Source organism: Stenella coeruleoalba (assembly GCF_951394435.1).
Source record: "Stenella coeruleoalba genome assembly, chromosome: 20".
In the NCBI taxonomy this organism is placed as follows: domain Eukaryota; kingdom Metazoa; phylum Chordata; class Mammalia; order Artiodactyla; family Delphinidae; genus Stenella; species Stenella coeruleoalba.
This window is the reverse complement of record NC_137166.1, coordinates 29,669,276-29,733,621: the sequence shown is the minus strand read 5'-3', so window position 1 is coordinate 29,733,621 and position 64,346 is coordinate 29,669,276. Positions and strand designations below refer to the sequence as shown.

General features: G+C 46.1%; 1 protein-coding gene and 1 long non-coding RNA gene across 2 annotated transcripts; one reads left to right on the top strand and one right to left on the bottom strand.

Moving 5' to 3' along the window:
- Positions 1-15,493: 15,493 nt before the first annotated feature.
- On the bottom strand, positions 15,494-24,989 carry LOC307179285. Its single transcript, XR_013825357.1, has 4 exons — positions 24,429-24,989; positions 20,707-20,829; positions 19,251-19,316; positions 15,494-16,280 (listed from the first exon to the last, which is right to left on the bottom strand). It is a non-coding gene; the product is annotated as an uncharacterized lncRNA (long non-coding RNA).
- A 1,639-nt stretch (positions 24,990-26,628) lies between these two features.
- IRX5 (iroquois homeobox 5) lies at positions 26,629-29,627 on the top strand. The gene is made up of 3 exons (XM_079907524.1): positions 26,629-27,119; positions 28,175-28,580; positions 28,741-29,627. The coding sequence occupies exons 1-3, from the start codon at positions 26,871-26,873 to the stop codon at positions 29,535-29,537; spliced, it is 1,452 nt and encodes a 483-aa protein (XP_079763650.1). The 5' UTR covers positions 26,629-26,870; the 3' UTR covers positions 29,538-29,627.
- The last annotated feature ends 34,719 nt before the right edge of the window (positions 29,628-64,346 follow it).

Here is a 64,346-nt window from a genome sequence, read left to right as displayed (position 1 = left end):
CACTGAGAGCATTTATGCTTAAAATGTAATTAAACTTAAAACAAACAAGATCTTTATTCCCTGACAGTCCTGCTATTTTTAAATTAACAAAGGCATGAACTTATATAGGATTATTTAGAAAGCACTATACATTTCAGCCACTTATGGCAAGACATTTGCCCAACTGTTCATCCTGCGTGCAATTAGAAATCTAAATACTTGGGTAACGGGTTTCTTTTGGGAATTAAACTTGCAGATCTCTTACAAACGAGTAATGTGGTAAGACTTGCTGTCCAATGAGGTGTCTTATTGAAATATCCCAGGCCGTTTCACTTGTCACAGCTGTCGTTTCAGCCGCTTGCACTCACAGTGTATAGCTTTCATTACGAAAATAGAAATTTGTGTCCTAAGTGCTGTTACATTACTAATGCTAAATATTTAATTCCCTGGGGTTCCAATTATGGTTGAGCACTGGCAACACTGATTCTACTTTTTAATAACAACTGTAAAAGCAATTTGAGCATTTTTCAATTAATTAAATACATAGTAAACGAGTAACCTCTTGTCATTTTGCCCTCCAGGACCTGAGCTAATTGGTGTAGAATAAAATGTTTTGAAAATTAACCAATATTCCGGTCTGCACGCTGTTATACCATTAAATTACAGTTTGCAAAATGAAGTTTGTCTTTTAATAGTTATGCTCAGTATAGTCTGCAGATATGAGAAGGTACCTGCGTTTTATGTACTTAACCGTGCCTCTAATTAGAGCAGAGTTGAAAGCTGAGTGTCGTTCCTCTAAACACCAGTCCGTATCAATAATACTTCGCATTGTTCACATATAAATGCAACATAGGAGAGTTTCCCAGCTTTCAGGATGCATATTCACAACTTAGCTTAAACAGTTTTAAAAGTTTATCCATAAGAATTCCTATTGTCAATTATACTCACAGGAAAAAAGTTCAAAAATAAATGTTTAGATTTCTTTCACGAAAGAAAGTTACAAATCAAACATCTGGGAAAGTCCTTCTTTGCTAAACACTTTGTTGAAGTTTCTCCTTCTGCCATAGAACAATGTCGTAAATAAACTCTAAATTGGTTTCTCAGCTTTAAAAGGATGGTGAGGATGAATCATAAAAGCAGATGCTGTTTTACCCACATTCTAAAATGAATATTTTTCTGAAGTGCAATGAAACCTGATTAAAGACACCATCTCCTTGCAGAAAAACGTCTCTGACAGGTGTTCCTCCAGCTCCAAGTCTTGATTGGCCATAATCTAAAGTCCATACTTGGAGAGTGAATGCCTTTTTGGCAGCTGTCTTTCTAACAGAGATGATCCCCTAAACAGGTTTCACTGAATTAGGGATCTCCACAAAAGCATTATGGTTCATGGAAGAAGACACAGAAAGTGAAATGAATCACTCTGGGAGAGAAGGGAAAAAAATAGGGAAAATCTAATAATTTCCATACCAATTTTTAGGGTTTAAATCTTTAATATTTCTAAGATGTTAGTAACATCTTTGAGAAATGAACTTTAATTACAGGATTAACTTGATAGCACCAGTCTGTTAATATAAATAGATCGGACTAAATTTCTGATTTTTAAAAAGCTAAACTGGATAATGAATTCGAACATTTTAGAATTTGGGGGTTGGGTTGACTTCTCAGGAAGCAATCTCTACTCCATCAGCAAATACACACCCACACACCCACACATATATAAATGAAAAGAAAAATGTAAATTTGTTAAAGGTTTATTTAAATATTATTCTATTTGGAATGTAACATCTTAATAGACCTTCAAAAACATTGGTTTAATATAACCTATCATTTACAATTCTTAAAACAAAAAGCAATAGAGTTTGTAAATGACAAATTAAATCCAGTTACGCAAATTGTTTTTGCCAAAGACTAATTTTTTCCAGCTCAAAAACAGCTATATTTTGAAATCTGAAAGTAAAAATAAAGGAAACTTGTGATTTGGATACAAGTGGTACAGATATATTGTTTGTATTAAGAAATGGATCAGAATACACTCCCAAACTCTTTAGCACCTGGTTTTGAAAACTAATAATTTCATTAACTGACTACTCATATGTGGCCAAAACCACTAAACAAAACAATATTTGGTTCTCTGAAAACACTGGACAATTATCTACAGTAATAACTAATGCCACTATATTTAGTACCAGAGTCCCCAGGTTATTGTACACAACTGACCATCAGTCCTTGGATCCCAAACGGGCAGTCTCCAGCCCTCCAGCAGCAGCAGGGTGACGGCTGGTTGAAGATGACAGACTTCTCCCTTAGGATCACATGCTGATCAAGTTCTCCTCCTCTCTCTTTGGAAGATCTGACACTTCACATACTCGGAGGGGTTGGCAGCCCCAACTGCACACTGAGAACTAATGTGTCTGCACACTGTAAACTAATAAGTCTCACCTCTTACTCACCAGTACGATAACTTAGGAGCTAATGGGGGAAAGCCCACAGGTCTGGGAAGCAGAGCTGCTGAGCTCAATCCTGAGAGCGCTAACAGCAGTGTGACCTTGGACGCGTCACTGGACACCTCTGTACCTCTGGTCTCCTGGCTCTGGCATGGGGCTCTGACAATATAGCCACCGCATTGCTCTGAGGATCCAATGAGAAAACATGATGAAACCCTGCAAAGCACCATGGAAATGTCAGACAACCAACTTTCTAGTCTAATGGTCACCTGCCAGCATCTTTAATAAAGAATTTTTCATTGTTTTTGTGCAAAGAAACTAAAGTAAAAAGTATATGTAACGCATCCATAATAACGTGCATTAAGAAAACTAGACTCATTAAGGGCTAGGCAGTTTTGACTAGAGATGCTTTCTTAGAATTAAGCCTTTAGCTTTAGTCCCAATAAATTACCAGCCCAAAGAGCATATGTTTAGCATTTTACTTTTTTTAAAAAAGGAAAAAGATGCAATAGGATAAAGAGAAGGAGAATTTGCAAGATATTATCATGATATAGGCATCATTTAATAAACTATGAACTTAAAATGAGGCCTGTTTTAAACCTGATTTTCTTTTCTAAGGTGTATTCAACTAGCTGCCTTAGTTCCCAGACACAAGGCTCAGAGCTCCCCTATCCTGGCTAGAATCAGCTTCTGCAGAGCTTTGCTGAGTAGAGAAGCATGTTGAGGGGAGGAATTACAGCTGATCTGCCCCATTGTACCACCCCCTGGCTAGAATGCAGAGAACCGACAGGCTAAGGAGTGAGAGTTTTCAGGGAGGCAAGGGTTGCTTGCAAGTTATTAATACACAACTGAGGCATCTGACCCGTTAGTGGGTCCCCGGAAGTCCTTTCTCATGCCTGCCTATATTCTCATGAGTTCCGTCACCTGTTTCCAAGTCCACAGAAGTATAAAAGCAGTAAATTGAAGGGCAGAGGGAAGGCTACCAGGAGGGCACGTGAGAAACACAGCTGACAGCCACTGAAGAAAGAAGACTGGTTTAAGAAATGCCCATGAGAATTAAAAACCAACAACAACAAGAAACTAAAAACAAAAAAGAACACCTAAGTCCTTTAATGAGAGCTGAGTTACGCAGTGCAATTCTTACTGAAGACCATGAGTTATTATCAAAGTGCAGTGAGACTCTACCTTTTTTTCAAGATAAGAGGGACAGGTATGGTCCATTTTACAAAGGTTTCCATCACAAATAGTTAATGTTCATTCTTAAAACTTGGCTATCTTGAATAACCTATTCCCCGAGGGTTCCAGATTATCGTGGTTTTTTACTGTAGTTAGATAGTTTTATGGTTAATGTACTGTGGTAAAAATAAATATAGCTTAGCCTAAGCGTCTCCACTGAAAATATGCATGTCATAAAATGACAAATAAAATAGGTCAATAACCAAACCCACAGTAAATAATTCAAGCCCTAAAGTACATAACATTAGAATAAACTAAAACTAGCCCTCTTCAACACTGACGATAAATATATTCAATATGGACTTTTCAAAATGAAAAGTGAAAATCTCCAAAGGTAAATGGGGAGAAAAGAGACATAAAATTACTAATTTATACCCTTTTGATAAAATCTAAATAATCACACACTACACTCATGAGAAGAGGCTGTAGGAGAACAAACCTAGCCTATGCATCTGGGTGAGGATCTAGTAATATTTCACACCATTCTAATTTGATTTCACATCATAATGGCCTAGTAGGTGCTCAATATATTGCTGTTTATCTGAAATACAATTTGCAACTGGTCTGGTTGTCATATAAATAAAAGAAGAGAGATACTGGGAATATCACCAACTTTTCTTGGGGGTGTTTAGTTAGACGTCTAAGACATTAGGAAAGGGAAAGAATTCAAGATTGTAAAGGAAACCACTCCACTGCTGGCTATAGAGCACACATTGATTTTGACCGCATCTGGGGGCAAAAACTGCCGGGTGAAGAAAGTCCCATCCTGGTTATTTTTCAGAGTAGGAGACTGTGGCTAATCTAAAGATACTCCAAATAGCACCAGAAGATGATGAGGACCAAGTCAGAGTCCCCCCGTCACAGCTCGCATGAGCCTTGCTACTAGGTCGTCCTGTTCGGTCGGGCCACAAAAGATGTCCTGATTTGTGGCTTTGGGGAAATAGCGTAGCAGGGTGACCTCCATGGGGCCCCTTGGGGGCAGAGGGAGGTGACAAAGGCTATCATAGCATTAGCAAGCCTCCTCTACCTGCTTCCCTGGTGCTGATGATGTCAGGGTTTTAGTAACCCCGCTGTTTTCGACGTTAATTTACATGGCTATTTGGCTTGAGCATTTTATAGAGTATATGACCATCTGAGCCAGCTGAGGCAGGTATACTTGCCTTTAATGTCTACTGGCCTAGTTTATGCATTGCTACGCTATCTACCACTCTGTTATCTCAAAGATAAGATATCGGTAAGCTGTGCAGTTTTTCCCATCGGGTGTGAATTCTAGACAGTATACTGGGCCATGGACATGGGCATCCTCTAGGTCCCCATCCTTACCCCGGTTTGTGAAAAGCTTAACTCTACTTTCCAGGTCGAAAATTCACATAGCCCACCAAAAGGTAGTCAGAGCGCCAAGGATATTACCAAATCACTTTATGGCAAGGTTTTAGCTCTCATACAGTTCATAGTCAGAATCTCATGTGTCTATCTCATAAAGACCTGGGTTAAGGGTGAATTTTACAAACACTTATACATGTTCAGCGTATGCCACTGCATCTTTCACGCCACCAATAAAGAACATTTTAGGCTGCAACTGACTGGCAAGTAGGGGCAGATTACTCATTGTTTATGCCATTTGGAAGGAAAAAAAATCCAGGAATTTAGAAACTATAAAGGTAAACTTAGCGAGGCCTCCGAAGGCTATTTAGAGACAGGGCAGAAGAAAGGGGACGTTTTCTTTCCTTCGAGCAGGGGTTGGCAACGACAGCCCGTGGGCTAAATTCAGCCTGCAGTCTGTTTTCATAAATGTTATTGGAACACTTTTGTAGAAGTGTCACTGGAACTCAGCCACACCCACTTGTCTACGGCTGCTTTTGCGTTGCAATGACAAAATAGTCGCAACAGACATTGTCTGGCCCACAAAGCCAAAAATATTCATTATCTGGCTCCTTCGGGAAAAAGTGTGCCAAGCCCTGCTTTGGAGGCTCTCTCTCTCTGAGAAGGATGGGAACCCCAGGAAAGCTGCCCCAGGAGAGCCCGACCTTCAATGGCCTCTTCTCTGGTCTCCCCGCAGCCCTGAGGCATCCAGATGCTAGTTTCAATGTTATCTGGTAATTGCTCCTACCTAATGGCCTGAAACACAGCCCCCTTTCCAGTCATGAGATGCCCAAAGAAGACACAAGAACATGAAATCATCCGAAATGTAGCAGAATCTGTAAGTTTCCCTTCCAGCTCCACACTCACCCCACATTGACTGAGCACCTGGGCCCGCCTCACCTGTGCATTTGACACCAAATGCAGGAAAACCCCCAAGAGGATGATGTTAAAGGATATGTGGGATTTCACCAGAGAACAGTGAGAGGAGGGAAGGCCTTCCCAACAGAAGAGGTCACAGATGCGTAGTTGCTGCACATGCATGACTGAGGTGGCAGTGCATGCCACGATCCACTCCAGGAAAACCAGCTGCTGGAGAGAAGGGTCACAGGCTGGAGTGGTAGAAAACGATGTGAGAGGGGTCCTCTGGTCAGGTGGAGAGCAGCCTTAGGAATGGTGCTGAGAAGCTGAGGAGCGTTAGGCAGAAGGTGTCTCTAAAGGATTTAAGCAAGGGGGGTGACATGATCTGATCTCCATGTTAGGAAGATCACTCCGACAGCAGGGGCGAGGTAGGTGGGGGGTGGAGGATGTCTATGCTCTCCCATAAGCCACTGTATCCTGCCCAGCACAGCCACTCTGAAAGGCCCTAATCACCCTCTTCTTTGCACTCCAAGCAGTTTGACTTTCTTCCCCTGGCATCTCAGAGCACCTTCTGGACAATTGATAAAGTGGTATAATTCCCATCCCCAATCATCATTTTCTTGACTGCCTCCCAGTTCCAAGCTCCTCCACCTATCTGTAGTGAAGGGCCAATCGTTCGTTGTCTTTTTGTTTTGCTTCTAATTTCCAATCTTCTGCAGACCAATATTTTTGTAAAATATAAAATCGTGCACGTGGATATCATGGCAAAGTCAAATCGCCATGTAAGTTTCTAAATGCCTTCTCTTATTATTTGGTATTTATCTTGTCACAGGCTGATAAATGTTTGTGGATTTCTGGTTTCTGGTCCAACACGTAAGGAGCTTAGATGTCACCAACTCCAATATAAAACAAGTAAAAAAATGAACAAACTGAAAAATCAGCCAATCTTGTGAGATGCATAAGGGAAGTGCAGTTACAGGGCAAACTTCTGCCCCTAAAGCTGGAGTGAGAGACAGATGAGTACAGAAAATCACAACTCACTAGAGCAGAAACCTCCATGGGAGCCAATGGCAGGTGGGAGAACCTGAACTGTAATTGCCCAGTTGCTGGAGGCTCAGTGTGGACAACTCTGAAGGCAAAAGTTCCAGGGGGGGCCAGTCACAGGGAGTTCCCACCCTTTTGTGAGTTTCACCTCCAGGAGCTCAACCAGGTCCTCACAGTGAACGTCCAGGAAAAATCCCCTCATGTTTCTGGCAGGGGGAGGGGAAAAGGAAGCATTTTTGAAACGTGCCAGAGCTTTCTTCGTAACAAGGTCTGCTCTCAGGAGAAACTATTTTCGTAGAGCCTAACCTAACTGACCTGAAGGAAAAGAAATACTCACTTCCAGTTGGCCATAGCCTTCCACAGGGAGGAAGGGAAATATGTAACTGCAGCCTGCTCTAGCCACCCTGTCCTACCTAAGGGGGCGGGAGACTGAGGAGTGCGAAGTTCTGACAAGAGGTGCAGCAGGCTTATTAAAAGACAGAGACCTAATCATGGGTCTCTCTCATTCCTTGCTGGTGGGAACGCAAAACAATACAGCCACTTCTGCAAGACAGTTGGGCGGCTTCTTATAAAACTTAATACTCTTTATACTTCTTATAAAACTTAATACTCTTACATATGATCCAACAATAGCACTCCATGGTATTTACCCAAAGGAGATGAAAATTTATATCCACACAAAACATCTGCGTACAGATGTTTACAGCCACTTTATTCGTAACTGCCAAAACTTGGAAGCAACCAAAATACGCTTCATTAGGTAAATGGAAAAACACTGGTACATTCAATGAAATATTATTCAGCACTAAAAAGAAATGAGTTATCAAGCCATGAAAAGACAGAGAGAAACCTTAAAGGCATATCACTAACTAAAAGAAGCCAATCCGAAAGGCTAAATACTTGATGATTCTAACAGTATGACATGATGGAAAAGGCAAAACTATGGAGACAGTAAGAAGATCAATGGCTGTCAGGGGTTAGTGGAGACGAAAGGATGAATAAGCAAAGCACAGAGGATTTTTAGGGCAGTGAAACTATTCTGTATGATACTCTAATGGGGGATACATGTCATTACACATTTGTCCAAATCCACAGAATATAAAACACCAACAGTAAACCTTAATGTAAACTACGGACTTTGGGTGATGGTGTCAATACAGGTTCATCAACTATAACAAATGCACCACGCTGGTGGGGAATGTTGACCCTTTTGAGCAAGTAAGTCACAACTCCACTTCTTAGCTACTCAGGAATAGCCAGGAGCTACTGTCCACATGAGCTCCAGTCCCCTGATTTGAGGAACAATTCCAACTAGCCCCACCTCAACAGATAGAAAGTCAAGGCAGCCTGAATCCTTTCTTTTTCTTCCTCCTGTGAACATGGCAGTGCCCTCTGGAGGCATAAACGTTCATTTTTATAGGATTTGAGAGTCGTAAGTTGTCCTCGCAATGTATGTCAACTATATTAAACAAACATGGACAGAAATAACATAAAAAGCTACCTTCAGGATTTATAACCCTCCAGCTAGACTATAAACTCTGTGAGGGAAGGACCATGCCCACTGTGGTCTCTACTCGATGGCCAACGCTGTCCAGTACCCAGTACATGCTGAGTAAGGACTTGTGGGTGAATGTTGGAAGAACATGATCCAGATAATGTTACTTACTAATCACTTAAGCGTATGTTGTAATCCAAACTCACCAAGTGTCTAAAAACAAAAATATTCTCCAGTGCTTTTTTCTTGGAAATGTTTTGCCCCTCCCTCTCTATCTTTAAATCCCTCTGCACAAATGAAATTGAGTATACTTAATCCATTGAACGGTTTAGGGGACAGCTATAGCCAGGAATATTCTTTCACTTTCCTTCCTTCGTATCCTGAACCCCATCTTTTTTAAAAAACAAACGCTGCCCAATAGTATTGAACGGTTCATCTCAGACTTGCTTTTCATAGGGCCATTACAGCTGTATCACATAAGAAAAAAAGGAAAACAACATTTAATAATGAAAGAAAACACATTTTTGGAGAAATGTGCCTTTCAGAGAAATGAAAACAAATGGATATGAAAGAATAGATTGTGTTCCCTGCCTGCTGCTAGATTGTGAGTTCCAAATCCCCTGGATATTCTACTAGCATCTCACCATCTACTCGGCCCACACTCTTTTCTCCCATTAGACTTCCTTGTCCTAGGTTCCCTGTCTCAAAACACCACCACCACGAACTAACTGCTGCAGCCTTCTGGACGCCCTCGTTGACAGGCTTTTCCTTTACCCCCATACATAACCAGTCAGCCACAGGTCCTTTAATTTCTAGCATCTTAGTATCTCCCATCAATCCACCGACAGCTCTCCTTCCCCTGGCTCCCGCAACTATTCTCACCCCTGGACAATTACTTGCAAAAACCACCGAACTAGTCTCTCACCACCAGTCTTGCTGGTCTCCAATGTACTCCCCATGCTGCCACCAAACATGATACCTCCACAACGCAGAGCTGGTCAGGTGAAAGTAAGATGAGGTCCAAGCTGCTCTCTCGAGCGTATAAACCATCCTTTGTAGCCTGGCCCCTGATTACTCTCATCTCTCCTTCTAATCTCCGCACGCACCTCTCCTGCTTCTTTCAAACTCCTTGCTGACTCTTGAAGTCACGTGCTCTCCCTTGTCTTTCTTTGCTCCCCCTTCCTTCAAGGCTCAACCCCAATGCCCCTCTCCTCTGGGAAGCCTTCCTTGACTTTGCCCACCCTCCGTCAGGGTGGGCAAAGTGCCCCTGGGGTCCCATGGCACCTGGCCTTTCCCTCTCACCGTGCTGTGCTGAAATGGTCTGATTATGCCTCTGTAGCCAAGATAGATGCTAAGCTCCAAGCTCCACAAAGGCAAATACTGCATGCTGTTCACCATTTCATCTCCATGCCTGAGCCCAATGCCCACGTTGTTGAATTCAGGGAACATATTGTATTCATATTTGATTCCCTGGATTTATCACAATGTTAAAAGCCAGCAGGTATGTATAAATAGTAATGAATACATGGAACATTCTATTGGTTAAAATTCAGTTCTGAGATTAACATACTTTAACTTGTTGCTTGTACCCATACTGGATGACAAAATGTTTGTATGACATCTACAGATGGCAAGTAGACATTTATTTCTGATGTGTATAGAATAAAATATTATGAAGAATAGGGATGTGATACAACCATCTGCAGATTGAATTTCCAGAACTGGGGACAAGCATCTTCAAGATGGCAGCATTTGCTGTGGAGTCAAAAGATCCTTATTACCACTTAGAAGCAAGGCATTTCATCTTCCTGGGACTCAAGTTTCTTCACGTGAAAAACACATCTTCTCCAGCTTCAAAAGCCTGCAAGTGGAAGCTGCCTGCTATTTTTATGCATAGAGTTTGCAAGGTGTTTTGAATAAAAAGACTCCGGGAAAAAAAAATTAAATAGTCTGCTAATGTGTCTTGCAACTGACACTTCAGTACATTCATACACAAAGTTTAAAAATGGCAGGTAGGTTAAGGTAATTTAGCAATAAGTTGTTCTAAAAACATTTTGTGGAGAAAATATATATAAACAATTATAGACAAAATTATAAAGTGCCTCGTATTTTAAAAGAATATAGAGAGAATACAGCAATCACAGCAGAGTCAGGAAGTCTAGTGGTAACCAACCTATGATTTGCAATATATGTAAAAAAATTTTTTTAACTGTCTAAAATAGCACCATTTTTTTTTTTTAAACTGCTAGATAAACAGTATTACAAGATGATTCCACAGTGCTGGCTCATTATACATACTCAGAACTTTTAAGTCGTCCACCTAATGTAGCACTTTCCTAAAACACAATTCATTTTGGCCTCATTGGCAATGGCATATAGTTGGGGGCACTAGAATCTGTATTATTACACATAAAATCCTGAGTATCTTAATTTTGATGTCTTTTATAACCACATTGATCAAATCTATGATTTATATAAATTTAAAGAAACTCTGATAGTCCCTTAGGTGTCTTCCTTTTTCCAGGTTCCTGACTTAAAGGGCCTCAGGCATATTAGCGCTTCCTAGTTCAGCCTTCTAAAATTGGATGCATACTTAGAAAAGGCTCTCAGCTCTCTTACTACCTTGAACACTTGAAAAGAATGCACAGAAATGCCTGTATTTTCTTAGGGTGCCCAAAATAGTTTCTTAGTAAAGCCATCAGCTCTGTGTACCATCTTACAAATGTATTCTTTATGTAACTTGTATCTATATGTGATCTTGCAGTTTTAATTTTGGAGCTCTTCTAAAAGAACTTTAAGTTCTTTTATTTTAAGCCTAAAATAAAACATTTTAAAGTATTATAGTCTTACAGATTATGCATTTAAGACATCAGAAAGGTACAAAATATCTTATTCCTTATCAAACACAAATGGAGGAAAGTAAGGTTGTTTTTCACATTCACACACACATATTGAGCCTCATAGTCTAAAAGCTACTTCCAAGTCCTAGTTTTAAGAAGAAGAGTATCCATTTGTTTTTCCACTCAAATATACATATTTAAACTCAAATATTACTCTTAAAGCATGCCACATTTCTGGTGAGTTCCTGAAACATAGGACGCTGTTAAGTATACTTTGGGGCAGTCACCTACTATTCTGATGACCAGACCAGATTGCACCTCACTTCCAACAACCACACTGCAGCTCATTTCCCTCCGCTGCTGATGTCCTCCTTCTCTGTGTCACATACATGCTCCTTCCCAATTCAAGCCCACCATTTTCTGTGAGGTCTGCTCCAGCAGTTTCAGCTTTCCTAGTCTCTCTCCTAAATTCCGAAGGTTCTGGATTTCTAGTAACACATAATCATGTTGGACTCTATCTCAGTTTCTTTTTACTTCTCCCCTGTCCCCACCCCCCAATCTAAGAGCCGCGAGAACCCCGCAAAGGGATCAGGGCCTGTATTGCTCTTCTTTACTGTTAGGGTCCCAGTTCCTAGAAGTGCTAGACAGGAGATGCTTCCCTAGCTGCTTCTTGATGAGTGACTACTGGTATTCCAAGATTCTATATGTCCATACTATCTTTTGTCCAGGTCATTTTTAAGGGCAAGGACTATTTTATTATCTTATGTCATTTATATCATTGTGGTCATGACCATATGGACTAAAGATGAACTATATTTAGAAGAATTGCATGATTGGGGTTCCCCTGGGCCTAGGGCCTCACTCAAAAAGGTTAAAGATTTAAAATATTGACTTTTGTTAGAAGGATTATTGTAACCAGTTAAAGGCATCCAATGTTTCTAAAAAAGAAATGGAGCTACGTCTTCAGTAAGAGTTCCAAAGTCAATATATACGGTGGAAAATTAGAATAAAAATTATCCTTGAAAATACTTTCAGTAAGTCTCTCCCAAAATATAGCATAGACGGTTTCATACATGCCTCTCAGGAAGTATAACAGTATAATTTTCACCAGGGTTGGGAACAGAGCTGTTTCTTCCATTAAGCATCATGTAAAGTGTCAATAGTTGCCTTTTAGGGGCCATGTACTAGAAAAGATACTTATTGTTTTTTATTTCCTTCTTTTCTTCCTAAGTGCATATAGTTGAATTAAATGGACATTACATGCAATACCGCTGAACACAAATTGTAAAGATAATGAATTCATCCTACAAATAAAAACTACAGGCAACATGGTGGTGACAAAAGCTAGAGTCTACCAATTGAAAAACTATTATAATATATCCTTGAACGTCAGGTCTCTCTATCAACACTTGGAAAATATCCCCAAGTAACCTGTCAGCTTTGCAGCATCTTTTCTATAGTGTATGTCTACCTTTATTCCTTTACATAGAAATTGTTTACCCCCCCAAAAGTAATTTTTTCTCAAAAATATTTCTCTAAAAATAAGAACAAAATCTACGTTGTGGAAAAAATGTTTTTTGATATCTAGCTACAAGTTATTTAAGATAGTCTGCATGTTTTGAAATCATAAACAAATCCTGTTAAAGCAAAAATACCACAAAAATGTAGATGTTCTCTTTGTCTCCCCTTCCATACACACAAAATCAATTCTAGTCTTAAAAAGAAATGCTCTCTGTAATTATCATATGACCCACAATCACACTCCTGGGCATTTATCCCAGGAAAATGAAAACTTACGTTCACACAAAAATCTATACACGAATGTTTACAGCAGTTTTATTCGTAATAGTGAAAAACCAGAAACAACCCTGAAGTCTCAACTGGTAAATGGTTAAACAAACTGTGGGACAACCATACCGTGGGATATTACCCAAACATAAAAAGAACAGACTTGAAATATTCAAGTTCAATCTCCAGAAAATTGTGCTGAGTGAGAAAAGTCAATTCCAAAAGGTTATATACTATATGATTCCATTTGTATAACATCCTTGAAAAGAAAAAATTATAGAAATGGAGAACAGCCTAGTGGTTGCTATGGTTAAGGAAGGGGAGCAGGACAGAAGCAGCTATGGATACACAAGGGCAACATGAGGAATCCTTGTGCTGAAGGAACTGTTCTGTATTTTGGCTGTACTGATGCCAATGTCCAGGTTGTGATACGGCACTATATACCATACTATTTGGGGAAACTAGGTAAAGGGTACAAAGGACCTCTCCATTATTTAGTACAACTGCATGTGAAATCTATAATGATCTCAAAATACTAAGTTTAATTAAAAATAAAAAAGAAACACTCTAGCCTAATAAATTTACTTTGCCATATGGAGACCTGAGCTTAAGAATTTATCATAGCACTTTCTTTGTAAAAACTACAGAAGTGGATGAAGTACGAACTGGGTCATTTACAAAACAGTTACTCACAACTGCTTCTTCGAGTGTCATCAGCATCTGTGAATCTCCCCAGTTCCCTCGCTAAGGGCCACCTCTAGTGACACATACCCCTTGACAGTGTTCACACCACAGAAGCCAGAGGCCTGCCTACCACAGAGGAATCCTTCCATTTTCCTACAGCCACCACAAAGGCCACAACAAGGAATTTCCCAATGGCAAGGCAAACGGTCATTATTCAGTCTCCCCAAATGTAAGAACTCTGTGAAAGACTGGATGTCAACCTTCTTTACATAACAAATGCTCAAACACGTAACAAATGCTCTGCCAGTTATGATTTTTATCTTGTATCTGAGTTGAGCTAATAGATTTTTTGAGAAGAAAATGTTCTATTCCAGAGGGACTAATATAGAGAATTAAAATATATATAAGGATACCTTTCAAGTCTTTTTTCTCCCATAAATATAATACAGTCACATTAGAAAGTGATTTTAAACCTATTCTAATGATATCAGATTGCCAGAAGAATTGCTAGGTTGGAGAATGTGATTTTTTTTTTTTTTGGAACGCTCTTTTTCAGGTATAAACATTCATTCAATCCAATAAAGTCGTTTTAGAAAAAAAGTCAACATATAAAATTGATTTTATTTTTTCTATACTTTGATTAAAACAGATAGCACTTGGTAATACATTACAACGCTAAGCATGTCAAATAAAATTGGTGATCTAGAAGGGCATAACCCTCTTCTGCATGACAACTGTGGATTTTAAGTGGAAAAATACTGTAATCTATAAATAAGAACATCCAAAACATATTTAAACCACTTGAGCACTTGATTTTTCCATGGCCTTTGCATCTAGACTGAACAGACCACAGGAAATTTCAGACTGACAGCTGAATCTAAAAGAAAAAAGAAATCCATTTAGTTGCCATGATCATTGTCACCACCAGTCCCTAATATCTTCTTATACTTCACCAACCTCACTTAACTTTGCCCTGTTGCTTTATGCTTGGGAGAAAGACAAATCACTAATCAATTATGCACACTAATTTAAAATGCTACCTTTAGGAGGCATTTTGATACCTTAGGAATAGGGGTATTTCCTCTAACTGCTTACTTTTAAACATTTTCGATAACACCTTAGGCAGGATGCACTGAACATTTGCAAACACTTAAAAATGCTACAGTCTACATAGACTATCAAACTGCGCCCCAAAAGTGGCGGTACAATTCTGCAACTGGTTGAGGTCACATGGAAAATAGAATTATATGCTAATTTGTTCCTATATTAAGTTATCATAGAAGGTCATACCAAGCACAGTAAAATGAATTCTGGAAAAAAAATTAACTAAGTAGATTGGTATGTACCGTATCAAAGTAAACTGTTTATCTTAATAGATACAAATACAAGAAAGATTTTTAAAACAGGGGCATTTTTCTTCTTTTCAAAAAAGTAAATGTTTTAACCAACCCCAGGCAATGACTTGCATGATTTAAAAACACTTTATCTAAATAGTTTTTCCTTAAAGGAGAACAAGGGCAAGATTTTTTTTTCCCAAGGGGAGAAAAGAAATGGAAAAGGGCAGAGTATCCAAAAGAGAATAATTTCCTCAGAAAAAGCTTTACTTTATCTACGTATTTATTGAATTTTATTCACGTAAATAGTTCTGCACATGTACTATAAAATGAACAGATAGGTTTAAACTAAATGATGGGGTCAGGAGGTACTTACCATATACATTTATTATTTTACTCCAAAATAAACTAAACAACAATATAGATGTTTTCCTTAACGTAGATTTGTATGAAGAAAATACGCTTCATTTAAAAAAACTATTGAGGAAGAAAATCTATATTCATTTTTTTCTGGAGGGCACATCTATAGATAGGCCTTAACCACAGATAAGTTCTAAGGATAAAGTATCAACTTAGAAAACTATAAACCAAATTAATGGTTGAAGAATTCGGGCTACCAGTTTCATATGTGATGATAGTGCAACCTTTATATTTCTATTTTCAAAGGTCCTTTATAGAAAAAAGGAAAAAATTGGGGGGAGGGGGTGATGGAGAACTAAAATCTTACAGCATTTGAAACCAAGGGACCAGTATTTTATAAAGCATCCAGCTTATTGCAGGACACAACTAAGAAGAGTAACAGAGGTCATCTGTGTCACACCCTCAGGCAAATTCCTGGGAAAAAATAAAACGATAATTTTCTGTTCTAGAGTCTATCCTATTTTCCATGAAAAGATATGTTTATATTTTTCATTTTATTGCAACATTTCCAATGCAATGCTACAAAAGAACTAGCACTGACAAAGAGCCACCTGAATTTTCTTTAAATCATAACTCATTTTTAATTTCTAAAGGGACTTTACCTATTGCTTTCAATAAAATTTTATTACTATTAGTTATCATAAAATACGTTAGGTTCCCATGGAATACAAGTTAGACATCTTCAAATACTGACTTTTCTACTATATATTATGGGCATTGTCTACCCTATTTTCTCCTTACCAAGTTAGATATGGAGATTCTTAGTAAGGCATAAGATCTTTGGCTTCTTGATGAACTATAAAATAAAGCAATATACTACTTTATTATCATTCTTGTTTGAAGGACCTTATGTATTGGGATCTTAATCCATTAAAAAGTTGAGAATTACATTTGAAAAGGGTGGGCGGAAGTCTGACAAAAATGAAAACATGCAATGATGCCTAAAATATCAGGGCTTAAGTAAATTAATCTTCATTCCCACTGAAAGCAGTCTGATGTCCAGGGACAAGGAATTATTCTACCATAACACACAGCACATTAAATACTACAATAGACCCATTTGAAATGTCTTAAGATAATTATTATGTCATCTACAAATGATTGTATATAGACTTATATTTTAATATTCAATACCAGAGGTTCTAATGCAAAATATGCTGAAATGGTAAATACATTTATTTGGTTCAAGATAAGAGCAAGCAAATCAGTAGCTATTCTATGACTGAAAGTAAGACTCCAAATAAGACCTGAAAAAGAATCGATAAAAGCAAGGGCAAAATATTTGGACCCTGGTTATCACAAACAACACTATCATTCCTGATGGTTTGCATATAAAACTCCTTATCTCCACTAGCTAGTTGAAAAGAATGAAAAGCTTCTTACAACCAGCTAAAAAGAAAGTCTTTACCATGCTCCTTGAAAAAGCTCATTTTCACATTACTCAGGCTTCATTATGCTAAATCAATATTCGTTTAGTCACTGGGGTTATTGACATATTTTAAAATAAAAGTATACCCTTCAGCTACTGCACTCATTACAGGTAATTTGTCTTGTCAGAGAGCAGGGAATATTATCCTAGTCTTTCAGGGGCTGACAGCCCGTGGAAATACCTCCCCATGGTTACAACTGTAAATAATTTTAAGGTAAAATATTGAAAAATCAATGACTGTTTCCTGCAATCTGTCACAAACAAATCAATCATAATCTGTACTGCCAGAGAGTATGATTTGAAGGAGATGGGAGCAGATGTAATTCTTGGCTGGAATCTCTCATTTCAAAATCACTTCACATAATGGTGTCATCATTTAAACACTTAACAGTCAGCGCAACTGCCACTGCAACATCTAGTTGGACAAAACCACAAGGAGGAGGAGGAGAAAATGCCATCACTATTACGTTAACAAACATTTAATTTAAATGGTTACTGCATTAGTAAATTTCAGCCGAAAACAGTTTTACCTGCCCCCTTTCACAGTTTTAAATTAATCAAGGCTGCTTTTCTGTGTACTAATGCTTAATAAATTAGTCCATGTCTAAAGTACGTATTCTTTTTATTTTAAAAGTCCATTATAGAGAACAAAATTTGGAATTAATAAATAAATCATTTGGATTGTAGAATATCCATAATTCTATCTATAAACAAAGACAAAAAATAGTGTCACAGATGTCAAGATTATACTTTTAAAGTAGGTTTAAAGGTCACAGTTGCCCAGATATTAAATTTTATATTTTCCTTCTATTAATAAATATTACATTTCAACTTTGTAATACTGTAGCACATTTTAGAATGACCAGCAAGACCTAGTCAATTCAAAAATACCCTTGCATTCCATACACAAGCTACACCATAGATTGATATTTTAAACGCTAGAGTAATAACCCAAGTATATGAAGTGTAAAAGTTGGTCAAGGACATAATATTGAATTGTTCTGCAAATGTAAACTGCCTTCCAAGTAATCACTTTTATATCATTTTTTTTCTAGGCTACATGCTAATAGCTCCTCAGCTGCTTCCAACCTCTACCTAGGCAAGAATAAAAGAATCTGAGATTAGTATATTTCCTCTTCCCGTTGTATTAACCAAAAACATCATATGATTTAAAGATTAAAGAGTCCCCTTCTTGAAGGTTTTTGTTTTTAAATGTATACTAGCTCTTTAATAGAAGAAATTGATTTTATCTACTACTGTTGCTTACCAATTTCCCAATTATATAATTAGACATCATAAAGCCCTTTATTATTACATTAATATCCCTCCATAGATATAGTTCAGGGAGTATTTTTGATGACTAGAAAAGTATATCATTTTTCTTAAAAAGGAAAAAAAATGATATAAATACCATTACACAATTTAAGCCTTTATAAACATTCTTAGACATAGCGATTGATAATTTATAAAGGGGTTTGACTCTGTTTTTAATTTAACTTGCATGGGCAATGTAGCAACATAGCATGAAAAGATGGAAGATTTTCATATTGACACAGATTTTTCATTTTTGTTGTTCAAGAATCTTAGATTCATTCTGTAACACCAGCATTAGGTTTCTGAAACTGGAAAAGCATGTGGGGAAATGATCAAAGATCTCATCCAGAATAAAACAGAGTCCTCCATTCCATGTGAATCCCTGCAACAGCTGCAAAGAAAGCAACAAGCCAACCTAGTGAGAGGAAACGGAAAGTATTACCCATAGCCTAGGATTACACAAAAAATGGAAAGGGACCTAAAGCTGACAACTAGGGAAGGAACCCGTGTGTGGGAGCTCCTGGCCTCCAGTGCGCTAGAGCAGCCCAGGCTGGGCCTGGTGAGCTCTTTGGCAGAGCCCTGGAACCAGTTGTCAACCAGCAAGTCTCCCACTCAGAGCTGGGTGGTGGCTGGCAGTAAACCACCCTGCCGAGAGCACGTTCCCCCAGAGAAGGCAACAAAGCCAGAGAGGTAAATGAGGACAGCTAAGCAACGCGCTCAATGCCTGCACATCAACCACATGCTAAAATGACATCTACTAGAACGGGGTAGGCCACCATCACAGATCTAATTCTCAGAAAGAAGCTATTTTAAGGGTGCTGAGTATGCCTAGATGAGATTTCTCAGCTCTCCCAACATAGCCTATTACCCCAGGAGGAGGAGCTCGAAAACTCAGCACAGGAAAATCAGATTGTTTCCATACCCCAAATTTAAAGAAATTGCTCTCTACTAGATAAAGTTCTTATATGTAATAAAGGCACAGGATTACAGTGGAAAGTATTCTTTTAAAAGAGATAATATTACCTCCCTATCTTCAGAATCTCCTTCTTCCAATAGCCAGTACAGTAGCTCCATTATGGGCTGTAGATTCTTAAAGAGAAAAACAGCAAGAGTTAGCTTCATCTTTCCTACCAGTTCGTTCCTTCATTGAATGACAATTTAATTACCAATACTTCAATTGATTTTATTCCTGAATGATAGATATAGTTCTCAAAAAGCATACTCTAGCCATTTCCACTAGAGAACATTTAGTATAACCTTCTCAATTAATCAACCATAACCTATTACTGTTGAAAGGACATGCTTTCTTCATATTTTCAAGAGTGGGGAACCCCCCCTCACACCACCTATTTTATATAAAAGAAGTATCGGTTTTAATACATTTGAATACCATTAATATATAAGAAATAAACATGAATCTTCATAATAAATTTTGGCTAATTACAGATATAAAACTCAACCAATTTGCATATATGTTTAGATTTTTCCTATATTCATCCTTAGGAGGGAAGAAAAATCTAATCCTCCTGTCTTATAAATTCAACAAGTTTACATGTGGTTAAAAAAACAAAAACTAAGCTTAAAGGCAAACAAAGAGGAATCAGACTGCTCACTGTTTAACATTTTCTTCATATTTGTGTGTTTCCTAAGTGACTGTAATGCCTCAGCTCTTGGTCATACATGAAGCCCCATAACGCCCAATCAGTGATAGAAGAACACAAGTGTGTTATTTAAAAACAATTATATAACATTAAAAATCACTTTAATACCTTTGAAAGTATCCACAGAGAAGCACTTATTCTACTGCAGGCTGTACTAGAGTTGCCTTCTGTAGAATTAGCTTTTTTTTTTTGGTCATTCAACCATCTTTTTTACTTAAGAAAATATTCTCTATCACTAAATCCAGTACTTGCTCTCCCCACTAGGCAACGCAAATATTCTGCACAGTATTTTTTTTTTCTCATAGCTTTTCTCATCTGCTTGTATTCAGCATCCCCTATTTTGATGAGAAGTGACAAGTTTTGTGCACACCTGTATATCCTTTGTCTTTTTAAAAGAGTTTAGTACCCATGACTAGAGCTGATACTCCCTCTAAGTTTATTCTTAAAAGAACTGGGGTAATGAAAATAATCAAAAACTGTAATTTGATATAAACATTATTTCCTTTAAATAATAATCCTATTTCTATAACATATCGTAACTTTAGTCTTGATTTTTACAAAAAGCACTAAGCTCAAAAGTTTCACTATCCGACGATAACATTAAAAAATAAATGCATTTTAAGTGCATTTCCATGAATCAAAAATTTTCCTACTTACCAATGCATTGGTAAAATTTTAATAATCAAAGGCCTCAAGTGACATTCTCTACATTCTGTACTTAGACCATCCCCATTTCCAATACAAATACTTTGGTAAAACAAACGCTAATGCTATTTTGGGTTTACTCCACACACAAGCACAACTGTGCAGACACTCACTTGCAGATGAGCCTGGGGATGCACAAGGACAAATTTCAGTCAACATTTGGAGGAACCCCATGGTTCAGAAGTGAGCTTAGCTGAAAACATCCAAATGTATTACGGAAACATCATACTTAAAACCTGCACAGAAAATGGAAACGATTCTGTTTAAGGAAACACAGAAGTCTGGTTAAATACTTTAGGGATATTAGATATGAATATCTAATCTAATTTTCTCCAAGGTATCACTCTATATTATCTCAAATAAACAACTAAAGACTGTATCAAGGTGTGGAATATCATTAGCCTGAGAAAAGGCTAGAAAAATGGATTACATAAATGACAACTGCAGGAGAAAATTATATTCTATTCTCTTGAACAAATGTTAAGTGCATCCTTACTCATAAAGATTTAAACTTTAACTACATTTGAATATACTGGTTTTCAATTTTGAAGCATCTAAGTTAATTTGCCAAGCTAAATTGGTGCTCAGGTATACTCTAGCTATAAAATACTGCAGATTTATGCAGAAATAAGTCATGAGTATCACACTCCAGAGTAGTGCTAAACCAGAAAGCAAACCAGAGTCATTACTGAACAAGAAAAAAATAATTCCAAGATTTTACATCTTCTTAGAGTGGTATCAGCTGCTATTCTATTAAGGACAATTATTCTCTATAAAACAGCTAACATTTATACCGAAAAGATGTTAAACCACAGGAGCCAACACAATGTAGACGCTGAAGGGAAATACACAAAGATATTGAGATATTACCACACAAAATAGGCTGTGCTATCTCAGAGGTAAAACACTGTTCCAAAATATGATCCTGTTTTCATAATCTGTTTTAAAGAACATGTTTAATTCACTCAGGATTACACGATCTCATTTACTTGCACATTATCAACTGAAGAACACTGACATTTTCCACAAGATTTCTATACTGTAAAAATATATTATATTATTATATATTAATATAGTAGTAATTACTTGGTGTTACTTATTAAAACAGATGACAGGTAATTAGCTCATATTCCTATTTCATTTCTTTTAACACAGCATATCAAATTTGAAAATAATGTATGGATAATAGCATTGGGATGCTGATCTTAGCTGCCAGAAAAGAAATTTTTGAAGGGGAGTTGGGGGATAAGTAAAGCAATTATGTCAAAATTAATGCTCTTGTTTTAGTTTCAGCAAACAAATCTACATAAGTCATTCTCTGATTTTAGTTTACCATGTAATGCTCGGCAGCTCATTATCCTTGGAGTCACGAATGAGCTGTGATTCTACACCTGGCCTCTCCGATCATAACGCCTATGGCCTCCTCCACTTTCATTTCCTCTTTCTACAATGAGTTTTAATATTAAAGAAAAACACTCACACATCTTACATACACACTGATGGACAGCCAGCTTCCAGGAAATCATGGGCTACAAAGAGAGGGGGGAAATCTTAATGCAATACTTATGTTGAAGGGTATTAGGTGCTGGGTAAGCCAAGGGGTAATATAATCAGCAGCATCCGTCCTGCTATTGTTGTGGCATTTGGTATTCAGAGATTTGAAGTAAAGGACAGTAATACTATTCTAGTAGTCATCCAGGTTATGATTCAGATCCTTAAACTAATAAGAGTCTAAATGCACTATCTTCACTTGCTCATCAATTCAAGTTTACAGAACCACATTTTGGAAGAAATGAAACAGTTTTCTTCTACGTCTGGAAATAAAAACAAGACATTCCATAAAAAATGTAGTTAAGTACCTGACAATAAGAAAAAAGAAATTGTTTTAGATCATTAAAACATTCTAGGAGACTGTCTTCTAAAAAAAGTGAAGGGACATAAATTTCTTATATATTTACCTTTTCATTACAATCCTGTTTCTGCACATTAAGCACGCCTTCCTCTACATATTTTTACTGAACACTAATAAACGTTTGCTTAATAATATACTATGCTATTTATGCTTTTCTTTCTAAATCAGGAACCATTACTCCACAAAGATGGAAGCACGAAAGAAGTCGACAAAGGCATTGCCAAAAAGCCACAAGTAGTATTAATACATGCCAGAACACTTAACATTGAACTATCATTTCTGTCTAAAACTTCTGCTGCCAGAGTGCTGGAAGCTCAAAGACAGGTTTCTATGCAATTAAATTCTCCAAAAGCAAAACTGTACAGAAATATGCCGCCCTTCTTATGTCACCATTTTATAGACAACATTTTCTCAAGATCTTAATTAAGATAACGATGCACACCTGTGTCAACATTCTCTGGCAAGACAGCCTTATCAATCATAATCCTTTAAGTACACTCCAAAACTGCAAAGCGATATGACAGAAGCAATCTGTTGCCTTTCCTAGCGTCAGTGTTGTGTCTCTCCCACAAGAATGATGAGATCTTTAAAATACAGCAGATCTCCTTTTATGAGTCTTTAAAGTTTTAACTGTAAACAGTTATTACACTAAATAAACAGGAATAACCTCTTTTGCACTTGATTTAAACAATGACAACTGTACAGCCAAAACTCGAAGAGCAAGCTCCACGACCATGTCTTAACAATACAATTGTGGATCTTATTTTAAAGCTCTAAATTTTAAGAGTTATGCCTAACAGGATCCGTGCAGACATGACAAACCAATAAACTCTTAGGAAGTTTTAAAATTAGATTTTTTTTTGAAGTCCTTCATTAAGAACAATCAGGGAATACCTATCCCTAGTGTAAGTTAAAATGTTCGGAAAGATACAAATGCAACAGTAAGCCGAAAAGAAAAGGAGTCGTCTTGGTAACCTGGAACCAGAGGGAGTTAGCTCCCACCTCTGCTGGCGGAGAAAGCTTCAGTGACAAGAGACGAGTTAAACTACTGCTAAAAGCACGCAGGCTCCCAAACGGCAAAGCTGATGAATAAAGGAGGAAAAGGGGCGGGGGCGGGGTGGAGAGAAGGGAACGTATCCTTATCGTCACTGCTACCAAGACTAAAAGTTAAAACCTCCGGTTTACCAGCAAAAACGTGAAAGCTTTCACATGAAAACGGAGAAAACCCGCCAGATGTTATCTGAATCCCGTCTGCACGCTAATGATCAGCTCTTCCCTTTCACATATTAACACGAGTCTATCTCAGACGCCGGGCGGCCGTGGCCAGCCGAGCATCAGAGCCATCAATGTGCAAATAAACCAGAAAATAGAGACATCCTTAAGAAATGAGTCTCAAATTTGACGTAGAGCGGAGGTGACAACCACAGCAACAGAACCATAAACTCCATAAATTCTAAATGCCTCAATATCTTGCAGGATTCTCTACAGTCCGTGCACCAAAAAGAAGACAGTAGAAAGAAACGAAGTGGGGGGGGAGGGGGGTTTGGTAAGTATAGTGTGTCTGTGTGTGGGGGTTGCTTAGCTGCCCAGAGTTACATGATGATGTAACGAGAATGTCTGTGTGGACAGACTCAGATTTTCGGTGGCACAAACCTCCACGGTTCCATTTCAGAAATCTCGGACGAGAGCCCAGAGAGTGAAGCCGCCGCGCGTGGATGGAGGGGACACGCCCACGCCCGCCCGCCCGGGGACCGTCACACCAGGAGAAGCCCGCCCAACTTTCACGCGGCCCATGCCCACGGAGGCGCGCGGGGCACCGTCGCGTCCGTCCGGTCCACGAGGGGACGCGGACGCGGCTCGAGACGCAGGAAGCCCGGCCGCAACGGGGCGGATGCGCGGTGGCATGGAGGACCCGGGGCTCACCTCTCCTCCACGGCGCGGGCGCGCGAGCCGCGGACGCTCCCTCGTGGCTGGCGCGAGCCCCCGGCGGGCGGCGCGCGCGGGCCGCTACAGACCTTTAGCGCGAAGGGCTGCGGCGGCGGCGGCGGCGGCGGCGGCGGCGGCGGCGGGCGGAGCCGGCGGCGGGCGGAGCCGGGGGGCGGGCGCTGGGGAGCTGAGGGGCAGCGAGAGGCGGGAGCGATGCCAGCAGGGCGGGGACGCTTCGGGGCACTCCCCGCGACCACCCGGGCGTTGTCCGAGCCCCAGAAGACATTGCCCTTTGGCTGCCTGCGAGGCCACCACTGGCCGGCTCCGCACGCCAGGCCGCTCAGCCTCGCCTCAGTCTCGGCCGGCTTGCTGCCACCTCAGCCTGGCTGTTCCCGCCACCGCCGCCGCCGGCTTCCCGTCTCCATGACAATAGCGCGCCGTCGCCCCGCCCAGCCCCGCCCTCTCGGCGCCGTTACTCTGAGGAAAGCGGGCTCACGTAGCCGAAGGGCGGAGCCAATAGAGGCCAGCGTCCAATTAGAGGTGAAAGCAGGGAGGGATGGGGCCGGGAGGCTAGAGCGGTTGTAGGAGGACGTCCGCCTGAGGGGCGGAGTCTGGAGGGAACTGACGGAGGGGAGGAGTCAGCGCGCGTGCGTGAAGTCGCGCTGCGGAGAGTGTGCCGTTGTGGAGAGTGGGCTTGGGTGCAGGGGTTGGAGCTCAGGAAGTAAAAGTGTATCTCTCCCGTCAGAGTCATTGAGGGAACCTCTGTGTATAGGCATACTTCGGCTTCCGTGTGACCTCATTATAAAAGGCCACAAAGTCCCCGATCTACTGGGCCCCAGCGGAGTGCCCAACACTGTGCCAGCCCCTGTCCTGGTTCACCAGCGCCCCTGTCTGTCCCACAGTTCGAGTGCTTCTGTGGCTTGTGGCGGCGCGGTGTGGAGAGACAGGCAAAGGGTCTGTTTTGTATTCTAAATGTGTGGCCTTCGTGGGCAAGGGCTCGGCCTGTGACTCGGTTGTGTGTTTTTGCCTTGCCAGCGCCTCGCTGAACAAATGGTTGGGTTGGTTACTGCTCCGCAATGTTAGCAGTGGAGCGTGGGCGGATGCGAGAGTGGGTGCGAAGGGGAAGAGGACCCGCACTCTCCACCACCACCGGCCTGGCGGGGCGGGCTGCGGATAATGCAGAGCCCCGAGAAAGAGGCAGCCAGGCATTGCGGGAGGAGGTGTAGTGGAGTCCGACGACCTACTCCGGTGTAGCTGCTTCTCCGTCTGGCAGCTCTTGCCCACTACCTCTCTAGAGAAGGCTACCCCCATAGTACTGGGTCCCCAGTGCCTCCTCCCTCGCCGTCTGGCGGGGAGTTGGTGGAAGGGAGGCCGGGCCGGAGACGTGCAGATGTCCAAGGCCTGTCTCTCGCCCACCTGCTGCTGCTGGCGGAGAGGGACAGTCACCCCGGACTCCCTGCGCCCTGGACGCTGGCATCCATCCGGCTCTCTCGGGGGCCTTCATTCCGGGTATCCATCTCGCTCTCGGGTCCCCTAGCTTGGGGGAGAAGCCAGGGGCGGGTGGGCGGCGATCTGCCTTGGAGTTCAGCCTTCTGGCGAACGAGAAATCCGCTAACTCCGCGATTTACTGCGGCGTACAGAAAGCAGAGCTTTCGCTGGCGCGCGGTCCGAGGCCTCGTTCCCTTTGTGCGTCGAAGCGGCGGGACCGGCCATCAGGGCCCGCCTTGTGTCGGAACCGCCGCTCCACCCCGACTTAGCAGGGGAGGAAAGTTGGAAGAGATCGGCGCGCCTGGGATGTGTTTGTCATCCTGGGGCCGGCGCTCAAGAGTCTGAGAGAGAGAGAGGGAGAGGGAGAGACCTAGGAGGGGAGGGGGGAAATAAGAGGAGGGGGGAGAGGAGTGCCGCGGAGGAGAGGCGGGCGCTAGGGAGGGGCGAGGGGAGCGCCAGCGAGCGGGAGAGGGAGCCGGGGAGGAAGAGGGAGAGGGCGAGGCGCGCCTGGCGGCCGGGTTGGCTGCGGCCGCCCAGAGGCTCCTGCCAGTCCTCCCACCGACTACACCCCGCGAAGGAGGAGCTTCAGGCGCGCACAAGGCGTCAGAATCCTCAATTTCCAACTTAGCATCTTGGCAGGACCTTTGCGAAGCCAAAAGCAGAGCCCCCCAGTGCAAAGAGCGAGGGGGAAAAAGAGAAAGCAGCAAGGGAGGGGGGGGGAAAACCCTGCCGGGGCGAGCGAGGCGCGCAGAGGAGCGGGCTCGGCGGCCGCAGCCGGAGGCGCGCGGGAAGTCAGCGAGGAGGCGCCGCGGGCCGGAGCCCGGGAGCCGGGGCCCGAGGAGCGGCGGCCCGGGGCAGCCGGAGACCAGGTGCCCGCCCGCACGCCCTCGCAGGGCGCCGCCCGGCTCGTTGGCGGCCGCGGCGCGGAGCGCCCCATGCCCGTGCGTGGCCATGTCCTACCCGCAGGGCTACTTGTACCAGCCGTCCGCCTCGCTGGCGCTCTACTCGTGCCCGGCGTACAGCACCAGCGTCATCTCGGGGCCCCGCACGGATGAGCTCGGGCGCTCGTCGTCGGGCTCCGCGTTCTCGCCCTACGCCGGCTCCACCGCCTTCACGGCGCCCTCGCCGGGCTACAACTCGCACCTCCAGTACGGCGCCGACCCCGCGGCGGCGGCAGCCGCCGCCTTCTCTTCGTACGTGGTGAGTGAGCTGGAGCCGGGGCGGGCAAGGGCAGCTGCGGCAGCTTGGGGCGATCGGGGGCTGCGGGGGACACGGGCCTCGGCTCCACCGCGGGCCGCCCCTGCCAAGCCTCGCGGACCCTGCAACCTTGGGCGATTGTCTCCCTCGGCTTCGCCCGGGCCTCGGGTTCAGGAGTTGCTCGGAGAGAAGAGCCGCGTCTTGCTCGGATCGCTGAGTTGGCGAAAGGGTTTTTTGGGGAGAGGTCGCTGCGATTAAAGAGCAGCAAACGTGAGCTCCAGGCCGCCCTGCACATTTTACTTTCTTTCTTTCTTTCTTTTTTTTTTTTTGGTTTTGCCATTTGGAGAAAGTAGTTCAAAAGAAATAGACCCGAAATCTGAACAGAAGCGTGCTAAGTCTGTGTAAATGTGTTTGGCCTCGCCTTTAATTAGTCCTCCAAAATGTTGCAAATCCGTAATCCTATCTTTGCAATCCGATTTGGAGGTATTAAATTTCTGAAAAGTCGGGCGAGCTGCGGTGCATCCGGGATTTTTCGGCCGGGTGCACTTTCTGGAAAAGCGCCTTGGCTTCGGTTTGGGGTAACACTTTTGGAGGGGTGGGAGTGCCGAGGCAAGGCTTAGCTTTTCGTTTGCCTTTCTCTGTGGGGAAAAAAAGTCCTTGATTTCCTTTGCTCACCACCCTTGCTCCCAACGCGCAACCACTCGGTTGCGGAGCGCAGAGTCGCCGCCGCTGCCCAGGCCTCTCTCTGGGTAGAGGGCCCGGCCGCCGTGGCCGGATCTGCGCACGGAGGGAGGACGTTCCTGGGCCTCCCAGGGGCCAGGGAAGCCAGGACGGCTCCAAGCGCCCCCAAGGACTCAGGAGTTGGCGCCCCCGCTTCCTTATGAGGAGGAGGAGGCGTTGCCCCAGGGTCTGAGCTCTCCAGCCCTACCCCAGGGAAAGCCTGAGTGCGGGCCTCGCAGCCCGAAGACCCCTGGGCGCAGGGAAAGTGTCTTTCAGTCGCCCAGGTGGCACTGGGGACCACGGCCCACTCTCACTTTCTCTCTGCCCCTTCCCTGCAGGGCTCTCCCTACGACCATACACCCGGCATGGCAGGCTCCTTGGGGTACCACCCGTACGCAGCACCCCTGGGCTCGTACCCCTACGGGGACCCCGCGTACCGGAAGAACGCCACGCGAGATGCCACTGCTACACTGAAGGCCTGGCTCAACGAGCACCGCAAGAACCCCTACCCCACCAAGGGCGAGAAGATCATGCTGGCCATCATCACCAAGATGACCCTCACCCAGGTGTCCACCTGGTTCGCTAATGCGCGCCGGCGCCTCAAGAAGGAGAACAAGATGACGTGGACGCCGCGGAACCGCAGCGAGGACGAGGAGGAGGAGGAGAACATTGATCTGGAGAAGAACGACGAGGATGAGCCCCAGAAGCCCGAGGACAAGGGCGACCCCGAGGGCCCCGATGCAGGTTGGTGGACGCGGGAAAGGGTGCGTTAAGCAAAAGGGGGACTGGAGAGGGGGCGCACAGGGCCTGGAGGTTGAGGGCAGGGGTCTTTGCCTTTGCGGGCGGGGACCTGGGCCCCGCCGCGCGGCCTCCGCGCCTCTGACCGCCTGGGTTTCGCCCGCAGGAGGAGCAGAGCAGAAGGCGGCTTCAGGCTTTGAACGGCTGCAGGGGCCGCCCACCCCCGCCGGCAAAGAGACCGAGGGTAGCCTCAGCGACTCGGATTTTAAAGAGCCGCCATCCGAGGGCCGCCTCGACGCGCTGCCCGGGCCCCCCCGCGCCGGCGGGCCCTCCCCGGCCGGGCCTGCGGCAGCTCGGCTGGCCGAAGACCCGGCCCCTCACTACTCCTCGGGCGCGCCGGCTCCGGGCCCACACCCAGCCGCGGGAGAGCTGCCCCCCGGTCCCGGAGGGCCCTCGGTCATACACTCGCCGCCACCGCCACCGCCTCAGGCGGTGCTCGCCAAGCCCAAACTGTGGTCTCTGGCGGAGATCGCCACATCCTCGGACAAGGTCAAGGACGGGGGCGGCGGGAGCGAGGGCTCTCCGTGCCCACCGTGCCCCGGGCCCGTAGCCGGGCAAGCCCTAGGAGGCAGCCGCGCGTCACCAGCACCGGCGCCATCGCGCTCGCCCTCGGCTCAGTGTCCCTTTCCAGGCGGGACAGTGCTGTCCCGGCCTCTCTACTACACGGCGCCCTTCTATCCTGGCTACACGAACTATGGCTCCTTCGGACACCTTCACGGCCACCCGGGGCCCGGGCCAGGCCCTACAACGGGTCCGAGCTCGCATTTCAATGGATTAAACCAGACCGTGTTGAACCGAGCGGACGCTTTGGCTAAAGACCCGAAAATGTTGCGGAGCCAGTCCCAGCTAGACCTGTGCAAAGACTCTCCCTATGAATTGAAGAAAGGTATGTCCGACATTTAACGCGGGCTGCGTCGGTCCTGGACTTTCCTAATTTATTAAAAAAAAATGGCCTTGGCAGTTATTTTTCCATCAACATGAGAGAAAAACAAAACTACCCCTCCTACTAAAAAGTTTATAGTTCCTGGAGATGGATGACATAAAAATGTAAACATCTCCACACACAAACAAAAATGTCTTAACCAACTGAAAAGAAAAATTTAAAAAAGGATTTGTATTAAATCTTATTCTGTATATTTAATGTAGCATTTTTGTATTTAAATTGATAACTCAATATCTTTGAAGTAAATTATGAAATTAAGACACCTGTACAGGCATTTAATGTTTTTTTGTAATATAACTATATACATTTGTGTTTCCCCCAGAACTGTTTCATAGTTTAAAAATACAAGTTTAATTTAATTTTTTACACCTATTGATTTTTCTGGGTATGAGCTGAAGTATTATTACAGAAAGGGAACAGGTTATACTCTTAGATTTAAAAAGTAAAAGAAACTGCAGCCGCCTTTGTAAAATGCAAAATATTTAATTAAAAGAGATTTTAACATAATCAGAGCCACTCATTACTTTTTAGAAGCCACAGTAAACTGTCCATCGCCCTGGACAAAAGGTGCAAACTGCAACTTTTTTTCGAAGTGGGGAATGAAAGGTTCCACCGAACCTAGTGTGCCAGCGGGAAACTGTAATTAGGCTTCGAGCCCCGGGGAACCTGGCCCTGCCCGGAATGCAGATTTGGATCACTGATGCGGGCTGCTGTGGGGAGATTGGACCCTGAAGGAGGGAGGAGAGAGACCCAAGTGTGTGCCCAGAAGGGAGAAGAGATGGCAAAGGCAGCTAGAGACACGCACCACCCGAGCTCCATTGCTTAACCTAATTACTTCCAATCAGTGTCGTGTTTTATGCAAAGCAATCAGCTGGTGAACTTTGCTAATGAGTTCGATTTTATGCCGGATTTAGCCCTTATTACTCTTTCAAAGGTGCTCTGGGCTAATGCGGGCGGGAAGCGTTAGGGGATGACAAGGAGAAGGCTTTCCCAAGTCACTGTCTTCTCTACCCCTTCAAAATTGGGCATTGATCTCTTCGCTGGATTTGATTAGATTAGTAAATGTTCCATCCGCGACCGTGCGAGTGGTAGGCGGCCGGGTAGATTCCCCGCGCAGCCGCGGGGCTGGGCCGCGGGACCAGCGAGGGGACGGTTCCTCCCTTTCACAGGTAGGTGTCACACTTGTCCTGAATTACAAGCCTGCACTTTGCAGAGTCGGAGATTGGAGAGAGAGTGGGCGGAAGTGGGGGAGGGAGTGCCATAAGCGCTTGGGGGAAGCAAGGGGAGCCCCGAACGAACCAGAAGAGCCCCCCCCGCCCCACCCCCAAGGGCCCCTTTTTGGACAAGCGGCATTCAAAAGTTCGAGGACGTTTGCCTAGATAATGAGGCCGTTGTGGACTTGATCAGGCTTGTCACTTTAGCACTCTTCCCATCACGGATTCAAGAGTCCGAGTAGCCACAAAAGTATTTTTGAGGTTTTATTTTCTCCGTTTAATCCCGCATCTTTCATCGCAAAACGAAAAGGCAGGTTACGTCTCAATCCCACATGAGGAAGAGATACCGCCCTGCGCCCGAGGCCCGCCAGCACGGTCGGTGTTCGCCTCTCCATTTTGCGCGGGAGATGGGGAACCGCGGACTTGTGGAATTTCGTGGGAAATTTTCACTGGTCGGGGGACGGGAGGCTTTACAGCAAAAACATACCCCAGCGAGGGGAATTAATTTGCTCTATTAAACCCAAGCCTGAGCGTAGAGAGAATGTGTTTGCACATAACATCGGTTTAATTAGGCTAAATCAAAACTCACATATTTGCACTTCTACTCAAGACCACTTTAACCCTGTTATTTTAAACACAGCCCAAATTTTCACTGGAGTTTTCACTTTTGCTACTTTTTTTTTTTTAACCTGCAACGGGGCTCCTTTAGTTATTCGAATTTAAACAAGTTTGAAAGCAGCATTGTCCAGATGTTTTCTTGAACAGCAGTCGACTTCAGTGTTTAAATTAGTGAGAAAATTCACGCAGGGAAAATGGTTTCAAAGCTGGAAGTGTGAATGATTAAATATGCATGAGACGATCGTATTTTATTTTGTCCCTTTAATTATAAATGATTTTTTTAAACAATTGAATTCCAGAGATGACTTGCCCTACCCCCCGCGCCCCAGCCCCCTCCATCCACCCCCCGACAGCCCGGTTCACAATCAGCTTTTTCCCCCCTGTTGAATATGCAGCCCCAGGAGTCACCTTCTCTTCTAAAAAAGTCAGAAGAATAGGCCAGTCGCCTTCTCTTAAGAGAGAGTTTAAGGACGACATCAACTCTGCGGGATTTGGAAGCACTGGCCCTAAACCCTGCCCAACGATTTTAAAAAGAAAATTGTAGGCTTCCTTGTGTTCCCGGGAATATGCAAATGGCGCGGCGCGGGCCTCCCGGGTCTGATTGCCGAGGCTCCGGGCTGGGAGCCGAATGCCCGCGGGGGCTGCCTGGGAACGGGAACCGCGTACCGGGGAGCCCGTGGCGTTTCTCCCCAACGAGGGGCTGTGCGAGACGCCTCCCGGCTGCGCAGCGAAACCGCCGGAGTCTGGAAGGCTGGTGCCCACATCGCTGCCCCCTGTCCGCATCCCTCCTGCCCTTGGCCTCTGCAGGGTCGAGGGTTTTCTTTGCGTACTTCGTCCTAAGTACAAGCCCCAAATTAAGTTTAGGGTTTTCTCCTTTGCAGAGCTGGGTTTCGTTGGCCAGTGGTTTTTCTGTTGTCTAGAGACTTCTCAGTTTGGGGGCGGCCTGCTGGGCGGGTCGAGGTATGTGCAGCTAGGAAATGTCTCCCGCGTTTAATCCCAGAAGTAGATGCGTGTCTGTAAGGTCCCAAGTCCCTCCTCGAGCCTCCGAGCCTCAGCCTGGCCGCATCTTGGGCCGTGTCGAAGGCGATGCTCCTTGCAAGGGGGGCTGGGGGAAACCTTTCGGCGTGTGCCAGGGGTTTGTTCGCAGACTTGGACGGGGGCGCGGAAGTTATGCGAAGCAGTGCCTAATACACCTCGGTGCTGGGGTATCGCGGGCGTTTGTCACCTGCGCTTGGCTGCACTGGTTGCAGCCCCCAAGCAGAGCCTAGCTTGGCACTAAGGGGACTAGGAGTCGCTGAACCCCTGGCAACAGAGGCCGCGGGACCACTGAGTGGGGTCCCTGCAGTCAGCCCCACGAGGCAGCGCCAAACCAGGGCCCGGCTGGGTTTCTTCCCTTGCCCCCCTGTGCAGGGACGAATCAGCTTCTGGGATTTGGGGTGAGGAACCAACAGCCCAGTCAATCCCCGAGGGTGCATACTCGGGCATTGAGGTGAGGCTGCAGAAGGGGCCCTTTCTCCTTCCCGCTCTTCGGACCGGGGTGCCAGGGCCCGAACTGCTGTTCCCCGGCCTGGGTGAGGGGTCTTTATCGAGGCCTCCTGGTTTGCAAACCCCTCAGGGCCTCTCGTTCCCTGAGATGTGCACAGCTCTTGGAGCCTGGAAGGTTGGGGGCTGGGCTGCGGTGGTCGTGCGAGCGGTTTCAGAACTGGCTGTTCCTACCAGCCCACCTGTCCCGCCTAACAAGCTGCCAGCTGGGGCGGAGGCACAGAACAGCGCCCTGCAAAGCGCCCAAAGTGAAAGGAATGTGATTGCGCTCCCAAGAGGGAGCCGGAGGCGGATGCAGTTTAGGAAGGGCGCCGCCTACTGGTCCCCGGGCGCCACGCGGCTCGCAAAGAGGAGGAGTTAGGCGACACCCAGCTATGCCCTCCACCCTCAGCGGGGCCTTAGCTCTGGACCCCAACAGGGTCAAAAGTAAATTGCTCCGCCATCCCACTCGCTTCGGCCTGGGACCCAGGACCCAGTTAACATTGGGGATTCGGAAAGCACGGCCTTCGACTGGAAGAGTATTAACCCTACAGATTCCTGCCGCGGCTTGGGCACAGCCTTTAAAACCTGGCGGCAGGCAGTTGAGAAATATGCGGGCTGCTGGAGCAGCCTGCGGGGGGGGGGGGGGGGCGCGCGCGGCGGTGCGCAGCCCAGGCAGTGCCGGTGCGCCCGCTCCGCTTCAGGTGCAGGTATTCCGTTTCTGCTGGCCTTTCCACTCCCGGCCTCTGGGCCCCGCACCGTTTTAATTTGCGGTTTGGCATGTCGGGGGTCTACGACGCAGCCGCGCCCCCAAAGATCGTTTCTATCTTTTGGCCTGTAGGTTGGACATCTTTAGGAAAAGGAAAAACAAAACAAAACTACCCTCGAATTCTTCAAACCCTATTTCGAAAGCACCTTTAATGAGCTCGGCGTGGCAAAGGAGGAGGTGCTCACCTGGACGTCCCCCTCTACCCATCCAGAAGCGCTAACGGGAAGTCTCAGCTGGTTTCCCCCGGTGCAAGGATGTTGGGGACAACGGGGGGCGCGCCCTCTACCTGACTTTCGCCTTCTTTGCCACTCGGCCCCCGAATAGGAGGAAAATCGGCCCGACCGGAATCTTGCCTCCTGCTCTCCCCCGAAAGTGGCCAAAGCTGTGGAACTGGTCCTACACCCACCCCACGGGTCTCCCTTTTGAACCAGGCCAGAGCTAATCTCCTTTTCGTTTTCGCGCTAAATGCGACTTGGGTCCCAGGCACGAGGTGGGACCCAGGTTGTGGCCTAACACGATCGCCTCGGGGACCGGGCTGCAGCTCTGGCTGCACACCCAGCGCCGGCCGGCCCCTCCGGGCCGTTGGGGATCTCCGGCCTCCCGTCGGCCGCAGGCCCCAACCCTGGGTCCCCAAGGCCGCCCTCCCGGCCGCGCTCGTTTCCGGCGCCCGGACGAGCCTGGCGCTCCCAGACGCCACTTTTCTCAGTGAAATCTGCTTTTATTTGCTCCGAGCAAACCCCGGGCTCTCAGCGCTCTCGCCTGATGGATGCAAATGTAAATGTGCACTTATTTAATTGGATCAGGCCCCAAGATAAAAGAGATAAACGGCTCCCCGTTTGCTAACTTATTTTCCGAGGCATGCAGCGCCGCGTGGAGGGGAAGCTAATGAAGGAGAGGCGCGTCGCTGGGCGCTCGAGCGCTGGTCGGTCGGCTCGGCTTGGGCGGCGGCTCCTTGTCCACCCCCTCTGTATGCGCCCTGCCCGCCGGGTAGGATCCCCTTGGGACTTTCTGTGCAAAGGGACCGGAAAGTGAGAAGGCGCGGCTTCGGCTTCGCGCTTGCAAATACTCAACCTCTCGCCACAGTGTTCTGCGGTTTTTACCCAACTCTCCATACAGGAGTCCTACTGGCAGGGCCGATTCGATAGAAAATCCTTTCTTGCTCCCCTCCCCAGGCGTCGTCTTTCACCCCAGGCGGGGGTTTCCGAAAGAAAGACGGGAGGGACGTGGAAAAGGCCAGGGGCGTCCCCCACCTCCACCCCGACCCCCGGCCACCAGGGTCCCATGGAGTCGCCCCTTAGATGGAAGGACCACCCTTCTCTGTTCCCAGTTGGCCCTCTTTTGGATTCTGGGATTTCTTTCAGGACTGGCGTGGATAACCTCCCCTCCCCCAATGTATGCCCGCAATGCACACAATCCTTCAATAGTTTCAAAGGGTCGCAGAACCCGGACATCCAGACTGTAGGAGGAGAAAGGACTACCTGACTCCCAGCTCCACTGGGCGGGAGTTCAGAACTTCAGCACCAGTGCGTCGGTCTCCGCCATCCTCGACAAATTCGTTCCCCAAGTTTGGGCCTTGGTTTTTCCGGCAAAGTTTTTCTTCCGTTTAGGAGGGTGGAGGAGGTCTGGGTGGGTGAAGGCAAGAGGCCAGCTGAGACAGACTGCGGAGGATGGGTGCAAAGGAGCCTGGGAAAGGGGGCGCCCTAGGCGGAGACCCTTGCCAGGTAGACCCCAGAGGCTAGGCTGGGCAGGGCTGGGACTGGTGAGGCACGGCTGGTCAGGGCGGGCCGGCCGCGTCCCATCCCCAACTCGCTGATGAATTGGCTTGTCAGGAGAGCTCTGTGCGCGGAGCCCATCAGAAAGCACTTACCTCGCTAAACTGAAATTACTGTCTTTTCAGGGGCTAATTTGTGTAACTCCCATGGAGGGGCTTGGAGGGGGTTTGATGAGGCATAAAATGATGATTAATGAATTTATTGGCCGCTGCTCATCAAACAACGGCTGGAGAGCTCGGGTCCACACGGGGCGGGCTGGCAGCGGCGCTCAGCACAGCTGGGGTTCGGCCTCCGGGGGTTCAGCGCCTGCAACGGTTTTCTCTTGCACCCAGCCCTGGCCCTGGGGGCTTTCCTTGACCTTAGCCGCTTTCTGCTGACCAGCCTCAGATTTGGGGCTCAGGTTCCAGCCATGCCGCCATCGCCCCCTGCGGGCCAGCGGCTCAGGCGGGGGTGGAGGTCGGGGGAGGCCAGGACTCCAGTGGCTGCAGGCCCAGAGGTGGACAGCACCTCTCCAGCGTCCTAGAAGCCAGGCCTTGAGTGTGACCAGGGCACCCCAGGCAGTGTGAAGATGGAGATGTAGGCTGTTGTCCAGAAGCGTTACAGTGTACTGGTTGGGTCCTCGGGCCTTGGTGGCTCAATCCTACCTCCCTCTGCAATTTACTAAGCTGTGGGTCCTTGGGCAGATCAAATAAGCTCTCTGAACTTCAATGGCCTCCTCTGTAGAATGGGCCTGTACCACCCCTGTTTTCTTTTCTTTTCTTTTTTTTTTTTTTTTTTGCTGTACGCGGGCCTCTCACTGTTGTGGCCTCTCCCGTTGCGGAGCACAGGCTCCGGACACACAGGCTCAGCGACCACGGCTCACGAGCCCAGCCGCTCCGCGGCATGTGGGATCTTCCCAGACCGGGGCACGAACCCATGTCCTCTGCTTCGGCAGGCGGACTCTCAACCATTGCGCCACCAGGGAAGCCTCCACCCCTGTTTTGTGAGGATTCTAGTGGGTGGCAGATAGTCATCCTTCAATACAGTTATTAGGGTCATGCTCTCTTAGCACTTCACTTCGCTGCAGATGCTAGCCAAGGCCTGGGGGAAAGGGGAGAGGGTGGGAGACCGAGGCTTTGGGTTCTGACTTGGGGCGAATCCTGCCAGAATGGCTGTTGTTCTTTAGCACTCTTCCCTTTCCCTGCCTCCTCTGGCTATACATCACTCTCTGGGGCTTGATTGGAGGGGGACACTGGGGAGCCTGGGAAGGCAGCTCTGATCACAGCTGAGCTTTGGGGAGCTGACCGGACCTGCCTTGGGATCCCCTGCATGGGGGCAGAATTGAAGTTCAAGTTAGTTCACAGGACTGTTCAGACCTCCTCTCATTTATGTATAACCCACCCTTTTTCTGCAGGCTCCTGTCTTTTGGAATGTGTCCCCAAGTCCTTTTAGCCACTTCCTCTAGCCTCAATCAAAACCCTGCAGCCCACAAACTTATAAACTCAGCTTGGAGTCTTTACCTCCCCTGCCTACCTTGTACCCCGCACACTGCCCCACCCAGATCTCCCAACACCTGGCTCTACCTTTGCCTCCCTGGGACATCCTGCCCTGCTGAAGCAGAGCACAGGGAAGCCCTTGGCATTGACCTCTCCAGTAAGAGGCTTGGTTGGCCTCCATGTTAGTGCAGCTCCACTTAGACTATTTTTTCCCTTCCTGCCACATACATAATTGAGCATCTATAATATGCCAGATTCCTTGTTCTAGGTGCTGATGATAGAGCAAAGAACAGAGCAAAGTCCCTGCCCTCCTGGAGCTTACATTTTAGAGGGGTGGGCAGAAAGCAAACAAATAAGTGTGATAATGGCTTATCACAATCTCCAGGTGATGAGTGTTAGCAAAAAAATTAAGTAGGGTAAGGACATGGACGGGAGTGTGCTCTTGGAGTGAGGACGGTCTGGGAAGCATCCCCTAGGAGGGGGCATTTGAGCAGAGACCTGAAAGAAGTTAGGGAATAAGCCAGGCAGGTATCCCAGGGGAGAGAGTTCTGGGAAGAAGGCATAGCAGGTGCAAAGATCCTGAGGTGGGAGCAGGTTTGAGCAACGCCAAGAAGACTTTTATGGGAGGGGATTAGATCAAGGCAAAGCCAGGTTCAGGTTATATGGGGCCTCATGGGTCCTGGTGAGATCTGTGGATTTCATGATGTGACAGAGAGAGAGGGAGAGAGAGAGGGAGAGGAAGGCAGGGAGGGTTTTGAAGGGAGAGACAGGATCAAATTTATGTTTTAAAGGCATCCCCCTATATGAGGAGCTGAGACTCTGGGAGGACAAGAGTAGAGGCAGGGACCAGTTAAGAGGGTGATGGAGAATTTGGGGGGGGGGTAATGGAATGCGGTCTTGGTCCAGCATGGTAGCCGGGGAAGTGAGGAGAAGCAATCAGGTCTGGGCTGAAGGTAGTGTCAACAGGCTTTGTTGATGGATTAGATGTTGGGAATAAGAGGAGTGGAGTTCTAGATGCCTCCAAGAATTTGAGCCTGAAAACCCAGAGGCATGGGGTTGCCATTTGCTGAGATGTCCAGTGGTAAGGGAGGAGCAGGGATTTTTTTTTTTTTTTTTTTTCTGGAGAAGGGGGAAGTAAGATACTCATTGACCTGATCCCCAAGCCCTTTGGCCCAAAGGAGTTGCTCTCGTGGACATGCTGGTCATCCAGTGGCCAGGCCAAACCCTGAAGTGAACAGATCCTGCCGCCTGAGACCAGAGATCTCAGACCTTTCTAACCCCATCTCCCCTTTTATTTCTGCCTTTTATTCCTTTCCCTTTTTCTTTTTCTTTTTTTTTTATCAGTGGAGAAACTGAGGTTCAGGAAATGAAATGACTTGCCCAAGCTCACACAGTGAGTTTATAGGCAGCTCCGAATCAGAAACCCGGGTCTCCTAACTCCTAGGCTGTGCTCTCCTTCTGTCTCAGCGACGCTAAGATCTCACGGATATCTGTGTTTTAACGGAGAACTCCTGGAAACAAAATGCCTTAACAGAGAGGAATGAATTTAGAGTGGTGGAGTCTCAGACACTGTGACAAGCTGTCAAGGGAGATATTTTTAGGCAGGGCCGGGAAATATCTTAGCCCTCCTCCAAAGCTGCTGGAGGACAGGCTGCCCCCTCAGGACTGTGTGTGTGAAGTACAGATGACCATCTGAAAAGATTTGCTCATTTCTCCTGTTGGAAGTGACTGCCTGCCTGCCCACAACGATCTCGCATAATGCCCCAAAACGAATGTTCCTTTGCCCATCATTTTACAGAGCAGCTCCCAGCAAACATTTGAATTGGGGACAAGGACTCCAATCATAGGTCTTTCATGCATGTATTTTGTATTTCTTTCTTTTTTTCTTTTTTCAGTGCTTCACCTTGACTGTTTTTTGCTTTTTTTTCCCCACCTCAATCCTTTTCTTGACTCCTTGTGTCATATATATGGTCGTCTGCTTGGGGATTTTTTCTGTAAAATCTATCAGTGGCTTTGTCCCCAAGGGAACCCACAGGCCCTTAGGAGTAGCATCTCAATGTCTTTCAAGCAGAGTGAGACATCTGTTAGCCCTAGATTCCAAATACCCTCACAGTTCCAGAACATCCCAGACACCTTCCCAGCTAACAGAGTTTGACATCAGACTTACCACACAGTTGTCATTGCTGAGACTTTTTTTTTTAAGGTCCAAGCCACAAGGTTTTTTGTTTGTTTGTTGGTTGGTTGGTTGGTTGATTTCATTTGCCTACTATTTGTAATAGGTGGCTCTTTTTCTAAATACTCATACATGCAGAGATGTTCATGGGTAGTTGAGGACTGATTTTCCTGGATCACATAAAAGAGTGGATGAGTGGCAACTTGGAGAAAAGGGTGTTTTTGGAATAAACACCACCTCTTTGTGCTCATGAAGAATGTGGTAGAAAAATCCTTGGCCTGGTTTATTTTGGTTGGTGGAGTTTTTTTTTCCCCTCTCTCCAGACATTTTTTTCTTTCTTACTTTCTTTTTTCTTTTTAATTTTTTTCTTTTAATCTGGTAAGTGCCTGACAGGTCCTAGAAAATGTCTGAGGAATGTCTGAGAAGGCTCTGTGGGACTCGAAATTGCAAGGAAAGGGTCCTTGCTCCGTGTTCCCCAAAACTTACTCATTTGAGCCCTGCCCTCCCAGTCCTTGTCATAGCCTACGATTATTGAAACTACTATTTACAGAATAATTTCCTTTGAATTTTGTTACCATTTACTTATATTGAAAGGAATGTTTGTACCACTACAGTCACTGAAAAACGAGTATCACTCGCCATCAGTGGAAGACAATTATTAAGAAGCCAGTTAATTAAGTGAAGTTCTTGGCCTCCTGGGCTTTGAAGGCAACTGGCGTCTCTCAGGGTCTCTGGTTGTTCTAGATGTTACTGCAACCCCATCCCTTCTGCTTCGCCCATGATTATGTAGGTCACGTGAGCATCTTTTCACCCACACCTAAAGTCATCCTGTGTCCCCCCAGAGATGTGCTTCCCACACTTTAAAAAATAGTAACTGCTTATTTTACAGATATGGAAATTGAGGCCCTGAGAGGTAAAGCAGTTTGCTCCAGATCACACAGCTTGTTGGTGACAGAGCAGCCAGGGGTGGCTGCCCCCTATCCCCACCCTGCTCCCCCTACGCCTTTTTCTTAATGAATTCCTTGCACTGTAATCCTCATCTCTGGGTGAGCTTCTGGGGAGGCAGGACCGAGATGGGAGAATTCGTACAAACCTTGTGAACTTTTGTTCCTTCCATTCCACTGGTTCTGCAAGGCCTGAATCTCTTTTTTCCTATCTGTGGGTCACTCTTTGGGGGTAAGAGGTCAAGACCCACAACCCAGTATGCTCTTTGACGCCACAAAGGGCTCTGGTCCTTCTCCATTTCTTCTGCAGGGGAAGAAGAGAGGGTTGGAGCCTCCAGCTCTGAGCAAAATTTGGAGAAGGGGTGGGGTGGGCTTGAGGAGGTGGATGCATCTCCCTTTGAGAGGTTCCTGCCCTATCAGTGCCCCTTTTTCCAGATACTTACAAGTGGGAGGTTCCCATCCCTCTCCCCTCCTTTCTGAAGCTGGCCACAGAGACACATGGGAACTTTGTTTAGTGCTAACAAGTAGGGTGTTGTTAGGTTCCCAGCTGTAATATCACTCAAAGTTAACACCCCTATACACACACACACACACACACACACACACACACACACACACACACACACACACACACATACCCCTTGCCCCTTTCTCCTCTCTTTTCTCTTCTCCCTGGGTGGGGACCTTTAGCATAGCTTGTTTATTGGGTAGGCCCTCCCTCACCTGCCCTGGAAGGCCTGCCATGCCCCTCAGTGGTGTTGCAGCACACCTGGCCTACATCCAGCCAGCACTCTCACCTCTTCTCCAGGCCACCTATCCACTACCTGAAGTCTATCTCCAGCCGGAAGGACCACAAGCAACTTAAATTCAAAATGTCCCAAACTAGGTTTATCCCTAGGTATTCTATTCTTTTTGACATGATGGTAAATGGGATTGTTTCCTTAATTTCTATGTGGTATATATATATATATATATATATATATATATATATATATATATACAGTGGAATACTACTCAGCTGTTAAAAAAATGAAATTTTGCCATTTGTGACAACATGAATGGACTTGGGGGGTATTATGCTAAGTGAAATAAGTCAGACAGAGAAAGACAAATACTGTCTGATACCACTTATATGTGGAATCTAAAAAATACAACAAAGTAGTGAATATAACAAAAAAGACGCAGACTCACAGATACAGAGAACAAACTGGTGGTTACCAGTGGGGAGCAGATGGGGGAAGGGCAAAATAGGGGTACGGGATTAAGAGGTACAAACTATTAGGTATAAAATAAGCTACAAGGGGCTTCCCTGGTGGTGCAGTGGTTGAGAGTCCGCCTGCCGATGCAGGGGACACGGGTTCGTGCCCCGGTCCGGGAAGATCCCACATGCCGCGGAGCGGCTGGGCCTGTGAGCCATGGCTGCTGAGCCTGCGCGTCCGGAGCCTGTGCTCCGCAATGGTAGAGGCCACAGCAGTGAGAGGCCCGCGTACCACAAAAAAAAAAAAAAAAAAAAAAACTACAAAGATATATTGTACAACACAGGGAATATAGCCAATATTTTATAATAACTATAAGTAGAGAATAACCTTTAAAATTTTTGAATCACTATATTGTACACCTGTAACTTATATAATATTGTATATCAACTATACTTCAATAAAAACTAAAAATAATAAAAAGAAATATATATATATAAAAGAATAAAGCCAGATAAAATGACAGATGAAAAAAAATGTCCCAAGCTATAGTCACCTCCTTCCCATTCCTAGCCTCACCCCAACCCCAGATTGGCTTCTCTTGCCTTCCTTCATCCAGTGACCCAGTGGAAGGACTTCAGAAACATGCCAACAGTTTCCTTTCCCCAATGCTTCATATGCATCCACTCCCCAAGTCCCATAGATCCTTCTGAGGGATCTTGTTCAACCGTCTCCCCCGCCTACTGCACTGGTCTGAACTTCATCGTCTGTCATACTGACCATCACATACCTCCTGAAGGTCTCCCTGCCCCAGCCATCTTTGTAGCACCAAAGTAGAGCCCAAAGCCTGGAGCGTCCTGGGTATTCAATACATGTTGATGGAAATGAAAACAAAGAAATGGATTCCAAGCCAGTGTACTTGGATTTTTCCCATAGAAATGAATTTTGAAACAGCTCTGGGGTCAGACAGATGTGAATTCAAATCCTGACTGCCCTCTACTATCTTGGGTATATTAATGAACCAGATTAGATGACTAAGAAATATAAACAGAGAGACCCAGCACCTGTGGTGATGGAAAAGGTGGACTCTATTGGGTGCCAGACTTCTTGGATTCTGTTCCTATCTGTGCCCTCTGCCAGCTGTGCAACCCTGGGAAAGTTCCTTAACCTCTCTGAAATTCAGCATCCATAAAACAGGGATAATACAGTACCTACCTCACAGGGTGAGGATTAAATGAGATAATGGATGCAAAGTGCACCGAAGCACATGGTGGACTCTCAAGAAATGTGAGTGTTTACCATTATTACTCAATAAATATGGTTTCATATGATTGCAAATGATTTCATCTGAGAATTTCTAAAATTGTGTAGCGTGTTTTCTCCATTTCTTAACTACTTCACATCTTTTTGCTGATCAGCAATGGTTAAGATGTCTAGAGTGGAAAAAAAATCTTATTTTAAGAATCACTCCTTGGAACATTATTTCATTACTTAAACTTTCTGCTGACTCATCTGTTCCGTGGTAACTGAGTCTTTCTTTACCAATAACTTTAATTACATCAATCACTCATTCTCAAAACTGCTGAATAATGAAAACTCTTAGAGGTGAAACGATGGACTTCCGTCACAGAAGCAAGGGCTTTTGGAGGGAGATATAATAGGCTTTTCTTTCCTTTTCTTTTAAATAGCAATCAGTACTTCAAATAGGGAAATATGGTTAGCTTTCATGATTTACTATCTGTCCATCTATCTCTCTAACAGTTTATAACGAGGAATGACGATTCACAACTTCCTGAATTGAATTGAATGGAATTTGCTTCATCTTCTGACATTTCTTAGTCATAAGGCCCATGTCGCCACCTTGGTGATAAAATAAGTGACGTTTGAGAACTCCAACACCAATTCCTTTGCTAAAAGCTGCATAACAATCTCATAGTACAGTTAACAGTTAACATATTACCTAAACAATGATTTTGTTACTGATAATAATAGCTACCTTACTGAACTCTTAGTGCATACCAGTTATTCTACTGAAGATTGTATGTACATGAGCTCAGTAATGCCTCATCAAACCTGTGGAGTACGTACTATCACTATCTCCGTTTTACAGGTGAAGAAACTGAGGTGCTGAAAGGTTTACTTGCCTGAGTAAGCGTCAAAGTGACATATGAACCTAGGAATGTCTGACTCTCATCTTCTGTGCCTAGATGGAGCCAGGAGGGAGTTGCTGGCTGTTCTTTGCAGTTTTAGGCAGCAGTTGTTTCTCTGGCTATTCACAGCTCAATTCTACTGTGAGTAGAATAAGGTACCTGCCATTTGCTGACCTTGGAATGTTATCTGATGCTACAGAGAAGCAGTGATCCTCAATGTGATGAGGGCCAGGGGCAGGGGGAGGGGGAGGGGTTGGCGTGCATCTCACAAAACCCTGTCCCAAAGTGCCTGCTCTTCCTCTCTCCCATCCCCTCCAGGCCCTTGGCCCCTTCCTCTTGGACTGTGACATCAGCCTCCTAACTGGTTTCTCTGTCTCCAGGCTCTCCCCCATCTTTCCATCTACATACTCTTACCTTACTAGCCAGGAGACAGTAGCCAAAGGAGCTACAGAAGGTTGTAGAGCGGGAGAGTGACAAAATCAAAACTATACTCCAACGGATTCCTCTCTAAGTCATCTGAAGCTCTTCATCAGTCTGACCCCATTCTCCCAGGTGACCCCGTCTCCCTAGACCCTTCCTGGGTATCTTGTGCTCTGGTCACACTGGCTCAACAGTCACTTTCCAAGCCCTCTTCCCCAAGCTGGGTCCCCTGCCTCAGAGCCACCATCCCAGTCACCTGTCTAAATCCACTTGCCCTTCAGAGATTGAGTTCAAGTGCTTCTAGCAGCTACTAGGACTTTCACAATGGCTCCAGCTCACACCGCTTCCTCTCCACATGGGGCTGCTGCTGAGGGAGAGACAGCAGAGCGCACGGGCTCTAGGGTCAGGGAAAGCTGGGTTTGCCTCCCATCTCTGTCACATGCCAGCTGTGTGACCTTGGGCAAGTGGCTTAACCTCTCAGAGCCTCAGTTCCACCAGATTGAAGTAATGATGCTGCTATCTGTGTCCCGGTTTTTGGTTAGAGGGAGAGCCTGTCTGTGGAGTGCTTTAGAAGTCATTCGTTCCAGGACCACCCGCAAAGCCAGTATGTTCTTTGTTCACATATTAGCATCCATGTACAGGATTGGAAACAAGGTGATTCCAAAAAGTACATGCTTCTGTGAGCTTCGACCTGGCCCTTCATCTTTGCATGTACATTTCCAGAAACACACAGATCTGGTTCTGCACTCTCCCAGGCTCTTTGTCTGGAACCCCATACTGTTTATCTGACTATGACTTTGCAATGTGTCTTACAATACGACAGAGCAGTCCTTACTTTTTGCTTTTCTTGTTCAGAACTCTTGGACTTGGCTATTTGGGGGCATTTATTCTTCCACACAAGTTTTAGGATGAATTTAACAAGTGTCAAAATCATTAATTTTGGTACTCCTTCCCTCAGTACTGTACCAGGCACAGAGTCTGAGCTTCAGGGTAACAGGTGTGAGAGCACCCAGATGATTCTCTGAGGCTACAGGTGGAGAAACGAATCAAGTGCATACCAGATTCTATAGAATCTATCTTGGGCACCCTAAGGCGTAGTCTGGGGTGCCCAGAATAGACCGCAGTGAGTCTAAGATGAATCTGAGGGCCCAGATGGGTGCAGGGGAGGGGCAAAGATGGTGGCTCTGAGGCAGGATGAGGGAGGGGCTCACTACCTGCTCCTGGCAAGGGGCACTCACTTGCGCCCGGTGTTCTTTGCAGGGTGAGGAACTGGCTGTGTGAGGACTTGTACCCACACCCAATGACGGAGGTTTCCTCACTTCCATCAGGTTTCCCTTAATACCCCTGGCCCGGTCCTGAGTCCTCACATCTTCCTACTGCGTGTTAAGTGTCAGGGATTCAGACTGAATTGTGACAAGGGGTGCAGCCTTGGGAGCCAGGCTGCCTGGGTTCCTGCCCTCCACACTCACCTCCCACCTACCCCAGCTTAGCCAACGGCACCACCATCTAGAAACCTGGGACTCAGTCTTGGCTTTTTCCATTTTCTCCAGGTCGTCACCTCTGGTTATGAAATCTGGATTCAGACTTGGTGGATTTAATGTCCTTGATTTTTTTCCCCTGAATCTACACTTCGTTACCATCACCAACTTTGTAATGCAGGCCACTGTCATCTCTCACCTCCTCAATGGCCTTCCAGCTCTAGTCCTGTTTACTGAAGTTGATTTTCCCCACTGAAGATAGACTGCATATGTGATGATATAATTCTTCTGCCTGAAATATCTATTGGCTCGCTATTGCCCTCATACAAGACTTGAACTCCTGAGTATAATGTTCCTTTAAACATTAGGTTCTAAACCTGCAAATGGCAAACCTGTTTGCCATTCATATACACTATTTTGCCTCTGGGCCTTTGCACATGCTGTTGTTCCCTCTGTCATGCCCCAGTTCTCACTGTCTGCCCCCCACCTTTCTACAGTCAACCCCTACATGGTTAAAGATCTGTGGGTAAAGTTCCCTCCTCCTTCAGTGCTAAAGGTGTCAAGTAACGAACAAGCAACATTTACTAGTTGTGTGACCTTGGGTAATTAATTCATCTCTGAAGTTCGGTTTCTCTTTCTGTAAAATTGGGCACAATCATAATAATAAAAGTCCATTCTAGCTGGACAGTTTTAACAGTCAGTGTGTGATTCACTGCCTCATAGGATTGCTGTGAGGATTAAAGGAGATCATTGCAGGCACATTTCATAGACCAGTGGAGGAATAAACAGAGGCACAAGGCCCAGTCCTAGCCTTAGGGAACTTTCAATGAGATCAGACTCATACCACCACAGCTGACAGCTCCTTGAGAGCCATTTCCTTCCTTCTCTTTTCCTAAAGGAACCCCACCTTTGTGTGGGGTGGCAATGTGCCCAGCCCTAGGGGATGGACCGTTTATCTCTAGGCCAGTTGTGATCATTCCATTCTCCTTGCCAGATGCTCACTTTCCCAGCCTCCCTTACAGGTAGGAGGCCATGTGACTAATTCTGGCCAATGAGACGTGAAGAGAAATCTACCAATCTTTCTGAATCTCAATCTCTACTTTTGTAAAACGAGCAGGTGGGATCAAACAGCAGCGTTGCTTAATCCCCCTGTTTTTTTAAAAAGCAGAGGATCCCCCTTTTTTAATTCCAAAAAAATCTTACGTGGAATGTAATAATGTAATGTATAATGTATAACAAAGCACAATTGCTCTAATTGAAAGGGAGATTGGAGAGTGCAGGAACTCCGTCCTACTCTTCCCATCCACAAAACAATACTTGGAAAGCCACTGGGTCAGAGCATCTCTACATCCTATAGTGGATATGTGTTATTTTATTTGTGTATATTTTTGGATACTTATTCTAGTCCAGCATTCTGAATTTCCCTTGGGAACCATCTCTCCCCTCCCCTGTGTCTAAAAGCTTTTTAAAATTTTTATTTTATTTATTTATTTTTGGCAGTGTTGGGTCTTCGTTGCTGTGCACGGGCTTGCTCTAGTTGCGTCGAGTGGGGGCTGCTTTTCATTGCGGTGCGCGGGCTTCTCATTGCAGTGGCTCCTCTTGTCGCGGAGCACGGGCTCTAGGTGCGCGGGCTTCAGTAGTTGTGGCTCACAGGCTCTAGAGCGCAGGCTCAGTAGTTGTGGCGCACGGGCTGAGTTGCTCTGCGGCATGTGGGATCTTCGCAGACCAGGGCTCAAACCCGTGTTCCCTGCATTGGCAGGAGGACTCCCAACTACTGTGCCACCAGGGAAGCCCGGTCTAAATGCTTTTGATGAAGTTAATTCAATTTTGATTCTAGGGCTAGACGTATGGTTTAGGGCTGCCTGACATTCCATCCTTTTGGGTTCAGTGACTGGTTCAGAAATATGCACATGACTCAATGTGGTCCAGAGAGATTGAGGCCTCAGATTTTTATTAAAATTGAAGAGAGGTACAGGCTCTCTTTTCCCATCGAACTTGAACTCTGGGACTATGAAGACCTGAGAACAAAGCCTACATGGAAGGGAACAGAGCTGAGAGATGGAAAGAGACCAGATCTTAGAGAATTTGATCCCTTGGATTAAGTTTTGCCTGAAGACAGACAGACCTACCACTGAATTTTTAGTTTTGTGAGTCAATAAATGTCCTTCGTTTAAAGTAGTTTGAGTTTCATTTTCTATATTTGCAACCCAAATGGTTCCAACTAGTGCAGATTCTTTCCAGATCTAGAATCTTGGATCCTCTGAGAGGTAGATATTAAGGCTATTCACAAGCTTTCCAGTTTTTCTCATTCTGGGCATGTGGGAGAATTGTACTTCTCCACTGATCCTGAGCGAGGCAGGGCATATGCCTTCCTTTGTCAATGAAATGGGAGTAGAAGTGATAGGCGTCACTTCCGGGTGGGCTCTTTACAAGTCGTGCGCGATTCACCACTCTCTCTCTTTCCTTCCCATAATGCTGTTCCAGATGGTGGTGGCTCTATCAGCCTGGGTCCCAGACTGAGGACAGTATGGAACAGAGACCCCTGCTGACCCTCGATGGATACGCACTGTGAGCAAGAAATAAACCTTTGTTGTTTTAAGCCGTTGAGATTTGGGGTCATTTGTTATAACAGCATAACTTAGCCTATCCTAAATAATATACATAGAATCCTCTTCGAATTCGTCCTCCTTCTCTTTCTTCCTCTCCTTTTCCCTCCCTCTCCCGTTGCTGCTCTGCTCTGCCCGGCAGTCTTTCTTACATAACTCTATTTCTTATCTTACCTTCTGTCAACAGACTTTTAAAAGGCATCGATGATTGGTCATCTCCTGCCTTCCCAGTGATATTCAAGTGGACATTGGCAGGAGATCACCAGCCTGCCCCACAACGCTGTGCCCCTGGCATCATCGCCAGTGTCCATCAATTACAGCTGTCAGTCAGTCGACCTCCCCAGCACTGGCCTCGGCAGGAGGTAACTTCCTAAGCAAATTACTGGACTCACAGGGCTCTGAGTTCTGGAATGGAACCTTCTCCAAGAATGCCCATTTTCTCAGGAAAATTAACAAGGTCCTGAAGTTTGTGCTATGGTAGCCGTAACAATACTCTGCCAAGATTGAAAAAAAAATTGACAATTAAAAATTACATACATTGGCCTTCATTGTTAATATGGAATTTCTAGAGTTTATCAGTTAATAAAGCTAATGTACAAGATTCTGCCGCTGGGGTGGAAGGTTGGCAATGACTAAATCTTTTTTTTTTTTTTTTTTTTTTTTTTTGCGGTACGCGGGCCTCTCACTGTTGTGGCCTCTCCCGTTGCGGAGCACAGGCTCGGGACGCGCAGGCTCAGCGGCCATGGCTCACGGGCCTAGCCACTCCGCGGCATGAGGGATCTTCCCGGACCGGGGCACGAACCCGTGTTCCCTGCGTCGGCAGGGGACTCTCAACCACTGTGCCACCAGGGAAGCCCTGACTAAGTTCTTTGAAATCAGAAAAGAAGTAAAACATTCCTGAGGCTTGAGTGTGATCACCGTTATGAGCAGGTATGACACTTGTATAGCTCAGGATCCTCAAATTTCCCTGCTGACATGGCAAGAAAAGCCATATAAATGGGCAAAAGTCTATATGGGAGTGGTTTCAACTGTAGGGGACTTCACAATGCTACCTCTTCTACATTCAGCACTGGCTGATTCACCATCCAGGAATGCAGACCCAGTGTTGCTAGTCCTTTGCTTTTTTATTTTCTTTTTCAGGGAAAGTTGAAATCCATATAAATCGTCAACTGCATCACATTTTCCCTAAAATACTCTAACATCCAAGCTTAGTGTGCAGCCACGGGTAGGATGTTTGATAGAATATAACTCGGTCATCCTTATTATCTCTTCCCATTCTGCACTATCTCCATTTTCCAGATTAGGAAACTGAGACTCAGAAAGGGAAAGTGACCTACCCAAAAGGACACAGCCAGACTTTGAAACTCAAACCATAGCTTCTAACTGCTTCTCTTCCTCTGGTGTCACAGTTGTCTCCTCACAGCTCAAGTATATGGCAGAGAAATGAATTGTCCACCAAAGAGTCATGCTCCCACTTCTGTAATACAGGGTGTTAGTGGGAAGCAGCCACGAGCCAGAACTACATTTCCCAGCTTCCCTTCTAGGTGAGGTCACGTGACTCATTCTGATGTGTACCATTTTCAGACACCAGCAGTTAAGAAATGGGTGTGCCTTCCCCACCCTCTCTTCCTTCTTCCACAGCTCCTTGTAGATGAACACAGCAAACTTGGAAACAATTGTTGAAGATGAAAGGACCACAAGACAATGAATCTGGGTACCTGAATCATCATTTGGAGGAAAGCCACCTCCTGTTAGGAGCGTCCATTTTGGACTTGACATTAGGTATAAATATACTTCCATTGTATTTGAGCCATCATACGTTTTTGGTTTTTTTTGTTACAGCAATCAGTGTTACCTTAACCATACATATATATTAAATAGATTTTTAAAAATCTTTCCTTTTTTCCCCTTTCTATAGTAGCGGAGGGGTTTGCAACGGACAGGGACATCCACTTGAATTCAACCCACTTGAATGCAAAGGGCCGTGGGTGAGAAAATGACTCCAGTTAAGTTTGGTTTCTGGGTATAGAGGTGGAGGGGCCCTGAGTGTCACTGCATCTTTCCTCCCCACCCCCCACCCCCAATACCACCTTGGCTTTGAAGAGGGACTTGTTCATATTTCAACTGGAGGTGAGCATATTATCAATTGAGCCCTCCTGGAGGAAGACAGAAGACAAAACAAGCATTTGGCCTGTCTGAGCCACACACCCTTAACCAAGATAGGAGTGAACATGTTTGGGAACATCAAAGGCAGTGCGATATCTTAAGCATAAGGAGATTAACGTTTCCAAAATTTGCCCCTCGGCCGGTTCCCAAGAATCCAGCAGACAGAGCCAGAAGGGACAATTAACATCACCCATCTGCACTGGGGTCTTCTGACGTCTCATATTAATTTCTTTTGAGCTTTCAGCTAGGTTCAGCATGGAGGAGGCAAAGCAGGTCTCCTATTTCAACAAGAAACCTCCATACACAAGGGAGATGTTAAAAAGCCCTGGGAAATGATAGTAAAGGTGCCAAGTCCTGGGGGAGAATTCTGCCCTCACAAGTACCAGGCCACTTACACTCAGAGACAGACAGATAGAAAGTCTTTACTGATCTTCTTACAGTCAGAAACAGCCAGTGCCCTCCTGAGCCAGCCAGTCAGTGAAAAGCAGGGCTGAGACTGTTTGCATGAATGGAGGAGGGGTGAGGCACTGGTTTTGTCCCTTTGAAGCAAGAGGCCAAGAATATCTCAACACACTCCAAGTACCAGCAACAGTAGGCAATGGATGGAGACCAAAATCCCTTACAGCTGTTGGAAACCATACCCTATTCAGAGATAATTGGCAATTAGTTAAACAACTCCTGTTTAAAATACTCCTCCTCTCCACCCTCAAAGACAGCTGTGTTTAAAAAGGGGTGGAGAGAGACTTCTCAAGAAATGTGGAAACCTAATCTTCAAGTCAATAAAACAAAACAGGGCTCTGGGAGGAAATGAGTTAGAGAAGTTAAAAATTTGTCTAGGTAATGGAACATCTTTTGAAAATCCATTGCTCCGTTTTTCTCTTGCAGTAGGAACTGGTGGTCAAGAACACAAACTTTGGGGTCTGAAAGGCCTAGGTCTGAGGACCTGCTCTGCCATTTACCAGCCGTGTGAACTTGGCAAGTTTCTTAAACTCACTAAGCCTCAGTTTTCTCATCTGTAAAATGGGAATGATAGTAATTGTACTGTGAAGGTTAAATGAGATGGTGCTTGGGCCTGGCACATAGTTAAGTGCACATAGTTAAGTATGCCCTTAGGCATACATGCTTATTCAAACCCAGATTCCCCAGCCTGGCATTCAAGCTCCTCTGTAATTTTTCTCCAACCTAGTCTTCCAAACTCTTGCCCATTTCCCATCTTCTCTTAACTGGCAACCAAAAGGAACCAGACCCCTAGGCCTTAATTTCCTAATCTATGAAGTGAGATAGAGAAACTAGATTCTCTCTAAGGTCACTGCCAATCTTTTCTTCCCATCTTGCATGTCAGTCTTACAAGGTCAGGCTCAAATGCCACCATGAAGCCTTCCCTGGGAAGGAATTAATTTCTTCTTGCAAAGCTCAAGCCAGAGTTACAAGCTAGCGGCTCTTTTGTTTGACCTGCACTATATTTTTAAAAATCAGAAAACGTCACCTAAAATTTTGGATTTCCACCTTCTCTAAAAAGAGTCGGAAGACCTGGCAATCCTGGCTCTACATTCCTGGACCAAAAAAAAAAAAAAAACCGTGAAAAATAAAAAATCGTGAAAAAAAAAATCGTCTGGAGATGGGTCACTGCTGCCCCCTGCAGGTTGGGCAGTCATTTCACGATTTCTCCACTTACTCCAGGGTGGACTTTGCCTGCCTGAGACCTGAAGGCAACTGAGATCCTCCCTCCTGTCCCCTTCCTCCCCCTCCCCTCCCCTCCCCCTCCCCTCCCCCTCCCCTCCCCTCCCCTCCCCTCCCCTCCCCTCCCCTCCCCCTCCCCTCCCCTCCCCTCCCCTCCCCTCCCCCTCCCCTCCCCTCCCCTCCCCTCCCCTCCCCTCCCCCTCCCCTCCCCCTCCCCTCCCCTCCCCTCCCCCTCCCCTCCCCTCCCCCTCCCCTCCCCTCCCCTCCCCTCCCCTCCCCCTCCCCCTCCCCTCCCCCTCCCCCTCCCCCTCCCCTCCCCTCCCCTCCCCCTCCCCCTCCCCTCCCCCTCCCCCTCCCCCTCCCCTCCCCTCCCCCTCCCCTCCCCCTCCCCCCTCCCCCCTCCCCCCTCCCCCTCCCCTCCCTCCCCTCCCTCCCCTCCCCTCCCTCCCTCCCCTCCCTCCCCTCCCCTCCCCTCCCTCCCCTCCCTCCCCTCCCCTCCCCTCCCCTCCCTCCCCCTCCCCTCCCCTCCCCTCCCACCTCTCCCTCCTCTCCATCCTCCCCAACCTTCCCCTCCTCTTCCACTCTCTGTGTTTTTCTTCTAGGGGCTATTTCTTTTTTTTTCTTTTTTTTTTTTTTTGCGGTACGCGGGCCTCTCACTGCTGTGGCCTCTCCCGCTGCGGAGCACAGGCTCCGGACGCGCAGGCTCAGCGGCCATGGCTCACGGGCCCAGCCGCTCCGCGGCATGTGGGATCCTCCCGGACCGGGGCATGAACCCGTGTCCCCTGCATCGGCAGGAGGACTGTCAACCACTGCGCCACCAGGGAAGCCCTCTAGGGGCTATTTCTTGCTTTCTACCTTCTGTGGGAATTACGGATGTTTATAGGCATCTTGGTCTCTGCTACAGACTGTGAGATGCTTGGGGTGGGGGTGGGGTGGGACTCTCATTTATTCACCTGGTAAGCCCAAAGGCCCTGGCCCAGTGTCTAGCTCCAGAGATGGAATGAACAGCCCCCCTCCCATCCATATGAATGTCACCCCCTGGAATTGTGCAAACCAGCCCTGTGACTGAGTGAGCTAGTGAGCGAGGGAAAGGACAAGTGAATGATGAAGGCATGCACTTATATAGCACCTACTATATACCAGGCACTGTACCAAGTACTTTACAGCTAGATGAATACACATGGATGAATACCGAATGAATGGGTCTCTCTGCTCGGTTCCCAGCTCAGAGCTGCAGACCCCTTCTCTCTGCGAGATATGAACAGATATTCCAGCTCTGAACCTGGTAGATTTGGGGGCTCCATCCAACTGCTAGGTCTTGGCCTTAACAAGATCCACTCACATCAGTGGAATAGGGACACATATATTGTGATCATTACCAACCGGAAAACATCTTTCATTGTCCAAAGAGCCGTGCTGGGCCTCAGTGAAACCCCGAGACCAGTAGACAGAGGTCACTATAGCTGCAGAGTTAGACTATCTTCTTAGTTTCCCTTCCAGTGTCACCCAGAGAATCTGTTAGAGTTTTATTCCCTGGGGTAAGAATAAAACACTCTTTGCACCAAAATCTGCACCAATCTGTTTCATGTGTATGATGTTTTAGGGCTTCAAAATATTTCCTCATTCATTATCTACTCGGTTTTTGAAAAATGACCTCATTTCTTTCCCTCCTTCCCATCTCCATTAGGAGGTACATAAAACATGCATTACCTTATAGTACCCATTTTACAGAGGAGGAAACTGAGGTGAAAATTGAGGAAAGGATTTGCTCTAGGTCATACCGGAAGGCAGAAGTTATTACTTGGACTTCCGGCTCAAATCTTTTTCTAGTTTTCATCGCAAACATTTACACAGGTGGAGAAAACATACCAATCCACTAGCCACCGTTGTCATCAACAGAGAGGAAGGCATGGTGGTTGTGTAGATTGAGAGTGGGAGAGAAAGGGTGCGGGGAAGAGAGGCCTGGCTAGAGCGTGGCCGGGCTACAGGCTCGATTCCCTCTCTCCCAGTTACAGCCCCTCTTCCCAAGCCTGTCTCTGAGACACCTCCTGAGATAAGAGTGCAAAGATCACATGGACAGATTCTAAGAGAATCAAAGAGGAACAAAGCAGGGCAGAGTGACTAGGAGCATAGCCTCTGATGTGGAGAGGCCTGGGTTCAAATGTCCCTCACTTCTAACTGTGTGATCTTGAGTAACTGACAACCTCTCTGGCCTCAGTTAGCTCATCTGTAAATAGGGATTGGGATTGTGCCGAGGCTGTTGGGAAGATGAACTGTAGTAAATGCTCGATAATTGGTAGCTGTTTCATGTATCAGCTCCTTTGATCTCCAGGCTGTACCTCTGAGGGAAGGGAACAGGCTCGTCTCTAGTCACACAGTAAATGAGGGACCTTCCAGCCCACTGTTCTTCTAACACATCACTCAGCATTCTGGGTGGGTGGTCTGGAGGCTCCCGAGCGAGGAAAGCCCACTCTCCAGCTAACGGACGCTGTACCCTGTTTTCACTACCCTCTGCTTGCCCCAGTCTTAGCAAAATTCCCTGTTGGTCTAAAAGCCAGGGTAAAAGACCCAGCAGGAGATGATATTTTATGCCGACTTCAATCTCTCCCTTCTCCCCCAGAAAGATGTTCCTTTTTCCTAGGCTGGGAGGCTGGGTTCTGATCCACCGCCACCCCACTGAGAAGGTCCCAGGACCACCGGAAGCAGCTCAGCCGTCCCGAGCCCCAGCACCCCTCCCCCTATCCTCCATCCATCACCAGCAGCTGCTGACTCCCTCTCCCCGCATTCCAGCCCCTCTTCCTAAGCCTGCAGCCCCGACCCGTGTCCTCACTAAAGTTGAACTGCACCCCTGCCTCAGAGGGCTGAAAAGAGACAACCATCGCCGAGTCATCGAAGAATGCAAGAGGAATGAGAGCAGGGAGAGAGAGAGAGGCAGATACATAATTTATGGTGTGGCGGCGTATGAGTGACAGGCAGCAGCGGGAGGCCTCAGCACCTTATCGATCCTTTCAAAAAACCCGAGAAAGGGCCCCGTGCTGAGGGCCAGGGGAGGCATGGAAGGTGCAGGCGGGGGCAAGGCCATTAAGGACGCACCGCGACCAGGCCCGCCGTCCCGGGGGTGGACTGGGGGGCTCCGGCAGGTGGGGCGCGCACGTGCGCCCGCGCACACGCGCGCACACACACACACACACACACACGTGCGCGCCTGCCTCCGATCGATGACACCATGTCAAAACCTAAAATGCATGCTTTGGCTCTTAAGCCAAATGTGCGTATGTGCGTGAGATTTTTTAAAAGCATTGATTCATGATGGATCAACGGAAATCGAGGCTTATCTTTTTTTTTTTTTCCCTGTGCAAAAAGGGGGTAATAACACTTTGCAGAGAGGCCCCCCGTCAGGGGTGGCAAGAGTAATTGTTCTATGAGGAGTGCCTTCTCCTCCTTTGTTGGTCACCAGAGAGCTCTGGGAGGAAGGTCAAGGTGTTTGCCTCAGCTTGCCCTCCCGCCGTTGAGGTACCCACCCTAACGAGGGGGTGAGGGCCTTCTCATCTGCACTGCCAGGCAGGGAGCTGCATTCCGTTCGCCCAGCACTCACCCTCTCATCATCCCAGGATGATCCTGCTCTTTCTCCAATTCCTAAGCAAATCCGATCAGCTCTACCTGCAAACTACATCTCCGTTCCTTCTGCCACGTCCATCTCTCACCTGGACTATTGTCTCTCTGTCCATTTCCCACCCAGCAGCCAGACAGCTCCCATCTCACCCAGAGTAACATCGGGTCCTGCACCATCTGACCACACGTCTCCTCCAAGCTCACCTCCTACCACCCTCCCTTCTGCTCCAGACCCCGCTCTGAGATGCCTTCCAAATACACAGCGCCCCCTGCCCGCTGCATCCCCCACTGCCACCCCATGACACTTGTCCATTTTTTTTTTTTATAGTGCTTAACATGATTTATAGTATTAGCATTTGTGGCTTTGTTTTTTTTGCTGTTGTTTATTGTCTATAGTTTCTATACAGAATGCGAGTTACATGAGAGCAGGGATCTTGTCTGTCTTGTTCACTGCTGGATTCTCAGAGCTTAGGACAGGATTTGGCACAGAGTAGGTGCTCAGTGGATATTTGTTGAAGTAATGGAGAGAGGGAGTGAGAGAGGAAGGAAGGGAGGGAGGGAGGGGGGGAGGGAGGGGGGGAAGGAGGAAGGAAGGAGCCACACCCAAGGAGGAGACAGCAATGCATTATGAAGCTACCGTCAGCACCGTTGCTATAAAACACAAAGACAAGAAGAAATCCCACCGCCAGTTATGACCTGCGCAGTCTTTCACAGGGACTGGTCATCCATCGCTAAGAGTTCTAACCGGAAGCTCTGAATTGAGGAGTAAGAGTCATCGAGGAAAGCGTGTTATCAAAAGCCGCTCTTTTGCGGGGGACAAACTCGTCTTTCTGCCTGAGTCAAATGAAACTCGAGCAGCATCATAAATAAGCTTGGTCCACCTACCCAGCTCCTTTGGGGCGGGGCATCATCATCTCTTTCCCTGGAGTCCAAGAGGGGAGCAGAGCCTTCTGCCCTAAAACCGTGGAGCCAAGGGCTGTGGATTTTCCTGGCATCTCAGGGGAGTCCTGGGCTCTCTGTCATCCTGGGCGCTGGCATCTGGGCTCCTACTTGGGGATGGAGGCTGGAGAGCTACCTTTATTTCTCTGATGTCATTCCTGGAACCACATGCCATTTTTTACTGTCGTGAGCACTTCCTCGGCCAGGACAGTCAAACATGAAGATGAAATGAATCTTTACCACTCCTCAGAGAGAGAGAAAGACTGAGAAGTTAATTCCACCGGCAGGCTGCTAACCTGGTCCCCCTTCCCTTCCTCCACCGCCCCGGCCCCATCTTGGAATGAAAAGGGGCCAGAATCATTTTATTTGGCCGGTGCTCACGAAGACAGTAATTTAATTATTTCCCCAAATCACTTTCCAAGAGGCCAGTCTCATTCTATTTGTTATGTATAGGATAACTTAATCACAACTTTGAGCGGAGAGGGAAACTGGGATGGAATGACGGATATGGGGGGAGGGGAGATTAAAAAGAGCTTGCTCGAAATGATTCTCTCTCCTTTTACTTTTTTTTCCAATTGCTTCAATATGTCTCTCGTCTCTCTTCCCCTTCTCTCTCCATCTCCCTCCCTCCTCCTCCCCTTTCCCGGCCTCTGTAAGTCTGCTTCTCTTTCTGGTTTTTGTTTTTTTATTTTGGCTGTGTTGGGTCTTCGTTGCTGCACATGGGCTTTCTCTAGTGTGGCAGTGCGTGGGCTTCTCATTGCGGTGGCTTCTCTTGTTGCGGAGCATGGGCTGTAGGTATGTGGGCTTCAGCAGTTGTGGCACACGGGCTCAGTAGTTGTGGCTCATGGGCTCTAGAGCACAGGCTCAGTAGTTGTGGTGCTCGGGCTTAGTTGCTCCACGGCATGTGGGATCTTCCCAGACCAGTGCTTGAACCCGTGTCCCCTGCATTGGCAGGCGGATTTTTAACCACTGCGCCACCAGGGAAGCCCCTCTTTCTGTTTTAATAGGCCCTCTCATCTTCCCACTCACCCCCCACCACCTTGGCCCCCAAGCTGGCTCACAGACAAACTTGACCCCTAATCATTTCTGAGAGTAAGGTCACTCCCGGGCAGAGCAGAGTAAGGTGATCACCTTCCCCATCACATCCTTTATTGGCACATCCTGTGGGTTTCCATTAGTGAACCCAGCCCCTGGGGGAGCCTCAAACTTGAACATCTTATTCTTGGGTCTTCACGGTCCCAGCTGAGGGTGGCCTCCCAACCCCTGATCCGGGCTGCATCAGCTATCATCTGGCGCTGTTCAGAGTCAGCGAGGCCAGTGTTTCCCCAGATACCTTTCCCCATACCTAGATGCAAATTTTGAGTGCTGTTTAGTGCTCCTCAGGCCTAAAGAGGGCATTTGTCTAGGAGATAAGGCAGAAAAGCAGAAGGACTCTAGAGCCAGATTGCATTACTTACCAGCTGTGTGATCCTGGGCAAACTACCTAACCTCTGTGGGCCTCAGTTGCCTGATCTGTACAATGGGGGTAAGCTATACCTCTTTCATAGGGTTCATGTAAGGATTACTTGTGTTAATTCCTGGAAAACACTTAGAACAGTGGCTGACACATTGTAAGTACACATTCAATGTTAGCTACCAGTAGTATCTATCATCTCCTGCCTCCATGCTGGGGAGGCACTGTCTGGCCTGGACCCAAATAGAACTAGCCTGTCAGCTTGCCACTCACAAGGCTTAAACACTGGGTAAATCACGTTTCCTCCCTGAATCTCAGTTTTACTATCGCCACAATGCAAGTGCCGATAGTACTCCATTACAGGAGTGTTTGGAAGCTGGAATGAGTTAATGCATGTTAAGAGCAAAAATTCTAAAGCTAGGCAGGGTTATGAGTTCAAATCCCATCTCTACCACTTATCAGCTGTGTGACATTGCACAGGTTACTTAACCTCTCTGTGCCCCGGATACTTCATCTGCTTGTAATACTCCCGCATCCCCAACCTCCTAGGGTTTTTGGGAGAATGAGAATGAGTTAATTCATGTAAAGTACTTAGCACACTGTCTGGCACAGAGCAATACCTAGGCAAGTGTTAGTTTTTACTGATTACTCCCAGAAAAATGTTTCTCACCTGCCTTCTGTCTCTGAAGGACTGAGAGGAAATAGAGGAGCAGATAGAAGGTCAGCGTGGCGGGAGCGCATGAAGGCGAAAGCATTAGAAGAGGGGTTGGTGATAGATCAGAGGCCAGATTTTCCATAGTTTTGTGGAAACATGGAAACAATCTGAGGTTTGGTTCTGAGTGCCATGGGAAGCCATTTCTAACCAGCAAGGAGCATCCTTGCCTGTCATCTAGCTGTGATCACTGCTGGGGTGTTATTTCCCCACAGAGTCCAACAAAAGCTGATGTAACCAGGCCAGGTCCCAGAAGTGACAGTGGCAGGAATGAGGCAGGCCCTGGGTGTCCTGCCTTTGAATCCTGGCTGGAGTTGGACTTGCTATGCCAGTCTAGAGCTGAGGAGAGGATATGCAGGGTCCACAGGGCTCTAGACATCCAGTGTGGCCTGGTGAGGCTCTGGTACCTCCCCCTTTTTTAACAGGACTTGCACTTCAGGATTGGGGGTGAGGAGAAGGCTTATGACATCAAGCAATTCACGCTGGTGGTTCTGGGTCAGCTAGGCAAAGTTTAAATCCTGCTCTGCTACGTACTAGCTGATGACCTTGCAAAGTATTACCTCTCTGAGCCCCAGTTTTCCCATCTGTAGAAGGGACACTGTCACAGTGCCCTCCTACGGCCATTGAAAGCATCAAATGATAATGTATAGAAGAGCTGAGCACATATAACTCAATACATTTTAGCTATTTTTCCTATTACGAATCTTTTCTTATCAGCACCACGCATCAGCAATTCTAGACAATGTTAGCAATAAGACACCCTTCCCCATTTTGACTTGTAAGTGGGTGGCCTTGTAATTTATCGCCCATACTGGGGCATTAGGACAACAGATGTCAACTGAGACCCGTAAGATCTTATGGGATCTGGCCCCCAGCTACCTCTCTAACCTAATTCCTTGACCCTTTCTACGTCATTTAAACTGAACAGCCAACTTTTAGCTTCACAAATGTTCCAAGCTTCTTCCCACTTGGGGCTCCACCCAAAACCTGAAGGCTGGGACTTGTTTGGGGCAGGGAGAGGGGCACTGCAGCCAGAGAGAGGGTCTGGCACGAAGGCGACATAGCACTTCCCTTGGTTCTCATCCAGGATCTTCAGGCCACAGGACCTTTTTAGAGGCCCTTGCTACAACTAAGCCTGGAGTGGGACGAGGTCTTCCTTACATCATTCCTTCCCTTCACGTCTTTTATTACAATAACGATTGTTTTGATATTCGTGTGATTACTATTTATGACCCTCTCCCCAGCAGGCTCTAAGTCCTATGATGTCAGAGGCCATGTCTGATTTGCTCAGGCTTGTACCCTCACCACCTAACACAGTGCCCAGCACATAGTAGGAACCCACAAAACATTGATCAGCTGCGTGGACGGATGCCTGATGGAGCTGAGATCCCAAACTAGCCCACATTCTTTCCACCATCTTCATTCTAAGATTGTCAGCCTGGCTGGAAAAGCTGATCATATCCAGGTTAGAGATGCTTCTTATCAAAGCCAAGGCCAAGGTCAGTGGGAAAGGATCAGGTAAAAGCAAAGGATCCAGATGTGCAAATTCGCTTCAATGAGGCAGATGTGACCTGGTGATTCCATGCCAGGCGTAACCGTTGCATCTGATTCCTCATTTCCATTAAAGGAATTGTAGCAGGTGCAAAAACCGGAGATTATCCCAAGAATTAAGATATGAAAAGCATGTTAGATCACTAAACTCCAATTAGGGAAATTGAATTGTGCACACTCCCCTCCTGACGCAATATCGGGAGTTTGCATTAGCTCTGGGCTCAGGTTCTAATAAAATTAGAGAATAACACTTTAATTGAATTGTGCTTAAAAGGATCACGCTGACAAATGTGATTGTATCTGGCTGGGATGCACACCTTCTCCAGCAATCATTAAATCCAATGAAACGCCAGTCTCGGGATCTTGACAGTTTTCTGAAACAATCTGTGAACCGTGCTGTATCTTAGAGTATCTAATCAATTTAGAGCCGCCTCATTAGGACTTGGCTGCTAACGGATACTTAAAAATCAAAGCAAATTACTGCACTCCGTGGATAACTACCTAATCATATCGATACAACATGGCTGGATTGTGTTGCAACAATTCATTTCCTCTTTAAGAAGCCACTGTCACCCATAATTTACGGATTGAGATTCATAATCCTGACACAGACGGCTCCAATGTCAAGGATTTTCCTGAGCTCAGCATCAAGGGGTACATGTCACCCAAGCTAGTGAGGGTGAGTCCAAGCCAGGCCCTGGACTCCTTTTACTTACATTCTACCCCTACCTACCCCCAAGCTCATTCCTGAATAATAAGCCCAAGAACCCTTTTGCGCAAAAGAGGAATTGGAAGCTCAGACAAAGAGCGTTATTTCCTAAGATCACACAGCAAACGAGTGGCAGACCCAGGATGTGGCTCTTCTTGACATGACATCCAACTTTCTAATGTCATTTTAATAGGAGTTTAGAACAGTGATTATTCTTTCATTGATGGTTTCCTCGGGTCCAATATTAATAAAGAATATTTATTAATATTCTTCCTACTAATAAACATCACCATCATCATTATTATCATAATGCAAACAGCCTACACTTACACAGAACTTATCACACATTGAATTCCTTTCATTCTCTCAACAACCTTAGAAGTTTGTTCTATGATTATTGTGGTAGGCATTCATGCTGTTCACCAAGTATTTCTGGCGCTCTCTCTCCAGAACACGTGGACCGCACTTCTGATAACTGGATGGATCAGGGGACTGTTTCTGGGCAATGAGTGTGAACAGGAGAGACCTGTGTTATTTACAGGACAGAGCACAATTGCTGGTTCAAGATCTCAATCATTCCTTTTCCCTCCTGTTATCAACCAGCAACATTTGGGTTGGTAGCTGCTCTGAAAAGAATGAGCAGAAACTCCTCGACGACTCACGGTGGACGTGTAGTGTGAGTGAGAAACACACGTGTGTTGTTGACAGCCACCGAGCTTCGGGGTTGTTTGTTACTGCAAGATAACCTAGCTTGTCCTGATTGGTGGAATTATCATCCCCATTTTACAGATGAGAAAACTAAGGCACAAAAAGATTTGGTGGCTAATACTTGGTCCGGTTCAGGCTCTATCAGTAAATTTCTCTAAAGCCCAGAAGTCTCCTTGGCTCCTTTTCTACTTCCCAGTTTCTCTCCTCATTCTGTGGTGACTCCCTAATACCCATTTCTGAGCCTCCAGGACTGACAGTGAGTGCTGGGCACCAAATCTCATTTCAGAGACTCGGGTCTGACCTATCCAGGCCACTTAGCCACTGTCACTCAGCTCAGGCCTGGGCAGATTTACTTTGTTGTTTTTTTTTTATTGAAGTGTAGTTGATTTACAATGTAGTATTACGTTTAGGTTTATATGTACAGCAAAGTGATTCAGTTATACATACATTTATATTCTTTTCTCAGATTCTTTTCCCTTATAAGTTATTACAAGATATTGAATATAGTTCCCTGTGCTACATAGTAGGTCCTTGTTGGTTATCTAAATTTTATATATAGTGGTGTGTATATGTTAATCCCAAACTCCTAATTTATCCCCGCCCATCCCTTTTGGTAACCATAAGTTTGTTTTTTATGTCTGAGTCTATTTCTGTTTTGTAAACAAATTCATTCGTATCATTTTTTAAGATTCCACATATAAGTGATATCATATGATATTTGTCTTTGTCTGACTTACTTCACTTAGTATGATAATCTCTAGGTCCATCCATGTTGCTGCAAATGGCATTGTTTCATTCTTTCTTATGGCTGAGTAATATTCCACTGTATATATGTACCACATCTTCTTTAACCATTCATCTGTTGATGGACACTTAGGTTGCTTCCATGTCTTGGCTATTGTAAATAGTGCTGCTGTGAACATTGGGGTGCATGTATCTTTTCAAATTATAGTTTCCTTCAAATATATGCCCAGGAGCGGGATTGCTGGATCAAAGGGTAGCTCTATTTTTAGTCTTTTAAGGAACCTCCACACTGTCCTCCACAGTGGCTGCACCAATTTACATTCCCACAGGGTAGAAATGTTCCCTTTTCTCCACACCCTCTCCAGGATTTATCTACTTCTGAATATGCTCTGTTTTAGGCATCTGAACCATTGATTTTCTCTGAAGTCCTTTTGGTGTCCTGAAGAGAAAAACATTGTCTAGCAGGTACTTTATGAGAGCCATGCTTTGCCAAAGGATTGGCTCTTTGATGGAGAAATTCCATGCACAGTAAAGGTCTGGGCAGGGACCATTAGACAGAGACCTTTCTTCACTGTCCCTCCCCCAACCCCACCTCCAAGCCTTGGTCCACAGCTGTGGATGTGAGTTCTGGGAGAGGAAGTTTCTGTGTTTTGGTTCTCTGGAGCACGCCCCACCATTGGCCTTGCAGGAGAAGTTTGAGGGGTGGGGCTGGAGGGAGGGAGCCTGAACCCCCAGCCCTAGAAGAGGGAGGAGGAAAAAGCTTGAAAAAATTGTATACAGCTTCAGGAAATGTCTACCCTCTGCCAGTCATATCTGAGTCAGTTAAGACAGTAATTACAGACCTTCCCCAACACAGAGAGAGGGCAGGGTGGCAGGGGCTGCTATTATCCTGTTCTCTCAGGCACAGCCGCTTGTTTACAGGAGGGCTGCGGACTGCGGGGCGATTGTCTGGTGGCCCCGGGGGCAATGGCTGCTGCTCCACAGTCCCTGCTTGCTCTTGGGCCCATGCCAGGAATCCTGGTGACCAGTCCCGGGGTGGCCCTTGCCAGGATGCTCAGAGGGGCAGTTACTGGGGTGCAGACGTTTCACTGGGTTCCATTATCAGCTCCCATTCACGCCTCCTGCCCTCCCCACCTGCCACAGGCCCAGAGAAGGTCAGCCCTGCCCCAGCTGGGCTACTTCACTGGAAGACACTTGGGGACTGAAGGTGCAGAATCTGTGTCCCCGTCTGGACTCTGTTACTCATCCACTGTGGGACCCTGCAGGTTCCTTCCCTGTCACATCCTCCATCTTTCCATTTTAAAAAGAGACCCACTAGGTTAATGCTTATATTTAAGTTATATACACAGTCCTTTCAAGGAGGGGGGCATGGTTCTTGTGGATGCTGATGTTCTACACACACTATTTTTATTTTAATATTTTAATATCACTCTGATTTTTATAGGTATGTTGCAAACAGCAGAAAACTATGGTGGCTAATACGAGCAAAAAATATATTAATGAAAGACTGTAGAGTGGCTAATAGACTCTCCTTTAAGACCAGGGAACAAGGATGGAGATGCCATAACTTCAAGTCAAGTGGCAGAACTGGTCCTACAGAGCTTGGGGTGGGGCCCCTGCTGGCAGAGATGTCAAGAGCCCTCTGCAGACACCACCCGTGCTGCACCCCAGGTGTGGCCACTACCACAGCCACCAACCTCCTCTGAAAGGGTTCCACGTGGTCTCCTTTTTCCCATCACAAGCTCCTGCTCAAACTCTGGTGAGAGCACATCTGTTTGGTGGACCCAGGTCATGTGATTGTTCCCTAGCTGCAAGTGAGGCTGGGAAAGCAAGTTGCTGGCATTTTCAGCTTCTCCATTTTTATGGTGGACTTGATTCATAAGATGGAGATTTGACTATCATCAGAAGAGTGTTCAAATGCTGAGTGACAAAACAATCATCAAGTGTCCTCTGCAAACTACAAATATAAAACTAGCTTAGAGCCCTTGTACAGCTATACAATGCAAACACATTGACAAATTAAATATGAACTTTGCTAAAAAGTAGTAACATCCACATTTTAAAATATTAACATTCAAATTTTAAAATATAAATATTTAAGATGAAGAATAACATTGTCTTACCAAAACCAAATCATCACCTGAAATAAGAATATGGTG

What these genes read in the sequence shown, in the direction of transcription:
- IRX5 (XM_079907524.1), top strand. Translation starts at nt 26,871, where the DNA reads ATGTCCTACCCGCAGGGCTACTTGTACCAGCCGTCCGCCTCGCTGGCG. An exon ending in CCGCCTTCTCTTCGTACGTG is followed by an intron (nt 27,120 to 28,174) that starts GTGAGTGAGCTG and finishes CCTTCCCTGCAG; the next exon opens with GGCTCTCCCTACGACCATAC. An exon ending in CCCCGAGGGCCCCGATGCAG is followed by an intron (nt 28,581 to 28,740) that starts GTTGGTGGACGC and finishes TTTCGCCCGCAG; the next exon opens with GAGGAGCAGAGCAGAAGGCG.